This window comes from Quercus lobata, chromosome 4 (assembly GCF_001633185.2).
Source record: "Quercus lobata isolate SW786 chromosome 4, ValleyOak3.0 Primary Assembly, whole genome shotgun sequence".
NCBI lineage: Eukaryota > Viridiplantae > Streptophyta > Magnoliopsida > Fagales > Fagaceae > Quercus > Quercus lobata.
Window position 1 is genome coordinate 85,607,537 of NC_044907.1, and position 72,089 is coordinate 85,679,625.

At 31.7% G+C, this 72,089-nt stretch overlaps 2 long non-coding RNA genes across 12 annotated transcripts; both read left to right on the forward strand.

The window, feature by feature from the left end:
* The first annotated feature begins 29,632 nt into the window (after positions 1 to 29,632).
* Positions 29,633 to 32,684, forward strand: LOC115984222. 4 transcript variants are annotated; one of them, XR_004090431.1, is made up of 5 exons: positions 29,633 to 29,828; positions 31,143 to 31,152; positions 31,262 to 31,312; positions 31,883 to 32,288; positions 32,384 to 32,684. It is a non-coding gene; the product is annotated as an uncharacterized LOC115984222 (long non-coding RNA). The 4 variants fall into 4 exon arrangements; XR_004090432.1 differs by having other exon boundaries at positions 31,883 to 31,905; XR_004090429.1 differs by having other exon boundaries at positions 29,634 to 29,828; positions 31,883 to 32,684.
* Positions 32,685 to 47,258: 14,574 nt separating this feature from the next.
* On the forward strand, positions 47,259 to 53,921 carry LOC115983288. 8 transcript variants are annotated; one of them, XR_004089988.1, is made up of 7 exons: positions 47,259 to 47,665; positions 49,426 to 49,481; positions 50,059 to 50,100; positions 51,450 to 51,520; positions 52,999 to 53,113; positions 53,483 to 53,598; positions 53,702 to 53,921. It is a non-coding gene; the product is annotated as an uncharacterized LOC115983288 (long non-coding RNA). The 8 variants fall into 8 exon arrangements; XR_004089990.1 differs by having other exon boundaries at positions 53,488 to 53,598; XR_004089989.1 differs by having other exon boundaries at positions 53,004 to 53,113.
* The last annotated feature ends 18,168 nt before the right edge of the window (positions 53,922 to 72,089 follow it).

Sequence of the window (72,089 nt, forward strand, 5' to 3'; positions counted from 1 at the left end):
AAATTGGCATGCGGTTAAGAACATATAGAAAATGTGATCCAACGGTTGGATTTTCAAAATATGAATTGAACAATAAGTTATTAGTTTGTGTGACATTTTTTAGAGTTACATCAAGTGTAACTTGAACCCAATCTTAAATTTCTTAATTCGATGTGAATTTTGACAAATCTACCGTTAGATTACATTATCTTCATATATTTTTCATGCTTACAAAATTTCAAGGTGATCAAAGATTAATAGCTATGTCATCAATCAATTGTTTTAATTCAAGTTTTCGTAATTTAAAATGACGCATAAAAGATGAGTTTAAAGATCAAAGGGGAAATTACATCCGATTGGCATGAAAATTGGCATGCACGTTAAGAACATATACAAAATGTGATCCAACGGTTGGATTTTTTAAAATATGATTCAAAAATAAGTTATTAGTTTGTGTGACATTTTTTAGAGTTACATCAAGTGTAACTTGAACCCAATCTTATATTTCTTAATTCGATGTGAATTTTGACAAATATACCGTTAGATTACATTATCTTCATATATTTTTCATGCTTACAAAATGTCAAGATGATCAAAGATTAATAGCTATGTCATCAATCAATTGTTTTAATTCAAGTTTTCGTAATTTAAAATGACGCATAAAAGATGAGTTTAAAGATCAAAGGGAAATTACATCCGATTGGCATGAAAATTGGCATGCACGTTAAGAACATATACAAAATGTGATCCAACGGTTGGATTTTTTAAAATATGAATTCAAAAATAAGTTATTAGTTTGTGTGACATTTTTTAGACTTACATAAATTGTAACTTGAACCTAATCTTATATTTCTTAATTCGATGTGAATTTTGACAAATCTACCGTTAGATTACATTATCTTCATATATTTTTCATGCTTACAAAATTTCAAGGTGATCAAAGATTAATAGCTATGTCATCAATCAATTGTTTTAATTCAAGTTTTCATAGTTTAAAATAACGCATAAAAGATGAGTTTAAAGATGAAAGGGTAAATTACATTCGATTGGCATGAAAATTGGCATGCACGTTAAGAACATATAGAAAATGTGATCCAACGGTTGGATTTTTAAAATATGAATTCAACAATAAGTTATTAGTTTGTGTGACATTTTTTAGACTTACATAAATTGTAACTGAACCTAATCTTATATTTCTTAATTCGATGTGAATTTTGACAAATCTACCGTTAGATTACATTATCTTCATATTTTTTTCATGCTTACAAAATTTCAAGGTGATCAAAGATTAATAGCTATGTCATCAATCAATTGTTTTAATTCAAGTTTTCGTAATTTAAAATGACGCATAAAAGATGAGTTTAAAGATCAAAGGGTAAATTACATCCGATTGGCATGAAAATTGGCGTGCACGTTAAGAACATATAGAAAATGTGATCCAACGGTTGGATTTTTAAAATATGAATTCAAAAATAAGTTATTAGTTTGTGTGACATTTTTAGAGTTACATCAAGTGTAACAAGTGTAACTTGAACCCAATCTTATATTTCTTAATTGAATTTTGACAAATCTACCATTAGATTACATTATCTTCATATATTTTTCATGCTTACAAAATTTCAAGGTGATCAAAGATTAATAGCTATGTCATCAATCAATTGTTTTAATTCAAGTTTTCGTAATTTAAAATGACGCATAAAAGATGAGTTTAAAGATCAAAGGGGAAATTACATCCGATTGGCGTGAAAATTGGCATGCACGTTAAGAACATATACAAAATGTGATCCAACGGTTGGATTTTTTAAAATTTGAATTCAAAAATAAGTTATTAGTTTGTGTGACATTTTTTAGACTTACATAAATTGTAACTTGAACCTAATCTTATATTTCTTAATTCGATGTGAATTTTGACAAATCTACCGTTAGATTACATTATTTTCATATATTTTTCATGCTTACAAAATTTCAAGGTGATCAAAGATTAATAGCTATGTCATCAATCAATTGTTTTAATTCAAGTTTTCGTAATTTAAAATGACGCATAAAAGATGAGTTTAAAGATCAAAGGGGAAATTACATCCGATTGGCATGAAAATTGGCATGCACGTTAAGAACATATACAAAATGTGATCCAACGGTTGGATTTTTTAAAATATGAATTCAAAAATAAGTTATTAGTTTGTGTGACATTTTTTAGACTTACATAAATTGTAACTTGAACCTAATCTTATATTTCTTAATTCGATGTGAATTTTGACAAATCTACCGTTAGATTACATTATCTTCATATATTTTTCATGCTTACAAAATTTCAAGGTGATCAAAGATTAATAGCTATGTCATCAATCAATTGTTTTAATTCAAGTTTTCGTAATTTAAAATGACGCATAAAAGATGAGTTTAAAGATCAAAGGGGAAATTACATCCGATTGGCATGAAAATTGGCATGCACGTTAAGAACATATACAAAATGTGATCCAACGGTTGGATTTTTTAAAATTTGAATTCAAAAATAAGTTATTAGTTTGTGTGACATTTTTTAGACTTACATAAATTGTAACTTGAACCTAATCTTATATTTCTTAATTCGATGTGAATTTTGACAAATCTACCGTTAGATTACATTATTTTCATATATTTTTCATGCTTACAAAATTTCAAGGTGATCAAAGATTAATAGCTATGTCATCAATCAATTGTTTTAATTCAAGTTTTCGTAATTTAAAATGACGCATAAAAGATGAGTTTAAAGATCAAAGGGGAAATTACATCCGATTGGCATGAAAATTGGCATGCACGTTAAGAACATATACAAAATGTGATCCAACGGTTGGATTTTTTAAAATATGTATTCAAAAATAAGTTATTAGTTTGTGTGACATTTTTTAGAGTTACATAAATTGTAACTTGAACCCAATCTTATATTTCTTAATTCGATGTGAATTTTGACAAATATACCGTTAGATTACATTATCTTCATATATTTTTCATGCTTACAAAATTTCAAGGTGATCAAAGATTAATAGCTATGTCATCAATCAATTGTTTTAATTCAAGTTTTCGTAGTTTAAAATAACGCATAAAAGATGAGTTTAAAGATCAAAGGGGAAATTACATCCGATTGGCATGAAAATTGGCATGCACGTTAAGAACATATAGAAAATGTGATCCAACGGTTGGATTTTCAAAATATGAATTCAACAATAAGTTATTAGTTTGTGTGACATTTTTTAGAGTTACATCAATTGTAACTTGAACCCAATCTTAATTTCTTAATTCGATGTGAATTTTGACAAATATACCGTTAGATTACATTATCTTCATATATTTTTCATGCTTACAAAATTTCAAGGTGATCAAAGATTAATAGCTATGTCATCAATCAATTGTTTTAATTCAAGTTTTCGTAGTTTAAAATACGCATAAAAGATGAGTTTAAAGATCAAAGGGTAAATTACATCCGATTGGCATGAAAATTGGCATGCACGTTAAGAACATATAGAAAATGTGATCCAACGGTTGGATTTTTAAAATATGAATTCAACAATAAGTTATTAGTTTGTGTGACATTTTTTAGAGTTACATCAAGTGTAACTTGAACCCAATCTTATATTTCTTAATTCGATGTGAATTTTGACAAATCTACCGTTAGATTACATTATCTTCATATATTTTTCATGCTTACAAAATTTCAAGGTGATCAAAGATTAATAGCTATGTCATCAATCAATTGTTTTAATTCAAGTTTTCGTAATTTAAAATGACGCATAAAAGATGAGTTTAAAGATCAAAGGGGAAATTACATCCGATTGGCATGAAAATTGGCATGCACGTTAAGAACATATAGAAAATGTGATCCAACGGTTGGATTTTTAAAATATGAATTCAACAATAAGTTATTAGTTTGTGTGACATTTTTTAGACTTACATAAATTGTAACTTGAACCTAATCTTATATTTCTTAATTCGATGTGAATTTTGACAAATCTACCGTTAGATTACATTATTTCATATATTTTTCATGCTTACAAAATTTCAAGGTGATCAAAGATTAATAGCTATGTCATCAATCAATTGTTTTAATTCAAGTTTTCGTAATTTAAAATGACGCATAAAAGATGAGTTTAAAGATCAAAGGGGAAATTCCATCCGATTGGCATGAAAATTGGCATGCACGTTAAGAACATATACAAAATGTGATCCAACGGTTGGATTTTTTGAAATATGTATTCAAAAATAAGTTATTAGTTTGTGTGACATTTTTTAGACTTACATAAATTGTAACTTGAACCTAATCTTATATTTCTTAATTCGATGTGAATTTTGACAAATCTACCGTTAGATTACATTATCTTCATATATTTTTCATGCTAACAAAATTTCAAGGTGATCAAAGATTAATAGCTATGTCATCAATCAATTGTTTTAATTCAAGTTTTCGTAATTTAAAATGACGCATAAAAGATGAGTTTAAAGATCAAAGGGGAAATTACATCCGATTGGCATGAAAATTGGCTTGCACGTTAAGAACATATACAAAATGTGATCCAACGGTTGGATTTTTTAAAATATGAATTCAAAAATAAGTTATTAGTTTGTGTGACATTTTTTAGAGTTACATCAAGTGTAACTTGAACCCAATCTTATATTTCTTAATTCGATGTGAATTTTGACAAATATACCGTTAGATTACATTATCTTCATATATTTTTCATGCTTACAAAATGTCAAGATGATCAAAGATTAATAGCTATGTCATCAATCAATTGTTTTAATTCAAGTTTTCGTAGTTTAAAATAACGCATAAAAGATGAATTTAAAGATCAAAGGGTAAATTACATCCGATTGGCATGAAAATTGGCATGCGGTTAAGAACATATAGAAAATGTGATCCAACGGTTGGATTTTCAAAATATGAATTGAACAATAAGTTATTAGTTTGTGTGACATTTTTTAGAGTTACATCAAGTGTAACTTGAACCCAATCTTAAATTTCTTAATTCGATGTGAATTTTGACAAATATACCGTTAGATTACATTATCTTCATATATTTTTCATGCTTACAAAATTTCAAGGTGATCAAAGATTAATAGCTATGTCATCAATCAATTGTTTTAATTCAAGTTTTCATAGTTTAAAATAACGCATAAAAGATGAGTTTAAAGATGAAAGGGTAAATTACATTCGATTGGCATGAAAATTGGCATGCACGTTAAGAACATATAGAAAATGTGATCCAACCGTTGGATTTTTAAAATAGGAATTCAACAATAAGTTATTAGTTTGTGTGACATTTTTTAGACTTACATAAATTGTACCTTGAACCTAATCTTATATTTCTTAATTCGATGTGAATTTTGACAAATCTACCGTTAGATTACATTATTTTCATATATTTTTCATGCTTACAAAATTTCAAGGTGATCAAAGATTAATAGCTATGTCATCAATCAATTGTTTTAATTCAAGTTTTCGTAATTTAAAATGACGCATAAAAGATGAGTTTAAAGATCAAAGGGGAAATGACATCCGATTGGCATGAAAATTGGCATGCACGTTAAGAACATATACAAAATGTGATCCAACGGTTGGATTTTTTAAAATATGTATTCAAAAATAAGTTATTAGTTTGTGTGACATTTTTTAGACTTACATAAATTGTAACTTGAACCTAATCTAATATTTCTTAATTCGATGTGAATTTTGACAAATCTACCGTTAGATTACATTATCTTCATATATTTTTCATGCTAACAAAATTTCAAGGTGATCAAAGATTAATAGCTATGTCATAAATCAATTGTTTTAATTCAAGTTTTCGTAATTTAAAATGACGCATAAAAGATGAGTTTAAAGATCAAAGGGGAAATTACATCCGATTGGCATGAAAATTGGCATGCACGTTAAGAACATATACAAAATGTGATCCAACGGTTGGATTTTTTAAAATATGAATTCAAAAATAAGTTATTAGTTTGTGTGACATTTTTTAGAGTTACATAAAGTGTAACTTGAACCCAATCTTATATTTCTTAATTCGATGTGAATTTTGACAAATATACCGTTAGATTACATTATCTTCATATTTTTTTCATGCTTACAAAATGTCAAGATGATCAAAGATTAATAGCTATGTCATCAATCAATTGTTTTAATTCAAGTTTTCGTAATTTAAAATGACGCATAAAAGATGAGTTTAAAGATCAAAGGGGAAATTACATCCGATTGGCATGAAAATTGGCATGCGCGTTAAGAACATATACAAAATGTGATCCAACGGTTGGATTTTTTAAAATTTGAATTCAAAAATAAGTTATTAGTTTGTGTGACATTTTTTAGACTTACATAAATTGTAACTTGAACCTAATCTTATATTTCTTAATTCGATGTGAATTTTGACAAATCTACCGTTAGATTACATTATCTTCATATATTTTTCATGCTTACAAAATTTCAAGGTGATCAAAGATTAATAGCTATGTCATCAATCAATTGTTTTAATTCAAGTTTTCATAGTTTAAAATAACGCATAAAAGATGAGTTTAAAGATGAAAGGGTAAATTACATTCGATTGGCATTAAAATTGGCACGCACGTTAAGAACATATAGAAAATGTGATCCAACGGTTGGATTTTTAAAATATGAATTCAACAATAAGTTATTAGTTTGTGTGACATTTTTTAGACTTACATAAATTGTAACCTGAACCTAATCTTATATTTCTTAATTCGATGTGAATTTTGACAAATCTACCGTTAGATTACATTATCTTCATATTTTTTTCATGCTTACAAAATTTCAAGGTGATCAAAGATTAATAGCTATGTCATCAATCAATTGTTTTAATTCAAGTTTTCGTAATTTAAAATGACGCATAAAAGATGAGTTTAAAGATCAAAGGGTAAATTACATCCGATTGGCATGAAAATTGGCGTGCACGTTAAGAACATATAGAAAATGTGATCCAACGGTAGTATTTTTAAAATATGAATTCAAAAATAAGTTATTAGTTTGTGTGACATTTTTTAGAGTTACATCAAGTGTAACTTGAACCCAATCTTATATTTCTTAATTGAATTTTGACAAATCTACCATTAGATTACATTATCTTCATATATTTTTCATGCTTACAAAATTTCAAGGTGATCAAAGATTAATAGCTATGTCATCAATCAATTGTTTTAATTCAAGTTTTCGTAATTTAAAATGACGCATAAAAGATGAGTTTAAAGATAAAGGGGAAATTACATCCGATTGGCATGAAAATTGGCATGCACGTTAAGAACATATAGAAAATGTGATCCAACGGTTGGATTTTTTAAAATATGAATTCAAAAATAAGTTATTAGTTTGTGTGACATTTTTTAGAGTTACATCAAGTGTAACTTGAACCCAATCTTATATTTCTTAATTCGATGTGAATTTTGACAAATCTACCGTTAGATTACATTATCTTCATATATTTTTCATGCTTACAAAATTTCAAGGTGATCAAAGATTAATAGCTATGTCATCAATCAATTGTTTTAATTCAAGTTTTCGTAATTTAAAATGACGCATAAAAGATGAGTTTAAAGATCAAAGGGGAAATTACATCCGATTGGCGTGAAAATTGGCATGCACGTTAAGAACATATACAAAATGTGATCCAACGGTTGGATTTTTTAAAATATGAATTCAAAAATAAGTTATTAGTTTGTGTGACATTTTTTAGAGTTACATAAATTGTAACTTGAACCTAATCTTATATTTCTTAATTCGATGTGAATTTTGACAAATCTACCGTTAGATTACATTATCTTCATATATTTTTCATGCTTACAAAATTTCAAGGTGATCAAAGATTAATAGCTATGTCATCAATCAATTGTTTTAATTCAAGTTTTCGTAATTTAAAATGACGCATAAAAGATGAGTTTAAAGATCAAAGGGGAAATTACATCCGATTGGCATGAAAATTGGCATGCACGTTAAGAACATATACAAAATGTGATCCAACGGTTGGATTTTTTAAAATTTGAATTCAAAAATAAGTTATTAGTTTGTGTGACATTTTTTAGACTTACATAAATTGTAACTTGAACCTAATCTTATATTTCTTAATTCGATGTGAATTTTGACAAATCTACCGTTAGATTACATTATTTTCATATATTTTTCATGCTTACAAAATTTCAAGGTGATCAAAGATTAATAGCTATGTCATCAATCAATTGTTTTAATTCAAGTTTTCGTAATTTAAAATGACGCATAAAAGATGAGTTTAAAGATCAAAGGGGAAATTACATCCGATTGGCATGAAAATTGGCATGCACGTTAAGAACATATACAAAATGTGATCCAACGGTTGGATTTTTTAAAATATGAATTCAAAAATAAGTTATTAGTTTGTGTGACATTTTTTAGAGTTACATAAATTGTAACTTGAACCTAATCTTATATTTCTTAATTCGATGTGAATTTTGACAAATCTACCGTTAGATTACATTATCTTCATATTTTTTTCATGCTTACAAAATTTCAAGGTGATCAAAGATTAATAGCTATGTCATCAATCAATTGTTTTAATTCAAGTTTTCGTAATTTAAAATGACGCATAAAAGATGAGTTTAAAGATCAAAGGGGAAATTACATCCGATTGGCATGAAAATTGGCATGCACGTTAAGAACATATACAAAATGTGATCCAACGGTTGGATTTTTTAAAATTTGAATTCAAAAATAAGTTATTAGTTTGTGTGACATTTTTTAGACTTACATAAATTGTAACTTGAACCTAATCTTATATTTCTTAATTCGATGTGAATTTTGACAAATCTACCGTTAGATTACATTATCTTCATATATTTTTCATGCTTACAAAATTTCAAGGTGATCAAAGATTAATAGCTATGTCATCAATCAATTGTTTTAATTCAAGTTTTCGTAATTTAAAATGACGCATAAAAGATGAGTTTAAAGATCAAAGGGGAAATTACATCCGATTGGCATGAAAATTGGCATGCACGTTAAGAACATATACAAAATGTGATCCAACGGTTGGATTTTTTAAAATATGAATTCAAAAATAAGTTATTAGTTTGTGTGACATTTTTTAGACTTACATAAATTGTAACTTGAACCTAATCTTATATTTCTTAATTCGATGTGAATTTTGACAAATCTACCGTTAGATTACATTATCTTCATATATTTTTCATGCTTACAAAATTTCAAGGTGATCAAAGATTAATAGCTATGTCATCAATCAATTGTTTTAATTCAAGTTTTCGTAATTTAAAATGACGCATAAAAGATGAGTTTAAAGATCAAAGGGGAAATTACATCCGATTGGCATGAAAATTGGCATGCACGTTAAGAACATATACAAAATGTGATCCAACGGTTGGATTTTTTAAAATATGAATTCAAAAATAAGTTATTAGTTTGTGTGACATTTTTTAGAGTTACATCAAGTGTAACTTGAACCCAATCTTATATTTCTTAATTCGATGTGAATTTTGACAAATATACCGTTAGATTACATTATCTTCATATATTTTTCATGCTTACAAAATTTCAAGGTGATCAAAGATTAATAGCTATGTCATCAATCAATTGTTTTAATTCAAGTTTTCGTAGTTTAAAATACGCATAAAAGATGAGTTTAAAGATCAAAGGGTAAATTACATCCGATTGGCATGAAAATTGGCATGCACGTTAAGAACATATAGAAAATGTGATCCAACGGTTGGATTTTTTAAAATATGAATTCAACAATAAGTTATTAGTTTGTGTGACATTTTTTAGAGTTACATAAATTGTAACTTGAACCTAATCTTATATTTCTTAATTCGATGTGAATTTTGACAAATCTACCGTTAGATTACATTATCTTCATATTTTTTCATGCTTACAAAATTTCAAGGTGATCAAAGATTAATAGCTATGTCATCAATCAATTGTTTTAATTCAAGTTTTCGTAATTTAAAATGACGCATAAAAGATGAGTTTAAAGATCAAAGGGGAAATTACATCCGATTGGCATGAAAATTGGCATGCACGTTAAGAACATATAGAAAATGTGATCCAACGGTTGGATTTTTTAAAATATGAATTCAACAATAAGTTATTAGTTTGTGTGACATTTTTTAGACTTACATAAATTGTAACTTGAACCTAATCTTATATTTCTTAATTCGATGTGAATTTTGACAAATCTACCGTTAGATTACATTATCTTCATATTTTTTTCATGCTTACAAAATTTCAAGGTGATCAAAGATTAATAGCTATGTCATCAATCAATTGTTTTAATTCAAGTTTTCGTAATTTAAAATGACGCATAAAAGATGAGTTTAAAGATCAAAGGGGAAATTACATCCGATTGGCATGAAAATTGGCATGCACGTTAAGAACATATACAAAATGTGATCCAACGGTTGGATTTTTTAAAATATGAATTCAAAAATAAGTTATTAGTTTGTGTGACATTTTTTAGACTTACATAAATTGTAACTTGAACCTAATCTTATATTTCTTAATTCGATGTGAATTTTGACAAATCTACCGTTAGATTACATTATCTTCATATATTTTTCATGCTTACAAAATTTCAAGGTGATCAAAGATTAATAGCTATGTCATCAATCAATTGTTTTAATTCAAGTTTTCGTAATTTAAAATGACGCATAAAAGATGAGTTTAAAGATCAAAGGGGAAATTACATCCGATTGGCATGAAAATTGGCATGCACGTTAAGAACATATACAAAATGTGATCCAACGGTTGGATTTTTTAAAATATGAATTCAAAAATAAGTTATTAGTTTGTGTGACATTTTTTAGAGTTACATCAAGTGTAACTTGAACCCAATCTTATATTTCTTAATTCGATGTGAATTTTGACAAATATACCGTTAGATTACATTATCTTCATATATTTTTCATGCTTACAAAATGTCAAGATGATCAAAGATTAATAGCTATGTCATCAATCAATTGTTTTAATTCAAGTTTTCGTAATTTAAAATAACGCATAAAAGATGAATTTAAAGATCAAAGGGTAAATTACATCCGATTGGCATGAAAATTGGCATGCGGTTAAGAACATATAGAAAATGTGATCCAACGGTTGGATTTTCAAAATATGAATTGAACAATAAGTTATTAGTTTGTGTGACATTTTTTAGAGTTACATCAAGTGTAACTTGAACCCAATCTTAAATTTCTTAATTCGATGTGAATTTTGACAAATATACCGTTAGATTACATTATCTTCATATATTTTTCATGCTTACAAAATTTCAAGGTGATCAAAGATTAATAGCTATGTCATCAATCAATTGTTTTAATTCAAGTTTTCATAGTTTAAAATAACGCATAAAAGATGAAAGGGTAAATTACATTCGATTGGCATGAAAATTGGCATGCACGTTAAGAACATATAGAAAATGTGATCCAACGGTTGGATTTTTAAAATATGAATTCAACAATAAGTTATTAGTTTGTGTGACATTTTTTAGACTTACATAAATTGTAACTTGAACCTAATCTTATATTTCTTTATTCGATGTGAATTTTGAAAATCTACCGTTAGATTACATTATCTTCATATTTTTTTCATGCTTACAAAATTTCAAGGTGATCAAAGATTAATAGCTATGTCATCAATCAATTGTTTTAATTCAAGTTTTCGTAATTTAAAATGACGCATAAAAGATGAGTTTAAAGATCAAAGGGTAAATTACATCCGATTGGCATGAAAATTGGCGTGCACGTTAAGAACATATAGAAAATGTGATCCAACGGTTGGATTTTTAAAATATGAATTCAAAAATAAGTTATTAGTTTGTGTGACATTTTTTAGAGTTACATCAAGTGTAACTTGAACCCAATCTTATATTTCTTAATTGAATTTTGACAAATCTACCATTAGATTACATTATCTTCATATATTTTTCATGCTTACAAAATTTCAAGGTGATCAAAGATCAATGGCTATGTCATCAATCAATTGTTTTAATTCAAGTTTTCGTAGTTTAAAATAACGCATAAAAGATGAATTTAAAGATCAAAGGGTAAATTACATCCGATTGGCATGAAAATTGGCATGCAGTTAAGAACAGATAGAAAATGTGATCCAACGGTTGGATTTTCAAAATACGAATTGAACAATAAGTTATTAGTTTGTGTGACATTTTTTAGAGTTACATCAAGTGTAACTTGAACCCAATCTTAAATTTCTTAATTCGATGTGAATTTTGAGGAATATACCGTTAGATTAAATTATCTTCATATATTTTTCATGCTTACAGAATTTCAAGGTGATCAAAGATTAATAGCTATGTCATCAATCAATTGTTTTAATTCAAGTTTTCATAGTTTAAAATAACGCATAACAGATGAGTTTAAAGATGAAAGGGTAAATTACATTCGATTGGCATGAAAATTGGCACGCACGTTAAGAACATATAGAAGATGTGATCCAACGGTTGGATTTTTAAAATATGAATTCAACAATAAGTTATTAGTTTGTGTGACATTTTTTGATTTACATAAATTGTAACTTGAACCTAATCTTTATATTTCTTAATTCGATGGGAATTTTGACAAATCTACCGTTAGATTACATTATCTTCATATTTTTTTCATGCTTACAAAATTTCAAGGTGATCAAAGATTAATAGCTATGTCATCAATCAATTGTTTTAATTCAAGTTTTCGTAATTTAAAATGACGCATAAAGATGAGTTTAAAGATCAAAGGGGAAATTACATCCGATTGGCATGAAAATTGGCATGCACGTTAAGAACATATACAAAATGTGATCCAACGGTTGGATTTTTTAAAATATGAATTCAAAAATAAGTTATTAGTTTGTGTGACATTTTTTAGACTTACATAAATTGTAACTTGAACCTAATCTTATATTTCTTAATTCGATGTGAATTTTGACAAATATACCGTTAGATTACATTATCTTCATATATTTTTCATGCTACAAAATTTCAAGGTGATCAAAGATTAATAGCTATGTCATCAATCAATTGTTTTAATTCAAGTTTTCGTAATTTAAAATGACGCATAAAAGATGAGTTTAAAGATCAAAGGGGAAATTACATCCGATTGGCATGAAAATTGGCATGCACGTTAAGAACATATACAAAATGTGATCCAACGGTTGGATTTTTTAAAATATGAATTCAAAAATAAGTTATTAGTTTGTGTGACATTTTTTAGAGTTACATAAATTGTAACTTGAACCCAATCTTATATTTCTTAATTCGATGTGAATTTTGACAAATCTACCGTTAGATTACATTATCTTCATATATTTTTCATGCTTACAAAATTTCAAGGTGATCAAAGATTAATAGCTATGTCATCAATCAATTGTTTTAATTCAAGTTTTCATAGTTTAAAATAACGCATAAAAGATGAGTTTAAAGATGAAAGGGTAAATTACATCCGATTGGCATGAAAATTGGCATGCACGTTAAGAACATATAGAAAATGTGATCCAACGGTTGGATTTTTTAAAATATGAATTCAAAATAAGTTATTAGTTTGTGTGACATTTTTTAGACTTACATAAATTGTAACTTGAACCTAATCTTATATTTCTTAATTCGATGTGAATTTTGACAAATCTACCGTTAGATTACATTATCTTCATATATTTTTCATGCTTACAAAATTTCAAGGTGATCAAAGATTAATAGCTATGTCATCAATCAATTGTTTTAATTCAAGTTTTCGTAATTTAAAATGACGCATAAAAGATGAGTTTAAAGATCAAAGGGGAAATTACATCCGATTGGCATGAAAATTGGCATGCACGTTAAGAACATATACAAAATGTGATCCAACGGTTGGATTTTTTAAAATATGAATTCAAAAATAAGTTATTAGTTTGTGTGACATTTTTTAGAGTTACATCAAGTGTAACTTGAACCCAATCTTATATTTCTTAATTCGATGTGAATTTTGACAAATATACCGTTAGATTACATTATCTTCATATATTTTTCATGCTTACAAAATTTCAAGGTGATCAAAGATTAATAGCTATGTCATCAATCAATTGTTTTAATTCAAGTTTTCATAGTTTAAAATAACGCATAAAAGATGAGTTTAAAGATGAAAGGGTAAATTACATTCGATTGGCATGAAAATTGGCATGCACGTTAAGAACATATAGAAAATGTGATCCAACGGTTGGATTTTTAAAATATGAATTCAACAATAAGTTATTAGTTTGTGTGACATTTTTTAGACTTACATAAATTGTAACTTGAACCTAATCTTATATTTCTTAATTCGATGTGAATTTTGACAAATCTACCGTTAGATTACATTATCTTCATATTTTTTTCATGCTTACAAAATTTCAAGGTGATCAAAGATTAATAGATATGTCATCAATCAATTGTTTTAATTCAAGTTTTCGTAATTTAAAATGACGCATAAAAGATGAGTTTAAAGATCAAAGGGTAAATTACATCCGATTGGCATGAAAATTGGCGTGCACGTTAAGAACATATAGAAAATGTGATCCAACGGTTGGATTTTTAAAATATGAATTCAAAAATAAGTTATTAGTTTGTGTGACATTTTTTAGAGTTACATCAAGTGTAACTTGAACCCAATCTTATATTTCTTAATTGAATTTTGACAAATCTACCATTAGATTACATTATCTTCATTTATTTTTCATGCTTACAAAATTTCAAGGTGATCAAAGATCAATAGCTATGTCATCAATCAATTGTTTTAATTCAAGTTTTCGTAGTTTAAAATAACGCATAAAAGATGAATTTAAAGATCAAAGGGTAAATTACATCCGATTGGCATGAAAATTGGCATGCAGTTAAGAACAGATAGAAAATGTGATCCAACGGTTGGATTTTCAAAATACGAATTGAACAATAAGTTATTAGTTTGTGTGACATTTTTTAGAGTTACATCAAGTGTAACATGAACCCAATCTTAAATTTCTTAATTCGATGTGAATTTTGACAAATACACCGTTAGATTAAATTATCTTCATATATTTTTCATGCTTACAAAATTTCAAGGTGATCAAAGATTAATAGCTATGTCATCAATCAAATGTTTTAATTCAAGTTTTCATAGTTTAAAATAACGCATAAAAGATGAGTTTAAAGATGAAAGGGTAAATTACATTCGATTGACATGAAAATTGGCATGCACGTTAAGAACATATAGAAAATGTGATCCAACGGTTGGATTTTTAAAATATGAATTCAACAATAAGTTATTAGTTTGTGTGACATTTTTTAGATTTACATAAATTGTAACTTGAACCTAATCTTATATTTCTTAATTCGATGTGAATTTTGACAAATCTACCGTTAGATTACATTATCTTCATATTTTTTTCATGCTTACAAAATTTCAAGGTGATCAAAGATTAATAGCTATGTCATCAATCAATTGTTTTAATTCAAGTTTTCGTAATTTAAAATGACGCATAAAAGATGAGTTTAAAGATCAAAGGGTAAATTACATCCGATTGGCATGAAAATTGGCATGCACGTTAAGAACATATAGAAAATGTGATCCAACGGTTGGATTTTTAAAATATGAATTCAACAATAAGTTATTAGTTTGTGTGACATTTTTTAGAGTTACATCAAGTGTAACTTGAACCTAATCTTATATTTCTTAATTCGATGTGAATTTTGACAAATCTACCGTTAGATTACATTATCTTCATATATTTTTTCATGCTTACAAAATTTCAAGGTGATCAAAGATTAATAGCTATGTCATCAATCAATTGTTTTAATTCAAGTTTTCGTAATTTTAAAATAAACGCATAAAAGATGAGTTTAAAGATCAAAGGGAAATTACATCCGATTGGCATGAAAATTGGCTTGCACGTTAAGAACATATACAAAATGTGATCCAACGGTTGGATTTTCAAAATATGAATTGAAAATAAGTTATTAGTTTGTGTGACATTTTTTAGAGTTACATCAAGTGTAACTTGAACCCAATCTTAAATTTCTTAATTCGATGTGAATTTTGACAAATATACCGTTAGATTACATTATCTTCATATATTTTTCATGCTTACAAAATTTCAAGGTGATCAAAGATTAATAGCTATGTCATCAATCAATTGTTTTAATTCAAGTTTTCATAGTTTAAAATAACGCATAAAAGATGAGTTTAAAGATGAAAGGGTAAATTACATTCGATTGGCATGAAAATTGGCATGCACGTTAAGAACATATAGAAAATGTGATCCAACGGTTGGATTTTTAAAATATGAATTCAACAATAAGTTATTAGTTTGTGTGACATTTTTTAGACTTACATAAATTGTAACTTGAACCTAATCTTATATTTCTTAATTCGATGTGAATTTTGACAAATCTACCGTTAGATTACATTATCTTCATATTTTTTTCATGCTTACAAAATTTCAAGGTGATCAAAGATTAATAGCTATGTCATCAATCAATTGTTTTAATTCAAGTTTTCGTAATTTAAAATGACGCATAAAAGATGAGTTTAAAGATCAAAGGGGAAATTACATCCGATTGGCATGAAAATTGGCATGCACGTTAAGAACATATACAAAATGTGATCCAACGGTTGGATTTTTTAAAATTTGAATTCAAAAATAAGTTATTAGTTTGTGTGACATTTTTTAGACTTACATAAATTGTAACTTGAACCTAATCTTATATTTCTTAATTCGATGTGAATTTTGACAAATCTACCGTTAGATTACATTATTTTCATATATTTTTCATGCTTACAAAATTTCAAGGTGATCAAAGATTAATAGCTATGTCATCAATCAATTGTTTTAATTCAAGTTTTCGTAATTTAAAATGACGCATAAAAGATGAGTTTAAAGATCAAAGGGGAAATTACATCCGATTGGCATGAAAATTGGCATGCACGTTAAGAACATATACAAAATGTGATCCAACGGTTGGATTTTTTAAAATATGAATTCAAAAATAAGTTATTAGTTTGTGTGACATTTTTTAGAGTTACATAAATTGTAACTTGAACCTAATCTTATATTTCTTAATTCGATGTGAATTTTGACAAATCTACCGTTAGATTACATTATCTTCATATTTTTTTCATGCTTACAAAATTTCAAGGTGATCAAAGATTAATAGCTATGTCATCAATCAATTGTTTTAATTCAAGTTTTCGTAATTTAAAATGACGCATAAAAGATGAGTTTAAAGATCAAAGGGGAAATTACATCCGATTGGCATGAAAATTGGCATGCACGTTAAGAACATATACAAAATGTGATCCAACGGTTGGATTTTTTAAAATTTGAATTCAAAAATAAGTTATTAGTTTGTGTGACATTTTTTAGACTTACATAAATTGTAACTTGAACCTAATCTTATATTTCTTAATTCGATGTGAATTTTGACAAATCTACCGTTAGATTACATTATCTTCATATATTTTTCATGCCTACAAAATTTCAAGGTGATCAAAGACTAATAGCTATGTCATCAATCAATTGTTTTAATTCAAGTTTTCGTAATTTAAAATGACGCATAAAAGATGAGTTTAAAGATCAAAGGGGAAATTACATCCGATTGGCATGAAAATTGGCATGCGCGTTAAGAACATATACAAAATGTGATCCGACGGTCGGATTTTTTAAAATTTGAATTCAAAAATAAGTTATTAGTTTGTGTGACATTTTTTAGACTTACATAAATTGTAACTTGAACCTAATCTTATATTTCTTAATTCGATGTGAATTTTGACAAATCTACCGTTAGATTACATTATTTTCATATATTTTTCATGCTTACAAAATTTCAAGGTGATCAAAGATTAATAGCTATGTCATCAATCAATTGTTTTAATTCAAGTTTTCGTAATTTAAAATGACGCATAAAAGATGAGTTTAAAGATCAAAGGGGAAATTACATCCGATTGGCATGAAAATTGGCATGCACGTTAAGAACATATAGAAAATGTGATCCAACGGTTGGATTTTTAAAATATGAATTCAACAATAAGTTATTAGTTTGTGTGACATTTTTTAGATTTACATAAATTGTAACTTGAACCTAATCTTATATTTCTTAATTCGATGTGAATTTTGACAAATCTACCGTTAGATTACATTATCTTCATATTTTTTTCATGCTTACAAATTTTCAAGGTGATCAAAGATTAATAGCTATGTCATCAATCAATTGTTTTAATTCAAGTTTTCGTAATTTAAAATGACGCATAAAAGATGAGTTTAAAGATCAAAGGGGAAATTACATCCGATTGGCATGAAAATTGGCATGCACGTTAAGAACATATACAAAATGTGATCCAACGGTTGGATTTTTTAAAATATGAATTCAAAAATAAGTTATTAGTTTGTGTGACATTTTTTAGACTTACATAAATTGTAACTTGAACCTAATCTTATATTTCTTAATTCGATGTGAATTTTGACAAATCTACCGTTAGATTACATTATCTTCATATATTTTTCATGCTTACAAAATTTCAAGGTGATCAAAGATTAATAGCTATGTCATCAATCAATTGTTTTAATTCAAGTTTTCGTAATTTAAAATGACGCATAAAAGATGAGTTTAAAGATCAAAGGGGAAATTACATCCGATTGGCATGAAAATTGGCATGCACGTTAAGAACATATAGAAAATGTGATCCAACGGTTGGATTTTTAAAATATGAATTCAAAATAAGTTATTAGTTTGTGTGACATTTTTTAGACTTACATAAATTGTAACTTGAACCTAATCTTATATTTCTTAATTCGATGTGAATTTTGACAAATCTACCGTTAGATTACATTATCTTCATATATTTTTCATGCTTACAAAATTTCAAGGTGATCAAAGATTAATAGCTATGTCATCAATCAATTGTTTTAATTCAAGTTTTCGTAATTTAAAATGACGCATAAAAGATGAGTTTAAAGATCAAAGGGGAAATTACATCCGATTGGCATGAAAATTGGCATGCACGTTAAGAACATATACAAAATGTGATCCAACGGTTGGATTTTTTAAAATATGAATTCAAAAATAAGTTATTAGTTTGTGTGACATTTTTTAGAGTTACATCAATTGTAACTTGAACCTAATCTTATATTTCTTAATTCGATGTGAATTTTGACAAATCTACCGTTAGATTACATTATCTTCATATATTTTTCATGCTTACAAAATTTCAAGGTGATCAAAGATTAATAGCTATGTCATCAATCAATTGTTTTAATTCAAGTTTTCGTAATTTAAAATAACGCATAAAAGATGAGTTTAAAGATCAAAGGGGAAATTACATCCGATTGGCATGAAAATTGGCATGCACGTTAAGAACATATAGAAAATGTGATCCAACGGTTGGATTTTTTAAAATATGAATTCAAAATAAGTTATTAGTTTGTGTGACATTTTTTAGAGTTACATCAAGTGTAACTTGAACCCAATCTTATATTTCTTAATTCGATGTGAATTTTGACAAATATACCGTTAGATTACATTATCTTCATATATTTTTCATGCTTACAAAATTTCAAGGTGATCAAAGATTAATAGCTATGTCATCAATCAATTGTTTTAATTCAAGTTTTCGTAGTTTAAAATAACGCATAAAAGATGAGTTTAAAGATCAAAGGGTAAATTACATCCGATTGGCATGAAAATTGGCATGCACGTTAAGAACATATAGAAAATGTGATCCAACGGTTGGATTTTTAAAATATGAATTGAACAATAAGTTATTAGTTTGTGTGACATTTTTTAGAGTTACATCAAGTGTAACTTGAACCCAATCTTAATTTCTTAATTCGATGTGAATTTTGACAAATCTACCGTTAGATTACATTATCTTCATATATTTTTCATGCTTACAAAATTTCAAGGTGATCAAAGATTAATAGCTATGTCATCAATCAATTGTTTTAATTCAAGTTTTCATAATTTAAAATACGCATAAAAGATGAGTTTAAAGATGAAAGGGTAAATTACATTCGATTGGCATGAAAATTGGCATGCACGTTAAGAACATATAGAAAATGTGATCCAACGGTTGGATTTTTAAAATATGAATTCAACAATAAGTTATTAGTTTGTGTGACATTTTTTAGACTTACATAAATTGTAACTTGAACCTAATCTTATATTTCTTAATTCGATGTGAATTTTGACAAATCTACCGTTAGATTACATTATCTTCATATTTTTTTCATGCTTACAAAATTTCAAGGTGATCAAAGATTAATAGCTATGTCATCAATCAATTGTTTTAATTCAAGTTTTCGTAATTTAAAATGACGCATAAAAGATGAGTTTAAAGATCAAAGGGTAAATTACATCCGATTGGCATGAAAATTGGCGTGCACGTTAAGAACATATAGAAAATGTGATCCAACGGTTGGATTTTTAAAATATGAATTCAAAAATAAGTTATTAGTTTGTGTGACATTTTTTAGAGTTACATCAAGTGTAACTTGAACCCAATCTTATATTTCTTAATTGAATTTTGACAAATCTACCATTAGATTACATTATCTTCATATATTTTTCATGCTTACAAAATTTCAAGGTGATCAAAGATTAATAGCTATGTCATCAATCAATTGTTTTAATTCAAGTTTTCGTAGTTTAAAATAACGCATAAAAGATGAATTTAAAGATCAAAGGGTAAATTACATCCGATTGGCATGAAAATTGGCATGCACGTTAAGAACATATAGAAAATGTGATCCAACGGTTGGATTTTCAAAATATGAATTCAACAATAAGTTATTAGTTTGTGTGACATTTTTTAGACTTACATAAATTGTAACTTGAACCTAATCTTATATTTCTTAATTCGATGTGAATTTTGACAAATCTACCGTTAGATTACATTATCTTCATATATTTTTCATGCTTACAAAATTTCAAGGTGATCAAAGATTAATAGCTATGTCATCAATCAATTGTTTTAATTCAAGTTTTCGTAGTTTAAAATAACGCATAAAAGATGAGTTTAAAGATGAAAGGGTAAATTACATCCGATTGGCATGAAAATTGGCATGCACGTTAAGAACATATAGAAAATGTGATCCAACGGTTGGATTTTTAAAATATGAATTCAACAATAAGTTATTAGTTTGTGTGACATTTTTTAGACTTACATAAATTGTAACTTGAACCTAATCTTATATTTCTTAATTCGATGTGAATTTTGACAAATCTACCGTTAGATTACATTATCTTCATATATTTTTCATGCTTACAAAATTTCAAGGTGATCAAAGATTAATAGCTATGTCATCAATCAATTGTTTTAATTCAAGTTTTCGTAGTTTAAAATAACGCATAAAAGATGAGTTTAAAGATCAAAGGGTAAATTACATTCCGATTGGCATGAAAATTGGCATGCACGTTAAGAACATATAGAAAATGTGATCCAACGGTTGGATTTTTAAAATATGAATTCAACAATAAGTTATTAGTTTGTGTGACATTTTTTAGAGTTACATCAAGTGTAACTTGAACCCAATCTTATATTTCTTAATTCGATGTGAATTTTGACAAATCTACCGTTAGATTACATTATCTTCATATATTTTTCATGCTTACAAAATTTCAAGGTGATCAAAGATTAATAGCTATGTCATCAATCAATTGTTTTAATTCAAGTTTTCATAATTTAAAATAACGCATAAAAGATGAGTTTAAAGATCAAAGGGTAAATTACATCCGATTGGCATGAAAATTGGCATGCACGTTAAGAACATATAGAAAATGTGATCCAACGGTTGGATTTTTAAAATATGAATTCAAAATAAGTTATTAGTTTGTGTGACATTTTTTAGACTTACATAAATTGTAACTTGAACCTAATCTTATATTTCTTAATTCGATGTGAATTTTGACAAATCTACCGTTAGATTACATTATTTTCATATATTTTTCATGCTTACAAAATTTCAAGGTGATCAAAGATTAATAGCTATGTCATCAATCAATTGTTTTAATTCAAGTTTTCGTAATTTAAAATGACGCATAAAAGATGAGTTTAAAGATCAAAGGGGAAATTACATCCGATTGGCATGAAAATTGGCATGCACGTTAAGAACATATACAAAATGTGATCCAACGGTTGGATTTTTTAAAATATGAATTCAAAAATAAGTTATTAGTTTGTGTGACATTTTTTAGAGTTACATCAAGTGTAACTTGAGCCCAATCTTATATTTCTTAATTGAATTTTGACAAATTACCGTTAGATTACATTATCTTCATATATTTTTCATGCTTACAAAATTTCAAGGTGATCAAAGATTAATAGCTATGTCATCAATCAATTGTTTTAATTCAAGTTTTCGTAGTTTAAAATAACGCATAAAAGATGAATTTAAAGATGAAAGGGTAAATTACATCCGATTGGCATGAAAATTGGCATGCGGTTAAGAACATATAGAAAATGCGATCCAATGGTCGGATTTTCAAAATATGAATTCAACAATAAGTTATTAGTTTGTGTGACATTTTTTAGAGTTACATCAAGTGTAACTTGAACCCACTCTTATATTTCTTAATTCAATGTGAATTTTGACAAATCTACCGTTAGATTACATTATCTTCATATATTTTTCATGCTTACAAAATTTCAAGGTGATCAAAGATTAATAGCTATGTCATCAATCAATTGTGTTAATTCAAGTTTTCGTAGTTTAAAATAATGCATAAAAGATGAGTTTAAAGATGAAAGGGTAAATTACATCCGATTGGCAAGAAAATTGGCATGCACGTTAAAAACATATAGAAAATGTGATCCAACGGTTGGATTTTCAAAATATGAATTCAACAATAAGTTATTAGTTTGTGTGACATTTTTTAGAGTTACATCAAGTGTAACTTGAACCCAATCTTATATTTCTTAATTCGATGTGAATTTTGACAAATATAGTGTTAGATTACATTATCTTCATATATTTTTAATGCTTACAAAATTTCAAGGTGATCAAAGATTAATAGCTATGTCATCAATCAATTGTTTTAATTCAAGTTTTCGTAGTTTAAAATAACGCATAAAAGATGAATTTAAAGATCAAAGGGTAAATTACATCCGATTGGCATGAAAATTGGCATGCGGTTAAGAACATATAGAAAATGTGATCCAACGGTTGGATTTTCAAAATATGAATTGAACAATAAGTTATTAGTTTGTGTGACATTTTTTAGAGTTACATCAAGTGTAACTTGAACCCAATCTTAAATTTCTTAATTCGATGTGAATTTTGACAAATATACCGTTAGATTACATTATCTTCATATATTTTTAATGCTTACAAAATTTCAAGGTGATCAAAGATTAATAGCTATGTCATCAATCAATTGTTTTAATTCAAGTTTTCATAGTTTAAAATAACGCATAAAAGATGAGTTTAAAGATGAAAGGGTAAATTACATTCGATTGGCATGAAAATTGGCATGCACATTAAGAACATATAGAAAATGTGATCCAACGGTTGGATTTTTAAAATATGAATTTAACAATAAGTTATTAGTTTGTGTGTCATTTTTTAGAGTTACATCAAGTGTAACTTGAACCGAATCTTATATTTCTTAATTCGATGTGAATTTTGACAAATCTACCTTTAGATTACATTATCCTCATATATTTTTCATGCTTACAAAATTTCAAGGTGAGCAAAGATTAATAGCTATATCATCAATCAATTGTTTTAATTCAAGTTTTCGTAATTTAAAATGACGCATAAAAGATGAGTTTAAAGATCAAAGGGTAAATTACATCCGATTGGCATGAAAATTGGCATGCGGTTAAGAACATATAGAAAATGTGATCCAATGGTCGGATTTTCAAAATATGAATTCAACAATAAGTTATTAGTTTGTGTGACATTTTTTAGAGTTACATCAAGTGTAACTTGAACCCACTCTTATATTTATTAATTCAATGTGAATTTTGACAAATCTACCGTTAGATCACATTATCTTCATATATTTTTTATGCTTACAAAATTTCAAGGTGATTAAAGATTAATAGCTATGTCATCAATCAATTGTGTTAGTTCAAGTTTTTGTAGTTTAAAATAATGCATAAATGATGAGTTTAAAGATCAATGGGTAAATTACATCCGATTGGCAAGAAAATTGGCATGCATGTTAAAAACATATAGAAAATGTGATCCAACGGTTGGATTTCCAAAATATGAATTCAACAATAAGTTATTAGTTTGTGTGACATTTTTTAGAGTTACATCAAGTGTAACTTGAACCCAATCTTATATTTCTTAATTCGATGTGAATTTTGACAAATTTGCCGTTTGATTATATTATTTTCATATATTTTTCATGCTTACAAAATTTCAAAGTGATCAAAGATTAATAGCTATGTCATCAATCAATTGTTTTAATTCAAGTTTTCGTAATTTAAAATGACGCATAAAAGATGAGTTTAAAGATCAAAGGGTAAATTACATCCGATTGGCATGAAAATTGGCATGCATGTTAAGAACATATAGAAAATGTGATCCAACGGTTGGATTTTTAAAATATGAATTCAAAAATAAGTTATTAGTTTGTGTGACATTTTTTAGAGTTACATCAAGTGTAACTTGAGCCCAATCTTATATTTCTTAATTGAATTTTGACAAATCTACCGTTAGATTACATTATCTTCATATATTTTTCATGCTTACAAAATTTCAAGGTGATCAAAGATTAATAGCTATGTCATCAATCAATTGTTTTAATTCAAGTTTTCGTAGTTTAAAATAACGCATAAAAGATGAATTTAAAGATCAAAGGGTAAATTACATCCGATTGGCATGAAAATTGGCATGCGGTTAAGAACATATAGAAAATGTGATCCAATGGTCGGATTTTCAAAATATGAATTCAACAATAAGTTATTAGTTTGTGTGACATTTTTTAGAGTTACATCAAGTGTAACTTGAACCCACTCTTATATTTATTAATTCAATGTGAATTTTGACAAATCTACCGTTAGATCACATTATCTTCATATATTTTTCATGCTTACAAAATTTCAAGGTGATTAAAGATTAATAGCTATGTCATCAATCAATTGTGTTAGTTCAAGTTTTTGTAGTTTAAAATAATGCATAAATGATGAGTTTAAAGATCAATGGGTAAATTACATCCGATTGGCAAGAAAATTGGCATGCATGTTAAAAACATATAGAAAATATGATCCAACGGTTGGATTTTCAAAATATGAATTCAACAGTAAGTTATTAGTTTGTGTGACATTTTTTAGAGTTACATCAAGTGTAACTTGAACCCAATCTTATATTTCTTAATTCGATGTGAATTTTGACAAATATACCGTTGGATTATATTATTTTCATATATTTTTCATGCTTACAAAATTTCAAAGTGATCAAAGATTAATAGCTATGTCATCAATCAATTGTTTTAATTCAAGTTTGCGTAATTTAAAATGACGCATAAAAGATGAGTTTAAAAATCAAAGGGTAAATTACATCCGATTGGCATGAAAATTGGCATGCATGTTAAGAACATATAGAAAATGTGATCTAACGGTTGGATTTTTAAAATATGAATTCAAAAATAAGTTATTAGTTTGTGTGACATTTTTTAGAGTTACATCAAGTGTAACTTGAGCCCAATCTTATATTTCTTAATTGAATTTTGACAAATCTACCGTTAGATTACATTATCTTCATATATTTTTCATGCTTACAAAATTTCAAGGTGATCAAAGATTAATAGCTATGTCATCAATCAATTGTTTTAATTCAAGTTTTCGTAGTTTAAAATAACGCATAAAAGATGAATTTAAAGATCAAAGGGTAAATTACATCCGATTGGCATGAAAATTGGCATGCGGTTAAGAACATATAGAAAATGTGATCCAATGGTCGGATTTTCAAAATATGAATTCAACAATAAGTTATTAGTTTGTGTGACATTTTTTAGAGTTACATCAAGTGTAACTTGAACCCACTCTTATATTTATTAATTCAATGTGAATTTTGACAAATCTACCGTTAGATCACATTATCTTCATATATTTTTCATGCTTACAAAATTTCAAGGTGATCAAAGATTAATATTTATGTCATCAATCAATTGTGTTAATTCAAGTTTTCGTAGTTTAAAATAATGCATAAAAGATGAGTTTAAAGATGAAAGCATAAATTACATCCGATTGGCAAGAAAATTGGCATGCATGTTAAAAACATATAGAAAATGTGATCCAACGGTTGGATTTTCAAAATATGAATTCAACAATAAGTTATTAGTTTGTGTGACATTTTTTAGAGTTACATCAAGTGTAACTTGAACCCAATCTTATATTTCTTAATTCGATGTGAATTTTGACAAATTTGCCGTTAGATTATATTATTTTCATATATTTTTCATGCTTACAAAATTTCAAAGTGATCAAAGATTAATAGCTATGTCATCAATCAATTGTTTTAATTCAAGTTTTTGTAATTTAAAATGACGCATAAAAGATGAGTTTAAAGATCAAAGGGTAAATTACATCCGATTGGCATGAAAATTGGCATGCATGTTAAGAACATATAGAAAATGTGATCCAACGGTTGGATTTTTAAAATATGAATTCAAAAATAAGTTATTAGTTTGTGTGACATTTTTTAGAGTTACATCAAGTGTAACTTGAGCTCAATCTTATATTTCTTAATTGAATTTTGACAAATCTACCGTTAGATTACATTATCTTCATATATTTTTCTTGCTTACAAAATTTCAAGGTGATCAAAGATTAATAGCTATGTCATCAATCAATTGTTTTAATTCAAGTTTTCGTAGTTTAAAATAACGCATAAAAGATGAATTTAAAGATCAAAGGGTAAATTACATCCGATTGGCATGAAAATTGGCATGTGGTTAAGAACATATAGAAAATGTGATCCAATGGTCGGATTTTCAAAATATGAATTCAACAATAAGTTATTAGTTTGTGTGACATTTTTTAGAGTTACATCAAGTGTAACTTGAACCCACTCTTATATTTATTAATTCAATGTGAATTTTGACAAATCTACCGTTAGATCACATTATCTTCATATATTTTTCATGCTTACAAAATTTCAAGGTGATTAAAGATTAATAGCTATGTCATCAATCAATTGTGTTAGTTCAAGTTTTTGTAGTTTAAAATAATGCATAAATGATGAGTTTAAAGATCAATGGGTAAATTACATCCGATTGGCAAGAAAATTGGCATGCATGTTAAAAACATATAGAAAATATGATCCAACGGTTGGATTTTCAAAATATGAATTCAACAGTAAGTTATTAGTTTGTGTGACATTTTTTAGAGTTACATCAAGTGTAACTTGAACCCAATCTTATATTTCTTAATTCGATGTGAATTTTGACAAATATACCGTTAGATTACATTATCTTCATATATTTTTAATGCTTACAAAATTTCAAGGTGATCAAAGATTAATAGCTATGTCATCAATCAATTGTTTTAATTCAAGTTTTCGTAATTTAAAATAACGCATAAAAGATGAGTTTAAAGATGAAGGGGTAAATTACATTCGATTGGCGTAAAAATTGGCATGCACGTTAAAAACATATAGAAAATGTGATCCAACGGTTGGATTTTTAAAATATGAATTCAACAATAAGTTATTAGTTTGTGTGACATTTTTTAGAGTTACATCAAGTGTAACTTGAACCCGATCTTATATTTCTTAATTCGATGTGAATTTTGACAAATCTACCGTTAGATTATATTATTTTCACATATTTTTCGTGCTTACAAAATTTCAAGGTAATCAAAAATTAATAGCTATGTCATCAATCAATTGTTTTAATTCAAGTTTTCATAATTTAAAATAACGCATAAAAGATGAGTTTAAAGATCAAAGTGTAAATTACATCCGATTGACATTAAAATTGGCATGCACGTTAAGAACATATAGAAAATGTGATCCAACGGTTGGATTTTTAAAATATGAATTCAACAATAAGTTATTAGTTTGTGTGACATTTTTTAGAGTTACATCAAGTGTAACTTGAACCCAATCTTATATTTCTTAATTCGATGTGAATTTTGACAAATCTACCGTTAGATTACATTATCTTCATATATTTTTCATGCTTACAAAATTTCAAGGTGATCAAAAATTAGTAGCTATGTCATCAATCAATTGTTTTAATTCAAGTTTTCGTAATTTAAAATAACGCATAAAAGATGAGTTTAAAGATCAAAGGGTAAATTACATCCGATTGGCATGAAAATTGGCATGCACGTTAAGAACATATAGAAAATGTGATCCAACGGTTGGATTTTTAAAATATAAATTCAACAATATGTTATTAGTTTGTGTGACATTTTTTAGAGTTACATCAAGGGTAACTTGAACCCAATCTTGTATTTCTTAATTCGATGTGAATTTTGACAAATCTACCGTTAGATTACATTATCTTCATATATTTTTCATGCTTACAAAATTTCAAGGTGATAAAAAATTAATAGCTATGTCATCAATCAATTGTTTTAATTCAAGTTTTCGTAATTTAAAATAATGCATAAAAGATGAGTTTAAAGATCAAAGGGTAAATTACATCCGATTGACATGGAAATTGGCATGTACGTTAAGAACATATAGAAAATGTGATCCAACGGTTGGATTTTCAAAATATGAGTTCAACAATATGTTATTAGTTTGTGTGACATTTTTTAGAGTTACATCAAGTGTAACTTGAATCCAACGCTATATTTCTTAATTCGATGTGAATTTTGATAAATCTACCGTTAGATTACATTATCTGATATATTTTTCTTGCTTACCAAATTTCAAGGTGAATAAAGATTAATAACCATGTTATCAATCAATTGTTTAAATTCAAGTTTTTGTTGTTTAAAATAACGCATAAAAGATGAGTTTATAAATCATATGGTAAATTACACCCGATTGGCCTGAAAATTGACATGCACGTTAAGAACATATAGAAAATGTGATCCAACGGTTGGATTTTCAAAATATGAAATCAGCAATAAGTTATTAGTTGGTGTAACTTTTTTTTTTTACGTGAGTCTTTCTTTTTTATTGAAACTTAAAGTTAGTCTTTTTTTTTTTATGTATTAAAAAATTATAATGTGAGATTTAATTAAAAAAATTATTATTATTTTTTTAATCCTAAATTTAAAGAAAGTCAGAATTTTTAATTTTATATTATATATAGATAATAATAATGGACAACTGAAACGTATGTTGCCTTAGTGGTTAACACGCGTGTTATGCATATCAATACAATACCCAGCTACCTTAAATCATTTCAAACCAAGCATTTCAGTCAAAAAAAAAAAAAAAAAAAAGCAGAGCTTGACCAAAAAAACCCAAAGCAGCTCTTTTGAGCCAATCGTCGCCGATGAAGCTCAACGGCGACGCTTCGGCAAGCTAAATCGTCGCTGTTGAGCTTCATCGGCGAGTTGAAGCTAACGGCGACGCTTCAGCGTCGCGATCGGCGAGCTGATGCGTCGCGATCGCGACACTCAGCTCGCCGATCGCGACGCTGAAGCGTCGCCGTTGAGTTTCAAGCTCAACGGCGACGCTCAACTCGCCGTTAATCTTCAATGGCGACGCTTCAGCGTCGCGAAGATGACGCTCAGCTCGCCGATCGCGACGCTCAGCTCACCGTTGAGCTTCATCGGCGAGCTGAAGCTCAGCTCGCCGATCGCGACGCTGAAGCGTCGCCGTTCAGCTTCATCGGCGAGCTGAAGCTCAACAGCGACGCTTCAGCGTCGCGAACGCGACACTCAGCTCGCTAGGAACTCCTGAAAAACGGCCTCCCTCCCCAGGAACTCCTCGACGATCTCTGCAAGTCCGTACCAATCTATTCTTTCTGATTCCTTAACTTGCTGTTTGGTTACCAGGAAAATTGCAAGAAAACTCTAGAATCTTTTGTTTAATAGACTATTTTCCAAATTTTCCTCTCTACCTTTCTCATTTCGGTTTATTTTTTAAAAAATAAACATGTTGATTTGTTGAGATGACATTTTTAGGGCTTAGTTGATTTTTGTTACTTGATTGTGCCAAGATGAGCTATAATTTGTAGAACAAGTTTTGGAAACTGTGGATGATTAAGTGTTTTAGTTAAGCATTGGTCTAATTTTGATTGCAAAGAAAGAACTGAGGAAATTTGTAGTTATTTTTTGGTTTGGATAGTTAGAAAATCATCAACTTAACTTAGAACCCATCCTAATTAAGTGAGAAACCGTAGGTGATTAGGTTGTACAATTTAGTTAAGTAATTTTATTGGTCAATGTAGGTTTTGTTTTTAAGATTCTGCGGGGTAGCATCACGTGAGCTATCATTTGTTACTGCCTAAGTGGAAAGATGAAAGGTTGAAGTCTTTTTGGTCGATATGCTAATGTTACAAGAATGGATGTTTAAGTTGGGTTAAATTGACGGGAGTTTGCTTGTTTAAATATCTATCACTTTGTAATTTGTGCTCATAGTTCTTTGTATAAATTTCTATCACTAATTATAATTTTTGCTCAAGTTCAAAGTGATTATATGCTAAATTGATGATAGCAAGTTCAATGTGATTCTAACACTCCTTCGGCCTCACGGTGGTGCTCCTTCTACCTTCTCTGTCAAGGTTGTACCTTTAATCCCAAATCTTTGTTTTTTGGATCTGGATTTTTTTGGTTCAATTCTATTCATTATATAAAACATGGGTTTTGATTCTTGTTGTGAAAAGTTATTGTTTTTGGTTGTTTTGAATTGGGTTCTGGGTAAAGATTTGATTTTTGGTGTTTGTGACTTCATATGTGATGTGGGTTTTGTCTTTTGGATCTTTTTTTATTGTTTTGATCTTGTCATGTATTGATATTGTTATATTTGTTTTGTGGTTGAAAGGGGTCAGTTGGGTATGTTCAATTCTGAAACTTTATTGGGTTGGTGGGTCGTGGGAGCTTCCTTAGATTTATTTATGCCTGCCTTTGTGTGTGTGATTTATTTATGGCTTTAATATTTTATAGTTTCACCTTATTAGGAACTTCTATCAGTCTGACTATGTACGATTTGTTAATGATTTTTCTCCAGGCAAGTTTTAGTATTTTATTTTATTGAGATATGCTGACTTTTATCTTTTTCTTTGATTTTTGGTGTTGCATTCGGGATCTTTTATCAGTCCAAACATGGTATTGTAATCTTGGCTCCTTCTTTGTATCGTTGCATTCATTTGTAACTTTTGCTTTGATGTAATATACTCATGCCTATTCACTGACAGTAATCTTTATATTTTGTCAGATAACACTTATGGGATTCATGTTCTTTGTCGTTTCAGCACTGCTTAGCTATGTGAGTGGGAGTTTCTTAATTATCATGTTTTTAATTTCATATTTGTTAGGCTCTCCTGTTTATAATACTAGTTTTTTGAGAAGAAAAAGCTATTATTATTTTTGTAATTAGTGCTGTATACTTCCTTTAAATGTTTCATGTTTGATAGCATGAGAAGTTAAAAATTTGTGCAAATTGAAATTCATCTCCCTGAGGTTAGGTCTATTACACTTTACTTTACTCTTAGATAAACAAAGCAAAACCTCCTTACAATTTGGATTAAATTGGTACGTTTTGATGAACCCTCAAGTGATATCACATCAACATCCTCTAATTGACATCCTAGTTGTGAACAACCTTTTTCCCATTATTATCCTCAATTATCATGGTGTTCTTGTGGAGTGGAGTCATTAATACATTTTGGAAGCAAGGTTTGAAGGAAAGAATGAAGAAAGATTTTGTGTAACATGATTTAAAGTAGATAATTGATTGATTCACCAAAATATATAGTTTAATCCAAACCAGTTAATATTTAAAAGTGAGGGACGTAGAGTAAATAATAAATTGTAATTTTTCCTAAATTTTTTGTAGGAAAACATATGCTGGAATTTCTGGTTAGTTGTGTCTACATCTTTGGTATTGTTGGTCATAAATTTGTAGTGTCCTCCTATGAGGTTTTTGGACAACATAGCTATCAAGCCCATCCTTCTTGCACTCCTTTCCTAGTACCTTTTTTTTTTTACTCTTAAGCGGGTAAATATAACATTTGTAGTGTTGGCTAATTCTGTGACAAAGTTTGTGTGTAAATTGTAAGTTTTTCCATAAATTCATGGATACACATAATTAGAGTGATTAAAAAAAAAAAAAAAACCTTTCCATGGAACATTTTATTGAAGGTAATTTTAGGATTTTAATTGTTATTATTAGAATTTGAAATTATTCATTGATTTCCTTATAAATTTAATACGTGGTTGTATCGTTTGAAGATATAGATGAGGTATGTGCTCTCTCGCTCTTCACACACTTGACCACCTTGTTGAATGATATGTAATGCTGAGTTATGAGTTTTTTATTTTTATTTTTTTTATGAAGATACGAAGGAGTCAGCATGCATTCATTAATCCTGCTATTACAATTATACTTCGCATGGGTGCTGGTGGACATGGTGTACCTCCTTTAGGAAGTCCTGATGGTTAGTAATTGTTTTTGAATGCTTGAAGGGGTTTTTATTATATATCTTTTTTGAAGTTAAGATGTACAAATCCTGTGCTTGACATGAAAGTAGCTTTTCGTGATAACTTTTCTTTTTCGTTCGAAAGGCATGATTATGTTTTTATAATGATGTAGTGGGCTTAGATATATTGTGTAGGTAGTATCAAATTAAAATATGGTGCTAGAATGAAGGATATTTTTTTCAAGTGTTGGTGGATATTTTTAAACACTTTGAAACTTTGATTAATGTATTAGCTTAATTTAAGTGGTGGTTTTATTCAAAAGATCACATCTTTCTTTTGTTAATCTTATGATGATGATTATAGACAATGTTATGTATTTGATAATATGTTTTTATGTTAATATAATGTTAGTTTGGAGACATTTGTGGTAATGTTTTAGTGGAGTGCAAAATTATTACAGGTTATTTGTAATAGAAATGTGGTTTTAGAACCCAGGAGGAATAAAAAAAAAAAAAAAAAACCTATAGCGGCGGGCAAAAACCGCCGCTAAAGGACTAAGATTATGAAATAATTGAAGACCTATAGTGGCGTTTATCGCCCGCCGCTAAAGCTTCAAACATATAGCGGCGGGCAAAGCCGCTGCTAAAAGGTACATAGGGTACGTTCTCCATGGAGCCCTATAGCAGCGCTTATTTACCGCCGCTATAGGTGACAACCTATAGCGGCGGGCTTATCTTGCCGCTAAAGGCCACTTGACCGGAATGGCAACCTAATATGGCGGCGGTTTTTAGCCCGCCGCAATAGATCAAAAAGCGCCGCTAAATGACAGATCTATTGCGGCGCTTTTAGCGATCGCCGCAATTGACCTATAGCGGCACTGCAGCACTGGCGGGACGGCCCGCCGCAATAGCACCCGCCGCTATAGGTCATATGTACCTTTAGCGGCGCTTTTTTGGGCTTTAGTGGCGCTTTTGGCCCCCCACAATAGCCCAGTTTTCTTGTAGTGACTCTCTACGGAGTTGTATCAGGTGAACGTTCGTGTCAGTCGTATTACACAGCGACAGGCGACCATGGGTAGTTTTGCTCCTGAGACTTCTCCTCCATCACCTCCTTCAATTGCTTCTGAATCTGAGGATGATAATGATGATGATGGTGATGATGATGGTGATGACGATGATGCTTCGGATGATGATGATGGAGATGCTAGTTCTACCGATGAGATGTCTACTTGACACTTTTACCCTTTGTCACTCGTGACAAAAAGGGGGAGTAGTTTTAGATATGAGAGTAGTCATTCTTAGGGGGAGAGTTAGTATAGGACATTTTGTTAGGGGGAGTGTTGATATCTGAGGGATGTAGTGAGAATTACATGTATTTTTTTCTTTTCTATATATTAGATACATTTATTTTTGTACATGGGTCTTGTGACCATTTTTGACATACATTGTACTTATCTTTTTTATATATATTGATGTATGTTTCTTTCACCTACCCTTACATGTGTTGTTTCTTTTCTCTCTTTATGCACATGCTTCTTATTACGTGTATGCAATCTATTATTTCTGTTTCACACAAAGATGCTTTGATAAGTTTTGTTTAAAGTATTTCAGAAATACAGGTTGTCAAAGTCTACTTGCCATAAACTCTCTTCTTGCAAAGTTTTTCAAGAGTTTGTGTTATGATAGATTTTATTGTATTTAACAAGTGAATACGAGTTGAGTGATTTATGACTTCTCTCATATGTTCATTTGTTTGTAGTGGTTTTGTCATGGATTGCCAAATAGGGAGATTGTTGGGACATATGTGATTCATTTGTTAGGAATATATGTCATTATTTTATGTAATTGACTTATCCTTTGACAAAACACACTTTACTTATATTTGGGTAGATCTAAGATGTGTTTAATACTTCAAGAAACTGTGTTTCAAGATCAAGTGTTGAAGACATGCAAGTCTGTCCAAGATTCAAGTTGAACAAGTGTTGTTCATTAAAGCTCGACAGCTAGCTATCCATCAAGCTTAAGAAGCTGTTCCACCCCCGAGGCTCGACAGCACCTCAACAGACAGCTATTTGTCGAGCTTTATGAAAAATAGAATTCCAGTTCTATTTTGACTTTAATCTGTGATTATGTGTTTAGGCCTTCTTTTCTTCTAACCCTAGACATATAAAACGATTATTTTAAGGGCCATCAAAGTGTATACAAGTTGCATAAGTGTTGAGCAAAATTTGTTCAAACAATTTGTAACCGGAGACATAGTTTTGCCCAAGTTCATCATTATTGTGAAGAAGTTACTGTGTATGTGTACCGTAGGGTTTTGTGACCAAACATCTTCTTGATCTTCATTGTTGGGATGAACTGAAGAACTTTGCAGCCAACAACCTTTTTTAGTTAGTGATTGAAGTCGCGTACTGGAATCCGTGCATTAGTTAGTCACGTACTTGGGAGCCGTGCATCAAAAGGGGAAATTGTCACTACAGAACAAGTCAAATTAGGTATTGGTGTTGGAAAATCTGGTTTTGTATCTCATACAAAACACACAACGGAAGCAACAAACACGGATCTACTTCATTCATGAAAGATAACATGTAACCTTGAATTCTAGAATAAAGAATAGAAAGCGTACCTTGGTGTGGTGAAATTCTAAACAAAATTAGAAACACTTGGGAAAACTTTTAATCTTTACTTCAATTTCACTTGATGCCCAAGAAGTGTGGTCTCTCAATCAGTTTCCAAGGAGAGAATAAAAGAATGTCCAACACTCATATACACCATTCCATTCTTTTTATGATCTTAATGAAAGACCCTTATGAAAAGTCTTATATGAAAAGCTTATGAAATTCTGTATGTTTCTCTCCTTATATATAACTGATTATCTAATTGGGTTAGTCTTTTGGACCTTTCCAATTGGGTTTAAGTGTGTGGCTTGAAGTGGGACCAAAAGGGACCAATAAGACACTAACTCTAATAGGCCTTGGGCTTTTCTGTCAACTCTTGACAAGTCCAAAGTTACCATTAACTATATTTAATACCACTATATAAATATAGTTGCACTCTAGGCCTTATCTATAAATTATATTCCAAGACTTTATTATACATACAACCCCTTTATTAAAATATTCGTAGTAATACAAAGTCATGAATGTAGACTGCCACTTTGAAGATTACTACATCTTAATCCTTGAGTACTCGGTTTAATCCTTTATGTTATTCATCATATATTTATGAAATCCAATTTCATAAATATATACTTTAGTTACTCCTTACTAATGTGGTTGGGCCCAACACTCTGAATAACCAAACCCATTAAACTTATTTCAAGGGAATATTTTATATCTCCGTTAAGAGATTATGAAATCCATCTTGAGAATATATGTTCCATCAACACTAAATGCGGCTGTCCAACATACTGAGGTTTTGACTGTAACTAAGAGATCTCACTCCTGATATATCAAAGCAACCTACATCTCATGATCAGGTCCATTATTCTCTCAGGATTTAGAGTTGATGTAAATAGAAGTCGTGAGATTTATTATTCATTTGACAGTCGTTAGGAGAATAATAAATCTCACAAAGGTCCAGTTCAATATGTCTTAACTCTTAAAACATATCAACATATCAACTAGAAGTCTCCACTTCCATGATCAAGACAAATCATCTTAGTTGATATGTTATAGTCTTCGCAGATGAAATGCCCAATTTCATCACCGACTACGAACTAAAATTCTGAGTTTACAAAGAACTTGTGATTTATATCTTTTTGTGACTTTTCACATAAATCACATACTATACATCTCATGGATTAAGATAATGTCCCATTAGTTCATTTATAAATAGTCTCATATAATTAAACTATTTAATTATTTATGACATGCCAATAAATTGGATTCTAGGGCATAAACCCCAACAATTTGGTTAAGGGTTCAACTGTAAGTTGGTATAAGGTACTGAGATTCCTTTACTTGTAACCGCTTGTTTTGATAATAGTGGAATTTTGAGAGTGGTGACCTAAAAATCACCCGATGGAGTTTTTGCTGTTAGGTTTTCCCCATTCGTAAACAAATCATTGTGTTAATTTTTTTTCCACTGCATACTAAGTTTATTGGTGATTTGTTTGTGCTACCACGTACTTTGCATGTTAATTTGATTAATTAATAAACTTGGCTAATTAATTAATTAATTTATCACAAGGGGTCAATTCGTTTTTGGCCTATCAATAGATAAGTGTGTTTTGTTTGGGATAAGAGATGTCATGTTGTATGGTTAGATGTATGCTAGTGTGTGTGAGTCTAGATGCAAGTGTTGAACATGCTTTTAATGAGGTTAAGACATAAGACAAAATGATGGGAGGCCAATCTTAGGGTTGGGCGGTCTTGGGTGCCTAACACCTTCCCAAGAATGTATCTAAATTCTGAACTCATACTTTGATAGTAAGATCAATGGTTCTTCTTTGAAAGGATGCTATATTCATGGTTCCCTGACCATATAACTAGGTGGCGATTCCGACACTCTTTCCCTTGTGTCCACAACAGGGAACATGAATTGGCTTGTGTACATGCTTGTTAGACATTTAGCTTGAGTCCAAGCTAATGAGTGTCTATTTAATTGATGAAAGGGGGAAAGCCCGTACCAAGGTGAGTCTTTTAACTTTTTTTGCCCATGCTAGCTCGTACTTTCACATAAACATTAAAACCGGGGGGGGGGGGAGGGGAGAGGGGAACTATAATAAAAGTACATTACACAAAAATAAGATAAAAAATAAATTGACTTAAAAAAAAAATGGCCCTTACCAAATCATGTATATCCTGTAGGAAGAAATATACATGTCCATGTATTAGACCCGCAAAATGGAAAATTTTACAAAGTTAGATTCTATAAAAAGAATAAAACATTCAGGTATTTTATCAAACAATTTCCATGCATGTAATAAAAAGTTTTGTTAGTTAAGTCCACCTTAGCAACAACATTTTTTTTTCTTCAAAAAATGGGGTGATTGACAAAGAGAGACAAACAAATTAAACTTCAAAGAATACAAAATAATCAAACCTTGAATTAGAAGGAGAAATCAATGTGACTGTGGAGGACGTTTTTGCGACAGGGGCCGAAAATGCGAGAACAGCCCAAATCTTCCCTTGGATTCTTTAGAGGTGTTTATTATGGAGAATCAAGCCCAAAATTCCAAATGTATAATGAACAAAAGGTTAATGGTGCTTTGACAAGAGAGAATCAAAATGCTAATAACAAAAGTGTAGAAAAAGCATCAAAACATAACAGGTCTGAAACTTCAACCCATAGTCACCAAGAAGAGGAAATTGAGAGAGGTTGTGAGGAAGAGAGGGAAGGTTCTTCTATACCCATATTTCCACCCCTAAGGTTCAGAATTGTGAGAATGTTTCCTGGCTTAGTGGATTTTTGCTCTCAAGTTTTAGCTCTATGGGGAAAACATGATTCAACAGGTCTGAAACTTTGACCCACAGTCACCAAGAAGAGGAAATTGAGAGAGGTTGTGAGGAAGGTTCCCCTGTACCCATATTTCCACCCCCAAGCTTCGAAATTGTGAGATTGTTGACTGGCTAAATGGGCTTTAGCTTTGAATTTTCAGGTATGTGTGTAGAACATGGTTAGTTGATTTTGAATCTAATTGAGGCCTTTTGTATTGAACTTGGGTTGCTCTAAGTGACTGTTTTTGGTCAATAGAAGAGACTTTGAACCCTAAGGTATGAATCAAAGAAGTTATGGTCAGATTTGATTTAATTGGGTAAGAGGGATGCCTTGCTTTTTATATGATTTTGGAAACAAAGTTATTTCCTCTTCATGGCTACTGTCTCTGGTCTTTGCAAGCCTTAGAAAACTACATTTGGGTAGCTGAGTGGGCTAGGCTGTTCAGCCTTTTTCTTAGAGTCAGCTGTGTTTTGGTGTGGAAAAAGGAGCTGGGCTGAAAATTAGGGGCACAGTCACCCAGAGCATAAAAGCTCTTTTGAGGTGGAAATTTTGGGTACAAGACCTCCTCCATGAGCCTGAGTTGCTACCAGTGTCCCTTGCCCACTTGGTAGCACGCATGGGTTGGGCTCATGCAAAAGGTCCGAAAGGAATCGACCCATACCCTCCAAACCACACTCCCTCAATTTCCCCAATATGTTGCATGGGCTTGGGCCATGCTTAAAAGAATAAAAAATAATATTATACATGAATTGGGCCCATAATGAGGTCGGGCTTATAGAGAATGTGTCGCGAAAATGGGTATCAACATTAGCCCCTTGAGCACGCATGGCGCTTGTGGCATGCGTGTGAGTAGTTGATGTTTCCCATTGCTTGTAGATTTTGCGGGTTTAGGAATTAGTCCATCCAAACGCTTCATTTTTTGTTGAGAAGGTACGGGTTGATGAAACTCACTTGTAGAAATGTCGTGCGTCATGACACCCACTTGTAAGAAAAATTGCAAGTCAAAGAAACTCATTTGTTGAAATGTTGTGGTCATGAGTCCAAGAAAATCGAGTTGTAACCAAGTGATAGGTCCAACCCGAAACGGTTCTTGCTTTTCATGTCCCACATGTAACTTAATTTCTCTTCATAGGATGGCTTAAGTGGCCTTCTTGCTACCATGACGAATTTCAACATTTCTTCCTTGGATGACTAGGTGGTTTAAGTCTTTACACCACTTGTTTTGTAACATACATGCATACTTGGCCTTGGAATCTTCAAGCTCATTCCCTTAGCATTCCTGTAACTTGTCTTCCAATAAAAATTGGCTTTTTTAATTTCTAGCTGCTTTGTCTTGTGATAGTATGCCACGCTAACTACTCTAATTTCACCTCCTGTAGCCAACTTTTAAAAACAAAAATCCTTAATATCAAATTGTAGAGAATTCCTCAGTTTTGCAAAGGCCCCATGCCACTTTTGCTTTACCACATTATGGCCTTTGACTTTTCTGTTCAAGTTGCTTTTCTTTAGTCACCCACAGGTACCATTAGATTTCCTCCACCCAGTTGCTTTTAGCTTCTAGGCCAAAAGCTTCACTTTCTGCTTAGATGAAAGCTAACATACCATTCCATTCTTTCATTAATTTTGCTTTAGCCAACGCACCTCCTTCTCTTGTAACAATATTGCACGAGGTGCCTAAGGGGTTTCACTTCCTGTAGCCTTTATGTCAAAGGCATTCATATCACCTCCATGCCATCTTCACTTTGTGATATAATCACTATAACTTTGCTTTTTTCTTTGGCTTTTCAGGTTCTTGGCATCGATCACTTCTCCAAAAGCTTCAGAATTCCTTTTCGCAAAACTCTTGGAATCAGGCTCTTGTAAATCTTTTATATTTTAAAATCCCTTAAGCTCATCAGATTTTTTCAAAGCCTTGTTGTATCCACCTTCAATCTTGCACCTATGAGGCCAAACCCCAAGGAGGATGGTGAGATGTTGGTTGCAAAATGAAGGAGATAAGAGCGATGGTGTTCCACCACCATAATCAAAGAAGTATAAAGATGCTCGTTGTAGGCTCTAGATGGGACAAAGCGTCGCTGCTGAAGAAGAGAGAGATAACCCATCGGCGAGTAGAAAGGCTGTTTTGTCGACAATGTTTAAACGGGCTTGCGGTAGCTCACCACCCATGGTCGCAGGACCATCTGTTCCGATTTTGGCTAAGCAATGTTGTTGGCGAAGAGGAATGAACCTTCGTCACTAAGGAGCGAGGTTTTTGTTGTAAGAGATTGATGCAAAATGAAGCGACGAGATGTTGAAGCTGTTCTTTGTGCAAACCCGATAAAGTCGGATGTGACGCTTACCTTGGTGAGTTTTTTTTTTTTTTTTGGCTGATCTCTCGGATGTATTTGGATGTGTCACTGATTGTGTAGGATGGATATTCTTTGGGAAATCACAGACCCACTGAGAGGTATCAACTTATGAGGTTGAGCCATGGCTCTCATTGAAGTCGAAGCTCATGTCGAGGACGATTCCCATTGATCCTGATAGTCGCAAGGCATAGAAATTAGTTTGCAATGCGGCTATACCTGACTTTGAGTTGGTCATTGTGTTGGAAGCAGAATGAGTAGATAATTGATTGTAATTTTAACTTGGGTTTATAAGAGAAAGTGATGATGAATGAGAGGCTATCTTGAATAATTGGGCCACATTGGGGATGCTGTAATTTTTGAGTTACTTGCTTGTTGGTCAATTTGGCAAGATTGTGTTTGCCAAGATTAGTTTTGATGAAGTTGTAGCCATGAGTGATACTGCTAGCCTCCTTGGTACAACTCATTTGAGATGGACAGGAGTGAAGGTATCACTTGGCAATGTAGTATAGGGGTGTGAAATAGTTGCTATATGTGCTGGCACTGGCAAACCCCCTGTATCGTGTCCTTGTGACAAATGCAAGCAGAAGATAGGGTCACAAGTTGTTGCTACATGCTTGTTGTAATAATGAGGAAATGTTGGTTGAGACACCATTGGGATGGGCATTAACATTAAGAAACCGAAGGTGTTACTAATTATGCAACGTAGAAGACAAGGTCGTTGGCGACTACAAAAGGGTCAGAGAGGCGCACCCAGCGGCTTTCCCTTTCTTCGCTCCAAGCATTACTTATTATGACGTGACCTTTTTAAAGCTAAAGAAGGTAGTCGAGTGTTGAAAAAGCATAAGCTTACTCATATGCAAGAAATTTCATGCTTAGAGTATTATTGCTTGTTTGGCCGCTTGATAATTATAAAGCATCAAGTGTTGAGACCATTGAGTAAAAAATGTGTTCCATAGCTTCGTTACTAGAGAGTGTTGGTGTCGAGATTGGTGATTTCATAGAGCATCTATCATTTGATTACGACACTGCCCGTCTGGTATGGAGATGCTTATGTTTGTGGCAATGTTACAAACACTATTCCTTTAATGCAATTGTCGATGCACAGCTAGCAATTCTGTTTGTTTGAGAATGAAGCCGCAATTTCTCTGCAAGTAAAAATTTGTTGTGGCAAGTCAAAATTCGCCCAACCCCTTTTCATGCCAATAGGGATTGTTGAGTGTGTTGCAGCATAATTTCTTGTAAGATGACTTTGGCATAGATAGTCATGATGCTGTTGTTCGCACTTTCATTCTCAAGGCCGATCCCATTGCCAATGTATCATTTTCTGAGGTGAAAGCCACTGCAGGCAACAATGTAGAGCTACAATAGATGGCACCATGGCAATCGTTAGTAACTTTGAACCATTTTGGTCCGTCTCTCACTTGCGGCTTCAAAGAAAAGAAGAGATTGACTGCAAGCCAAGGTCCCAAAGATGGAGATGTTGGATGTGTTAGGACATATGTGATTCATTTGTTAGAAACATATGTTACTATTTTATGTAATTGGCTTATCTGTTGACAAAACACACTTTACTTGTATTTGGGTAGATCTAGGATGTGTTTAATACTTCAAGAAACTGTGTTTCAAGATCAAGGGTTGAAGACATGCAAGTTTGTCCAAGATTCAAGCTGAGAAGTGTTGTTCATTAAAGCTCGATAGCTAGCTATCCATCGAGCTTAAGAAGCTGTTCCAACCCCATGGCTCGACAGCTGCTTGACAGACAGGTATCTGTCGAGCTTTATGAAAAACAGAATTCCAGTTCTGTTTTGACTCTAACCCAGGATTATGTGTTTGGGCTTTCCTTTCTTCTAACCCTAGACAAATAAAATGATCATTTTAAGGGCCATCAAAGGGTACACAAGTTGCACAAGTGTTGAGCAAAGTTTGTTCAAGCAATTTGTAACCGGAGACAAAGTTTTACCCTAGTTCATCATTCTTGTGAAAAAGTTGCTATATATGTGCACCGTAGGGTTTTGTGTGATGGAAAATATACATGTGCACAGCGGAAAATTAACGGATCTACTTCATTAGAAAATGATAACATGTGCTATTTAATCAAATTCAATAAATGAAAAAGAAACATATTTTTCTGCCAAAAAAGATTCATTCATTCTTTAAAACAATTATAAATTCCTTTAAACAAATATACAATCAAACGGAAAACATGACTTTTTAGAACAAACATTAAAGAGGTTTTAGACTTTTTAGTTTCAAATAATAGATGCTCAGAGCAGCAACATTGTGAAATCAACCACTATTGAATGGCAAACATGTTTTTTACTACACATATTCAAGGGCTAAACCCCATGATGCCACCCACAAAAAAACTGGATTATGATAAATCAAGAAGAAAGCATCAAAATAAAGAGCATAACACATCAAGTAACAAAATGCTGACCTTGGGCATAGGTGCTGTAGAAAAGATGCGAAACAGAGTGGGTGTCAAATTTTCTTTGAGGAAGGTGCCGTTTGCTTAAGGATGTGGTAATTCAGGGCTTTTATTAAGTGGTGTGAAATGGTTTTTATATCAAGTCAGTCCAATACATGAATATGGTGGAGGTACCAAATGCAAGCCCCTAAAAGCATAGCAAAAAAAAAAAAAATCATAACAGTTATATAGTTCAATAGAATACAAAATAAGGATTCATTGAATTTTTTTTTTTTAAATGAAGAAAAAAGCAAATTAAAATATGCAATTCAAAGCCAAATCAAAACCAAACAGATCAACGGAGAAAATTTAATTCAAATTATAAGATAAATAGAGGGAAAATCAAGCTATCCAAACCTCTTAGTTTGATGCAGCAACTCTTCTTGCAAAATACCCGTGTTGTACCTGGCAAAGAACTCAGTATTCAACAAAATGACAGGGTAAGAAGTTTTTAAAATCACAACAAAGAAAGATGAAAGAGAGACTACAAAAGAAGTGGAAACAAACATTGTAATATGGTTTGAGTTGCAAAAATATGAAAGATTGTTTTAGTTTTTAACAATCTGTTGACTATTTCTCATATGATGATGGCTAAGGATTTGGCTTCCAATAATCAAGGATATATAAAATAAATACTTAAAGCAAGATTAACATCAAACAGTAACACTTTTTGGCACAAATTTGAACTGGAAAGTTTGTTTTCATCTTATACATAAAGATTTTAAACAATCCAGGTTGAAATTTTACTTTTAACTATAATAAATCAAAGGATAAGTCCCTAATGTTACCAAAATAAAAAACCAAACCAAAGCATCCAAAGAAAGAGAATCAACCAATGTATTTTTTAAAAAGGGTAAAAGAAGAACCCTAGACAATTAAGCAGGGGGAAAAATTTTAATATAGATATATTGAGGAAGACAAATTGTAATTCATACCATGATAAATCTAAATGATTTAGTTATTTATGAACAATGAATATGAACAATAAATTTCAAGGATGAAGTCTAGAAGATATCAGCATGGTGGAAGAAATGAATTATGAAACAAATGTGAGGCAATTGGTAGTATTTGTACATTTTTTTTTTCTTGGATATGCAATTGGCTGAGAGGCTCTTCAATACCACCCCCATAGCCCCACTACCAAATACACACCTATATCTTGGTATCCATGGACCCTAACTTTGATAATAATCCATGTAAAATTTGATTTTTTTTTTTCTGTTTATCTCATCTTTGTTTGTATTAAATTAAAATTTTATTTTGGATTAAATTGATATGTATAATTATTATGTCCCAATTAATTTATTTCATTTTTTTTTCTAGTGGCCAAATAGATGGTCACAGAATGTTAACATGCAATTCAAATTTGAAAAAGAGGTCAGTCTGATTTATAGATGGCCTCTCATGATTCTAGGGTTCTACATTCTTGTCCATGCTGTAAGAATCAATATTCACAACAAAACATCTAAAGAAAGAGAATGAACATCAGAATTTCAATTCAAGTTTGAACATAGAGAATTGATGCGTACCTTTTGTCGAAGTAACGCCGATCTCTATCTCCATATCTCAATACCTCTAGGACGTTTAATCGTATTTAACTTTGAAACCTGAACAAAAAATAAACTTTTTTACAAAAACTAAGCCAATCGTAACAAAGAACAACAAAATCCTAAACCAAAATTAGCCTATATAGATATATATTCAAGGAACTTTCAAATGGCGATTATAACAAAACCCTAGAATCACGCACACGTGCATTCAAAGTCAATGCTTTAACTCGCAAAACAGATCTAGAATATTCCGTAAATTCATGGAAACAGGAGAAACTTATCCCGAAATCACAGGAAAGTTTCAAAACCAAATCAAAACAACAAAAACACATAGAGAGAAAGAGAGGGAGAGAGAGAATGTACCTGAAAAACTCAATAGGGGATGGCGATGGCCGGCCGTACGAATCTTTAGTGTGGCGCAAGGTTTTTTATTTATCCTTTGCTTTCTCTATATCTCAGTGTCGCTAGGGTTTTTTTAGATGCAACGTTTTTTTTTTTTTTTTTGACCAAGTTTTTTTTTTTTTTTAATATATACACAGCCACTGTCAAATGGTGTTACCCTGGTAAAATAATATAATGTATCGCTTTTTAAAGTTAAACGTGTCTGAATTTTAGATAGGCAGTTATCCTATTTGTCAGCACCTCCTTAATTGTAAGAATCAACTTTCTCTTAGTTTCTGCTATTATATATAGTATATGATACATTGATTGACTGATGAATAAGGGGGTCAATGTTTGACCCAACCCGTGAACATGACATGGACACGACACAAGTTTTTATGGGTTAAGGTTAGAGCATAGCGGGTTTGAGTCATAAATGGCTCGACCCGAGTGCGACACAATAAGAAACATGTCACAAGTGGGTCAACCCGCATGACCTGTAATAGACATGTTTAATATGCCAATTTATTTGTGTCAACTTGAAATGAACCATTTAACACAACTCTTTTAACTCGCATAACAAATAAATATTTACTTTATTTTAAATTTGTCGAATACCTTTTATATCCAACCTATATTTTAAACTTAAAAAGAAAAGTAAGTAATTACAAAAACTTAGAAATGATAATGTAAACTAATAAATAGATTTCTAAGAAACTGATGTTCAGAGGTATGGTTTAGCTTTTTTTTTTAGAAACAAACACACACACAAGGGAGAAAGAAAGAGGTTCTAACACAAGAAATCTACGGTTTAGCTAGGAAACTAAAATGTTCAACACAAGAAATCATTCCAATAAATCATCTTTGTGGTTGAGTATTAATTAGTAACTAATAAATAGATTTCTTGAACATGTGTAGACTGTCTTTACTTTAACTCAGATTGTTTCAGCGATATTGTTTTTAAGAAAATTTCAAAACGTATCTAATATCTATATCTATATATATATAATAGCAGAAGCTGAGAGAAAGTGGATTCCTACAATTAAGGAGGTGCTGACAAATAAGATAAAAAGCGATACATTACATTGTTTGTTTATGCTAAAACACCGTTTAGAAGTCTCTTATTATAAATAAAAAAATTAACCTGTTTAAAAGGAGTCTTTTGGGTTAATATTGCAAAATCTGAACTTAATTTGCGTTATAGGAACTGTTGAAAGTTATTTGGGGTTTTGAGGAGAGAGACTGAATTTCGGTATCACCATTGCCGAAATTCAGCCAAAAGTATGAGAGAGAAGAAGAAAAAAGTGGAGAGAGAAAATTTTGAATTTCGGCAATGTGTATACCGAAATTCCTCTGCCTAATTCTGCTGCCGAGTCCTGTGTGTCCGAGTTAAAAAAAAAAAAAAAAAAAAAGCAATTGCGGCAATGCCATTGCCGAAATAGGGAAAAAAAAAAGAATATATTTTTTTTGGTAATTGTGGCCAAATTGAATGGAATTGTGGCAATGTCATTGCCGAAAATGGGAGGGAAAAAAAAATATTGTTGCTGAAATCTGGGAAGAAATTTAAAAAAAAGTGTTACGTTCACAATATTTTTATAATACTTTCACAACAAATCATAGGTGATTAGTTATTATTAGTTCAAATTTGATTTTAACACTGAGATTACTTTTTTAATCTAATAATAACAACCTACCACTTAAAATTTGTTGTAAAAATATTGTAAAAATTGATGTACCTATCATTTCTTTAAAAAAAAAAATTAATAATAGAATTGTGGCAATGGGATTGCCGAAATAGGTGTAGAAAATTTTCACCTATATCGGCAATGGCATTACCGAAAATGTGAGGGGGGAAAAAAAATTGTGGCAATGGGAATTTCGGCAATCCCATTGCCACAATTCTATTATTTATTTATTTTTTTTTAAGAAATGATAGGTACACACAATTTTTACAATATTTTTACAACAAATTTTAAGTAGCAGGTTGTTATTATTAGATTAAAAAAGTAATCTCAGTATTAAAATCAAATTTGAACTAATAATAACTAATTACCTGTGATTTGTTGTTAAAGTATTTTAAAAATATTGTGAACGTAACACTTTTTTTTTAAAATTTCTTCTCAGATTTAGGCAACAACATTTTTTTTTCCCCTCCCATTTTCGGCAATGACATTGCCACAATTCCATTCAATTTTTTTTCCCCATTTTCAGCAATGCCATTGACACAATTACCAAAAAAATATTTTCTTTTTTTTTCCCTATTTCGGCAATTGCATTTCCGCAATTGCTTTTTTTTAGCACTCCGCACTCGGACACACAGGACACAGGACTCGGGCAGTAGAATTGGGCAGAAGAATTTCGGTATCCACGTTGCCGAAATTCAACATTTTCTCTCTCCACCTTTTTCTTCTTCTCTCTCATATTTTTGGCTGAATTTCGGCAATAGTGATACCGAAATTCAGTCTCTCTCCTCAAAACCCCAAATAACTTTCAACAGTTCCTATAACGCAAATTAAGTTCAGATTTTGCAATATTAACCCAAAAGACTCGGTTTAAAAGCCTCTCATTATAGAAAAATAAAAATATATAACCGGTTAAACTTAGACGTACACCAAGATAGAAACAGAGAGAGGCGATGAGTTCACGGAGAAAGAAGCAGAGCAAGAGAGGCGACAAAATTAAAAAGTTTCAAGAAACAATTTTGCAGACCCAAAACCTTGGCAGAACGGTAAACAGAGAAGGCACGAAGTGGGGACTGGGGAGAGAAGCAATGAAATCGGGAGAGAGGCCATTGAAATCGAGAGAGAGGCGATGAATACACGGAGAAAGAAACAGAAAAAGAGAGAGGCGATGAAGACACAGAGAAAGAAACAGAGAAAGAGAGAGGCGATTCTGGGACACGGAGATAGAAGAGAACGCCTCTCTGTTTCTCTCACTAAGATCAGAGTAAAAGTCCCCTCTGCCCACAAACAACGCCTCCAACGGTTCTATTCTTTCTCTAATTTTTTTTAGGTAAATTAGATCTGTTATGTGCTTTCAATTTTTTCAATTTGATTCTAGATTTGGATTCAAAAATTAGGGCTAAGGAAATCAGATTTTAATATGTGACTATTCTTTTTTTAATTTTTTCGGTAATAGATTTTTTTCAATTCATCTATTTTGGAATTAAATCATTCAATTTCTTTCTCTCCAAAGATGAAGTGGAATCTTTCCACAATCTAGAGTCTCTAATTTCATCAAATCAAGGTACTGATTTCTTTCCCCAAAAATCGTAAAACAATCGCACAGTGCAAATACCGCAATCAATATTAATTTTCAATGAAACCTTATTAAAGACCACTATCAGGTTCCAATAAATTATACTTCTACAATGATTGTGATGTGTATATATATTGTTATTGAAATTATTTTAATTTAGGCTTAGGTTTGGGTATGATCTGTTAAGGTTTCTGATATTCTCATAATCTGTTTTCTTTTTCTTTTCTTTTTTTGTGTGTTGAAAATGTTGTTAGGTTGATCATCGTATAAACATTTACATTTAATGCCTGCTGATTTTTTTTTATTGGTTCTAAGTTTGCATATAATTGTTATTATTATTTTAATACTTGATGCATAAAATTGGAATATGGGTGAATTAGAAACTGAAATCATAGATTGATGGGGTTGGATCCGTAGTGGGTTTTGATCATTCAAATTTACTTTGTGTATTGGATTGTTATATTGCTATCTGTGTTGTGATGTTCATACATGTATGTTTGTTGCTTTGATGGACTCAAAATCGCAAAGTGTGTCATTAAATCCACTTTTAGTTGGTAGATCTTAGATCACATTCAATTTGAATGGTTCCCTTTGCTCAAAAGTCCATACCTTACATAAGATTCATTGGAACACCACTGTTTTTTTTTTAAAAAAAAAAAAAAAAAATTAAACTGTATTTGTATTTGCAGGTATAGAGAGTTGAATGTAAGAAAATTCCCAACAAATCACTTTGTAATTTATGCCCACCACAACATTTAGTTTAGTCCCTTGCAAACAACGGTTTCTTGCATCTATTATTTTATTTTTTGTATGTTTGCTGGAAATTTATTTTATTTTATTTTAAGGACATTGTAATGTATAATTAGATTTTGTGAGAATAGTTTCATATTTTTTTGCATACTCAAACAGCTGTCTCCCTCAATTACACAGACCCATCACTTTTTTAGTTTTCACCTCCTCCTATTCTGCCTCTTCCTATTCTGCAAATCCATTGCTTTTCACCCATTAATAAATTTGTCAAGTTTTATTTTCTTCTGCTATTTCTATTCGTCCTCTTCCTTTTCTTTGTAAATAGAATAATTACCCATTTATTTCCTCTTCATGTCTCTTCCTTCTCAAAATTCAATCAAAACCAACATCTTCCAACCCAAGCCCAAAGTCTCTAGCATCACTGCATGTTTGATTATTTTTACCATTATTTTTGCTCTATATCTTTTTAGCCACTTTATTGTAATAGGAAGATCATCTGTAATGTGCAATGTAAGTGGACTCATATTCTTAGGGAGAGGAACAATATGGCCTTCTTTAGTAGAAAGCTTGCACTTAGAGAGACATTATGCAGCAATATGTATTAGTTTCATTTGGAAATTTCTTTTTTAATAATGTTGCTGCTCTCCATATACAGCCACATATGTATATGTTTACTTTGCTTGATGAAAGTCATTAACCTTAGGCTGTTTTCTTATATTTGTTACAGCTGTAGTAATTAAATGGAATTTTATTTCTTTCTACAGATTAAAGCCCAAAACAAACTATTTGCTTCTCTTCAGAGTTAAGTGCTTTGCTTGATGTAAGTCATTAAGTTCTCTCTCTCTCTCTCTCTCTCTCTCTCTCTCTCTCTCTCTCTCACTTTTTTTTTTATTAAGATTTCATTTCATTTTAATTTTGATTAAGATTTGGTTGGGTTGGAAGTTGGAACTTGAGTTGGGTTGCTTCATCAAATTGATTTTTGTTCCTTTCATCAAATCAGTTAATCTCTTTTTTGGACATAAATATCTACTTAATTAAGTTTGGACCTCTTAAGTCGTACTGTAAAATGTGAATTTGTAGGTCATGGAAATCTTAAACAATTTTGAAGCATTATGATGTCAAAATATCTTAATGGAAACTCCATCCATGGTTGGTTTTTTTTTTTCCATAGAGAGTAATCTTAGTTTGTGTCTTATATTTATTGATGGTTATGGTTTTGAGCAACTGTCTGAATATTGAAATGGAATAATATATATCTATTAGTTGGTCTTTAGGTGAGTGGTTTAGTTTTAAATATGTTACATGCTGATGTGATTAAGAAAAGCTATCAAATCTGATACTGTTTGGATAGCCTAAGACTAATTTGATTAAATAATCTGCTTTCGTTGGGCATGTAGAAAAATCCGCGAGGGAGAAGCCATTATAGCACAAATCCGTAAGTATGTATTTTATTCTAAATCCATCATGTTTAATAAAATTCTTGAATGAAAATTGATTAATTATATTTCTAACTTGATGACTTTATAATTTATTTTTGTTTGTTATGTATTTTGTTTGGGATTAGAAACAATTAAATGTGGGAAAAGTTGGTTGAAACAAATTAAGTGGTTTTTTTATTTTTATTTTTATTTTTTTATTTTTTTTTCAGGTGAATAATTTGCTTTTAACTATTGAGGGTTAAAGATAATTTGGCAGAAATTTTATAAAAGAATCACCACAATATACACATACTATTTATGTCTTGCTAAAATGACAAAAACTCACTGCCCAAAAAAAAAAAAAACAAAAAATTAACTTAGAATGGTGTCTCCATTACATGGGCAGCAACAAATTATATGGTTTCTCCATTATTTAACTAAAATGTAGTTACCATTACCATTAGAACAATATTTCTAACGTAAAGGCCATCAACTACATACAATTAGGTTGATGTTTGGATAGAAAATGCCTGAGTAGTTTTAGGAGGACTGCTGCTTATTCATCTGAAAATTGTGGGGCAATACTATCTGCAATAAGTAAGCACACCATCACATAGCTATGAAAAAAACTATGTACATGTTATGTAATATCTTCTAGATTTCATCCTTGAGAACTTTTGTTCTTATTCATTGTTCATAAATGAATAAATCATTTAGATTTATCATGGTATGGGGGTGGGAAAAATCGAATCCAAACATCACATATTAAGTCTAAAATTATCTGCTTTTGAGACAATGGACCAAGTCACAACAATTTGTACAAACAAGATAGGCATCCTTACAAAAAATGAAAAGAAAGAAAGAGTTTCAGCTTGGGAAGGACGCAGTAAAGGATGACACTTCTTTGGATATGGTAGGTGACCTCCTTAAACTACTACAACAAGCTGTTGTTTTAAACAAAATTGGTACAGTTCACATTACTTCTTGCATTCTTCATCATGACCTACATAGACTCAAAACCCAAAAGGCCAGGACCCTTTTCCTCCTCAAACCCATGTCAAACTCAACCTCTTGCCCGCCCCAAGGATAAATGTTATGTTAATGGAAAATTGTATTGATGCAACATATTACTTATTAGTGAATGATATGATTTGATAAAATGGTATTTTTTTGGTTCCTAAGTTATTTGTTCTCTTTTTTCTTTTCTTTTTGAAAATTTAAATATGCAGTGTAGTACCCATCTCCAACTTTTTTATATTTATTTTCCTCACTTTCTATTTCAAAATTCTATAATCAAATATTTTCTTTTAAATTTTATTGATTCTCAAATATTCTATGTTCTCATTCTTTTATTCATTGTGGTTCATTAGTTGGTTAACTCAGAATGGTGTCTCCATTACATGGGGAGCAACAAATTATATGGTTTCCCCATTATTTGAAGGTGAGCCCATAATCTGTATTAACTTATAATCTCTTCGTATGAGAATGTGTCTACTTTTTGGTATTAAAAGTTTATTAAATATGTTTTACTGGTACACCTTTGCTAAATATTTATTAAATATGTTGAATCATTTCTAGCTCAACCAACATTGAAACATCTTACTTTTTTTCATTTCATTATACCATTGATCTACTTGATTTTCTTATTTTTGCCTTAGTTTATGAAGACCTTTAACATGTAGACCAATTGAACCAAATTATCAGAAAATGGGATGTGCTTAGGTGAAGACATTTGATTGGTTAGCATCTAAATGTTTGATCATTCTGCTATGTACACATCAGGCCTAGACTATAGGATTTGAGTTGGCAGATAATACTTAGGCTTTATAAACCGTATCTTTTGTTTATTTTTCCATAAGGATTATGTCAAATAAGAACAAATTACTATATTTGCTAGATGTTTAATGAAAGGCCTCCAATTTTATTTTTAATTCTCATTTAATCTGTCTTCCTTTGTTTCTATACAGATGAAAATCTCCTGCGGTGGAGCTTAATGCTCCATAAAACATTGAAAGAGAATCACAAGCAGCATATCCAATTAGTGCTTCCTAAGTCCAACATGTTCTTTTGATTTTTTTTAGTTCTTAGTGCTGTCCTTATTTAACTTCAAGTGAATTGGTGCTTCCTTTTTGTTTTATTGAAGTCATTTGCAATTTTGGAGTTGAGGATAAATGTTATAATGAGTCATTTCCATTTTCATGAAACTTATGCCATTTTGGGTATTTGGGCTAGGTTGGTTTTGGTTATCTTTCTATTATTGATGAGGCCGAGGGCAACGGCTATACAATATGACGCTTAAATTTATTTGGTTAAATAACTCACTTTTCCCTCTTTTATGAATTACCTTCAATGAGTTGGGGAAAGGGTATTTCTAAATTTAAGCTAAGTATATGGATGGAGTATCTAATGTAGAAAATATTTGTGTACAAGTCCTTGGATTAATTTACAAAAAAGTTACTTTGTAGTTTCTATATCTTAAATTATGCTTGGTTTATGGCTTCGAGATGAAGCTGAAGTTCTTTGATACGACATTTGATTTTAGTTCTAATGGCACAGTACCTATTGAATGCATACTTTTGAAATTTGTAAAATGTACACATTTAGAAGGTGTCTATCTTTGTGATAAATATTGCCTATAGTGGTTTATTTAGAAGCTTTCTTTGAGCAATTTTTCGAAATTTATGAAGTATCATAATAACGTTTGATTGTGGTCCTCCACTAAATATGCATGTAGTTCTAGGGTGCAATTTCTTCACTTTATATGTTGTTTAAATAGATAATATTTTTGAAAATTATCCCATTTTTTTTTCCAGTTAAATAACAATTTCATTTCAATAGAAACAAGAAATTAGATATTGATTTGGCTTAAATATTGATGTTTATATTTGGTTACAATAAACAACAATTTTTTTTTTCTAGAATAGATGGTTGTTAAAGGAGGCTTATGGGCAAATAACTCATTGTAAATATGCACCAAGTTCAGATTTTTATGTCAATCTTCTTGCACTGCAAAAGCTTGACATGATGCTCAAATGTAAGTTAAGTTTTATTTTCTTAAAGAGAAATTCATTTTTTTAGATAAACGCTATTTTCCCTTAGGTGTGGAAAATATTGCCTATAGTGGTTTATTTAGAAGCTTTCTTTGAGCAATTTTTCAAAATTTATGAAGGATCATAATAACGTTTGGTTGTGGTCCTCCACTAAATATGCATGTAGTTCTAGGGTGCAATTTCTTCACTTTATATGTTGTTTAAATAGATAATATTTTTGAAAGTTATCCCATGTCTTTTTTTCCCAGTTAAATAACAATTTCATTTCAATAGAAACAAGAAATTAGATATTGATTTGGCATAAATATTGATGTTTATATTTGGTTATAATAAACAACATTTTTTTTTTCTAGAATAGATGGTTGTTAAAGGAGGCTTACAGGCAAATAACTCATTGTAAACATGCACCAAGTTCAGATTTTTATGTCAATCTTCTTGCACTGTCAAAAGCTTGACATGATGCTCAAATGTAAGTTAAGTTTTGTTTTCTTAAAGAGAAATTCATTTTTTTAGATAAACGCTATTTTCCCTTAGGTGTGGAAGCTCATAAAAACAAAAATATTCTTTTACAGGAAATATTAAATGTTTTTGAAGATATTGCATTAGGAGCATTATGGAGAATTCCCTTTGTTTGAACTCATTTCATGTGTTCCTCCAAGTGGCCCCTTTGAGAAGGGAATGACACACATGACGTGATTCAAAGATACTAATGTTTTAACATTTTTTGGGAATATTGGATACTATATGTCTAAATATACTACATTATTTAAGTTTAAATGTATGCAGTGAAAATGGGAGAATTAAGTTTATGTTGAATGTAAAGTATTTTAAATTGTAAAATGATCCCGCGCATTGCGCAGGTTAAATGCTAGTTATATATAAAGTCAGAAGTTTTTCCTTGTGCTACTACATAGGAAGAAACAAGCCATCCAACTTTTAACCACATCCACAATTAAAAAGCAAAAAATTATATTGCTTCATAATCTTGAGACTGTTTGAAAGTTTCTCAGTAAAATAAATAAATAAATATATATATATATATATATATATATTTATAACCAGTTAAAATACAATCAAAATGCCTGAGACTCTTTCCATAAAAATAAATAAATAAATAAATAAAAACCCTGAGACACAATCTTTTCTCTCAAAAAAGGCCTGGGACACGGAGATAGAGAAAGGGCAGAGTTCGTAAGGATCTAAACCAACGTACCAGTCAAAAACTCCATTGAATGCAACTGTAAAAGAGAATGACACTCACAACTACAACATCTGGTTTTCTTTTTCTATATTATCAATTTTTATAATTTTTTCCGTCATTTTACAGTGCTCAAGAGATCTCTGGGGTTTTTGCAAGAAAGGATACTAAATCCCGTAGGATAGCATAATTTTTTCTATGTTGTTTTTATTTTTATATGAAATCTCTTCTTCGTTTGTTAATGCTTGATATAAAAAAATAAAATAAAAAAATAAAAAATAGAACAAAGAGGGTATTGGAAGATACCGAAAACAAAAGTCATAATGTTAGTAAATTTAGAGAAAGTTGTTAAGATTGAGGAATACACCGAAAGTGTGAATGCTATGACCAACAACACATAGATAAGAGACAAATTTTTGAAAGAGAAAGTCTTAAAAAGAAGATTTTAAGAACCGAACTATTAATGAAAATAGATTTTAGAAAAACGCAGAGTACAATCAAGGTTCTAAGCAATAGCACCAAATTTAACTTCAAGAAATTTAATCTTATCAGTGGCCGTCGGTCTGAAGGTTGTGGCTGGCATGAAGTGCAGGCGTAAACCGGCGACGAATTCTCAGGTCTCCATGTCTCGCGAAGAGTTAACCCTTTTTCTATTTCTTAATTCTTTTCTTCTTTCATTTACTTTTAATATTGTTTCATATGTCTTTACTTAACTTTGGTTTTCTCCGTCCATTACTGACACCTTTTATTTTCATTCTTCTTTAATTTGTTCATTGTTTTCCACGTATCTCCCAATATCATTTTTTAAAGTATTTGTCGGATTCCACTTGCTTCTTTCTAACAATCCTCATTCCTTTGTTTTTTGAGTAGTAGCCAATTTTTTTTTTTTTTTTTTGGGTAATATTTGACGGTTTGACCCCATCTGTCAATATTGTAACTCAAATATCTCATAAATCTACCGTACTTCTACAAAGCCAAGTAATCCTGTTGAGAGTAGTTCTAGAAGAAGTCCCAAAGGTCAACAGAGCATGCCCAACAGCTAGTTCCCAACGGCTACTTCAAGAATTCATTAGAACGATGCCGTTCTGGTTGCACGAAGACTATTGAATGTATTTAATGAAACGCTGCGTTTATACTTACTGAAACGCTGCGTTTTATATATCTGATATTATCCATGTGTTACGCTGCATTTTGTTTAGCTATTGTTAGTTGGTTAGGCAGTCTGTTAGGTAGTTTTTAACAGTTACTTAGTTCCTAATTTCTCTCCGCAATTTACGGATCAATCCCGTTAATTCTGGGATCTCTGATGAGTCTGTGATTGATCCTTGTGTATATAAATATTGTACATCACAGTAATGAACAGTAATATAGTCATTCATCAGAATCTTTCTTCTTCTTTCTCGAACTTCCTCTCTTTTCTCTTTGAGTTTCTAGCTTCTTTCTGAGTGTTTTACTGTGTGAACACCATTGTTGTAATCTGTAAAGCTTGGATTGAATCTTTTCATGGTATCAGAGCAGCCACGATCCCAAGGTCCAACAATGGCAGAAACTAATTCAACATCAACTTCCTCTACTGTGCCGTCAACCTCCACCACCATGCCTTCAATCTCTTCATCCATCAACCTCACTAACCAACCTCTACTGTTGCTGTCAAACATGTCAAACATGATGACAGTCAAGCTTGATTCTTCCAATTATATTGTTTGAAAGTACCAAATTTCCATGGTATTGGAAACATATTCTATGCTTGAACTTCTTGATGAAGTTCCTCTTATTCCTGAGAAATTTCACAAGGATCTTTCTGGAGCTGTTACCTCTGTGATTAATCCAGATTATCTCATCTGGAAGTCAAAGGAAAAGGCATTATTAACCTTCATTAGCTCTACCCTAACTCCTTCAGTCTTGGCTATCACTGTTGGTTGTTCATCTGCTCAAGAAGTATGGAAGGTTCTTGAACATAGGTTTTCTTCAATTTCACAATCTCATGTGATGAATCTTAAGGGTGAACTGCATAATGTGAAGAAAGGATCTGATTCTGTGGATTCATATCTGCAGAGGATTAAGGTGATCAGAGACAAATTAATGGCAGTAGGAGTTCTTTTGGATGATGAAGAACTACTCCATGTAGCAATCAAAGGCCTCCCAAGGGAGTTTAGTGCATTCAGGTCTGCAATCAGAACCAGAAGCACAAAACTCAGCTTTGATGAACTAGCTACTCTGTTGAATGCAGAGGAAGAATCCTTGAATGAAGGTATGGAGTTCAAAGACTCCACTTTTGCAATGGCAGTTAACTCCACACCAAGATTCAATAACACTGGTGGGAATTTTCATACCTACAATCAGTCAAATAATACTAATAGAGGTAGAGGAAGAGGCAACAATGCCAGAGGCCGAGGCAGAGGTCCAGGTCCATCTTCAAGTCAGTTTAATCATTTTTCACCACAGACTCAAGGTTCTAATGCTAGAGTTGAGAGGCCAATTTGCCAAATATGTGGTAAAGCAGGTCACACAGCCATTGACTGCTACCATAGGATGGACTATGCCTATCAAGGCAAGCATCCACCCACAAAGTTAGCAGCTATGGTCACTTCATCCAACCATCTGTTGACTCAGGAGCAACCTTGGCTAGCAGACAGTGCAGCCACTGATCATGTCACATCTAGCCTCAACCACCTAAGCTTTCCTAAACCTTACACTGGCCAAGAACAACTCACAGTTGGGAATGGACAAAATTTGCCTGTCACTCATATAGGTAATTCACTAATTCCTTCTTCTCCTTCTACCATTCAACTTAGAAATGTGTTAAGGGTTCCTTCTATTGCTTCTAACCTTGCATCTGTCCACAAGATTTGCTATGATAATAACTGTAGTTGTTACTTTGATGCAAATACTTTGTTAATTCAGGCCTTGGCCACGGGGACAATTCTTTACAAGGGCAAGAGTGAAGGTGGTGTTTACCCCATCTATCCTAATAAAGCTCCTAAGCTTCTTCTTCCCAAAAAGTTGTGTAATTCAGTCAAGTTGTCTCTTTCTCACTGGCACTTGTGGCACAGCAGGCTTGGTCACCCTAATTCTCAAATTCTTAGGCATGTTTTACATAATAATGGAATGTCTTCTCCTAATAGTGTTAATCTTGCAAATTCTTGTATTCATTGTCTTCATGGCAAGATGCACAGACTTCCATTTCCTAGTTCTAGATTTGTAGCTACTTCTCCTTTTGAACTTGTACACACAGATTTATGGGGTCCTGCACCTTTTGATTCAATAAATGGCTACAAATACTATGTCATCTTTGTTGATCATTTCACTCGTTTTACATGGATGTACTTGCTCACAAATAAATCAGAAGTTTACTCTAAATTTGTCATGTTTCATGCTATGATTAAAACACAATTTTCTTCCACAATTAAGATTCTGAGATCAGATGGGGGTGGTGAGTTTACTTCTAAGTCTTTTGAGTCTTTTCTATCTTCCAATGGGATTCAACATCAGATTTCTTGTCCCTACACTCCACAACAAAATGGTTTAGTTGAAAGGAAACATAGACACCTAATTGAGACCACATCACCTTACTTTCACAAGCCTCTCTACCTTCCATATATTGGTCCTTTGCTGTTCAGTCAGCACTGACACTCATCAATCTCCTTCCCACAGCCACCTTAGACTTCATATCACCTTGGTTTAAACTCTATGGTCATAATCCAGATATCTTTTCTCTTAAAGTTTTTGGCTGTGCTTGTTACCCTTACCTCAGACCATACAATCAACACAAACTTAATCACAGGACAGCTGAATGCATCTTCTTAGGCTATTCCAATGTTTCTAAGGGATACTTGTGCCTTGATTTACTCACTAACAAGTTGTATACCTGCAAGCATGTGTTGTTTAATGAACACAGATTCCCTTTTCCTCTTACATCTCCTTCTGTCACACCTTCTCACCTACCCACTCCAGACATATGGCTGTCCAATCTCTTGTACCTTCACTCTTCCAATCAGCCTTCTATCCTAGGTCCCTACACACCTAATTCTTCCTCTTTTCCCATACATGTCTCTACTCCTATCCCATCTGTCTCTAGTCCTAGTCTAGCTCCTATTCCTAGTTCCTCATCTCAGTCTCCCTCTCCATCTCCATCCCAATCTCAACCTATACACTTCCCTACCACTTTACAACCTACTGCCTCAGCTCCTTCTCCTTCCTTGCCGCTTGCTCTTCCACAAAATACTTCAACTTCTACCCTTATCTCTACTCCAGCAACTATCAATTCCCATTCTATGCTCACCAGATCTAAGAATGGTATCACTAAGCCTAAACTTTGTTTTAAGGCTATGCTTGATTATACTTATACTGAACCTCGATCCTACAAGGTTGCTTCTAAGTTTCCTCAATGGGTTCAAGCTATGGATGCAGAATTTTTTGCCTTGCAAAGGCAGAAAACTTGGTCTCTTGTTCCTGCTCCTATTGGCATCAATTTGGTGGGGTGTAAGTGGGTGTATAAGCTGAAATTACATAGTGATGGAACCATTGCTCGCTATAAAGCCAGATTGGTTGCAAAGGGATTTCATCAACAGGCAGGTGTGGATTACACTGAGACATTCAGTCCAGTTGTGAAACCAGCTACAGTCTGGCTTGTTCTTTCAATAGCAGTAAGTCTTCATTGGCCTCTCCGGCAATTGGATGTCTCCAATGCCTTTCTCCATGGTTTTCTAAAGGAGGAAGTCTACATGGCGCAGCACCCCAGGCTATGTGGATCATGACTTTCCTCATCATGTCTGCCGGTTGCATAAATCTTTGTATGGATTGAAACAGGCTCCTAGAGCCTGGTTTGACAGATTTGCCTCTCAATTGTTACATCTTGGCTTTGAAGCTTCCATGGCAGATTCCTCTTTATTTGTGCATCACTCTCATCAACTCATCATTTATCTCCTTGTGTATGTTGATGATATAATCATCACTGGCAACTCATCTTCCCAAGTCTCTCATCTAGTCACTGCTCTTAGTCAAACTTTTGAACTTAAGGATTTGGGTGCTCTTTCCTATTTTTTAGGCATTCAAATTATGCCTTCAAAATTTGGGCTTTCCTTATGTCAGTCAAAATATGCCTCCGATGTGCTTCACAGGTTCCACATGGAGAATTCCAAGCCCACAAAGACTCCTTGTTGTCCTAATGTGCGCCTTACTCCTTTTGATGGTTCTGTTTTACCTGATCCCTCTGAATATAGGAGCATGGTGGGTGCTCTCCAATACTTGACTTTCACACGCCCTGATTTAGCTTTCAGTGTGCATCAGCTCTGCCAGTTCATGAATCAACCCACTACATCTCATTTGGAGGCAGCCAAGCGTGTTCTCCGTTATGTGAGGGGCACTTTACATTTTGGCATACATCTTGCTCCAGGTCCTCTCACCTTCTCAGCCTTCTCTGATGCAGATTGGGCTGGCGACCCCACTGACCGAAAGTCTACTACTGGCATGTTGATCTTCCTTGGCCCAAGCCCAATTTCTTGGTCTTCCAAGAAACAATCCACTGTTTCCCGTTCTTCCACAGAGGCCGAGTATCGTGCCTTAGCTTCCACAGCAGCTGAGTTAGCTTGGCTTCGCACACTCTTCAAAGAACTTGAGCTGTTTCTTCCTCAAATCCCCATACTTTGGTGTGATAACAACTCTGCTATTGCTTTGGCCTCTAATCCTGTGTTTCATTCCAGAACCAAACACATTGAGGTTGACTACCATTATGTGAGGGGCTGTGTTCTTCGAAGTACTTTGGGGATCAAGTTCATCTCTGGCCGTGACAATTTCGCTGATATTTTTACCAACTTTATAGAGAGAGTGAATATATCCAATCCTTTCTTTTTTAATAATATACCCAATCCCATTAGATCACAGCATAGTCAATTATTTTATTTTATTTTAAATTGTACATACTCAAAGGCAAGGAGGTATTGCAAAGTGTGCTAGATGGCGTGTGGGAAATGGAGACTCAATAAAAATCTGGCAGCACTCTTGGTTGCCTAGGAAACACCCTCCACAGGTACTATCCTATCCTATCTCTTTTATGGAAAATGCTAAGGTGGCAGTGTTGATAGATGGAAGCACAAGGCAGTGGAACGAGGAGCTAATTGATGGCATCTTTGCAAGTGATGAAGCGGCCATTATTAAAAAAATACCTCTTGGCCGAATAGCATCAAAGGACGTTTTGATATGGCCACATTCTAGCAATGGCAGATACTCATGCAAGTCAGGCTACAGGTTTTTGAAAGAGGAGGCTGAACTCTCCTACAATCAACAACCCTCAGCCCCGGACACTCACCTTTGGAAAAATCTGTGGTCTCTCCAGGTACCCAACAAAGTCAGAAACTTGCTGTGGCGCGCTTGTCGCGATGCCATGCCAACGAAAGCCAACTTAGTGCAAAGAAAAATCATCGAAGACCCACTCTGTGACCGCTGTCATGAAGCTCATGAAACTCATGCTCTATGGCTGTGTAAGGAGATAGACATTGTTTGGGAGGACAGTGAGTCGTGGGCTTATTGGAGACAACTTCAGGTTTTGAGCTTCAAAGAACTGCTATCGTGGATGATTGTGCAGAAACAGAATGTTGAACTTTTCGCCATGACGGTGTGGCTAATCTGGTCTCAGAGAAACCAGGTCCAGTTGAACCACACGGCCACAGCACTCCACCAAATCCCTCAACGTGATAGAGAGTGGCTTACCGAGTTCACAGCATGCCAAGCCACACAGCCAGCACGAACTGACAGCCCAGGACGGACACGCAGATTCTGGACAGCACCTCCATCAGACCTGGTGAAGATCAATTTTGACGGAGCAGTTTTTAGCGGAGAAAATAAAATCGGGCATCAGAGTGGTTATCAGAGATTGTTCAGGTCCGGTGTTGGCTTCTTGCTCCAAGAAATTACCACATGCTCTCACGGGTTCAGAGGCTGAAGCATTAGCAGTAGTCACGGCGTTGTCTTTCGCTACCGAGCTAGGCATCGATAAAGCAGTTTTGGAAGGTGACTCAATGGAGGTTATCCAAGCACTCACTCAAACAGAGAGCACACTGTCTTCAATAGGCCCTTGGATAGATGACTCAAAGGTACTAGCAACCGATTTTGTTCAATTACAATACTCTCATGTAAGAAGAGAATGTAATAGGCTTACTTACAGTTTGGCTAGATATGCAGTTGACATATCAGATTTTTTTATGTAGATGGAAGATGTTTTACCACAGTTTGCAATTGTTTTACAGGTTAATTTAGCTAATTTAATTTAAAGTATTTAGAGTTTTCACCCTAAATATATATATATATATATATATATATATTAATAAAATTATAATAATTGATAAATATATAAATATGAAAAAACGAAAATTAAATGTGATTCAACTATTTCTCAATAGATTTTCTTTCTACATGTAAGGTTTTATTTGTTTTAATAAATTGATTGTTAATGTGTTGTCATTTTTTATTTTATTTTATTTCAGTTAATTTGTTGTATTTTGAAAATAGGTTAATGTTAAATGTTGTTGAAAAGCATAATCGAAAGTCATTGCTCCATTAACTTCTCAACTATTGCCTCAATAAATTGTAAATTATTTTTTACAATGTTTCTAATGTAGTGAATTTTTATACAATTTTTAATGTAAAAACAAGAGTTGTTACATTTATCTATGATCTATCAACTTCTTCATAATATCTTACATAAATATTTGTACATGCAATTTTAAATAATTTATAATTTATTTGATGCTCAAAATTATGCTAATATATAAATTATATTGCAATTACACCAACGGCACTAATTATGCGTCACTATTTTATTGGAAAAATGCATTAATAAAAAAATAAAAAATAAAAAAAAGCATGAAGAATTGATTACAATAAGGACAAACAAATGGATGTGTAAGATTACCCAATGAATTTTAATATATTGTTATTTGAACTTAATTGGATTTAAAATATGTGAAATGTTCTCATTCATTGCATGATTTAAATACTAGTTTTTTTTATAAAATTATCTCATTGTAACATATCCCAACTTCCAAAAAAAGAAAATAAAATAAAGGTCAGATTTTTGTGTCCCACTTGCCCCACCTACCCAACCATTCCCCACCACACATTCTCACTGTCTCTTTTCTCTCTTGGCCAGCCATCACTTCTTTATTCTCTTTTTCTTTTTTCATTTTCTCACAAACACACAAACGCTCCTCTCACTGCCTTACACTCTCCCACTAGTACCCACTCCACACCACCATCTCCACCATCATTTTTCAAGCAAGATCATTGGAAAATCCTACAAACATTATGGAAATTTTGATTGTTTAACATTTTTCTAAAACTACCTGGATATAAACTATGTATTTGAAAGTACATGTAACCTGTGAGTTTTATGTTGTTTTAACTCCATGCCATGTGTGATTTCCCGGTGATCACCCGATTTGATTTCCAAAGTCTTTATGACAATGGTGTCAAATCCAAGTCAGTATCCTTTCACTTTGGATGACACATTCTTCCTCGCTGCCCATAGGGTGAAGAGGTTCTTTGATTGTGTGTGGGTAAGACTGCTACCCATGGGGTCAAAAGACCACAAGCAAAAGATGTCCTATTTGATGCATTCTCCCTACTACCCATGAGAAAAGAGACAAAATTTTGAGGGTATAGGTGAAACTGTTGCCCATGAGGCTAAGAGACTACATACCAGAAATGACAATATCATGCCAATTGCGAATGAGAGGCTCCCCTGACTAGTCTATATGGTAGTGTGGTATCTTTGTGATAATTTATCTTTTGTTAAATTTTATGGCTTTGGAAATTATATTGTTAGTGCTCACAAATTATAGTATATAGTTTCATGGTATTTATTTTGAGAAGCTTTACATTTCATTACTTAATCATTCTTGTCATCATATTATTATTGAAAATGATCTTGTAGTATTCAGTTAGAATTTCCCAAACTTTGTAAACTGTATATCATCATGAAACTTGCGTTTCCCCTACCTCCATTAATTATGCTACTTACTGGGCTTTATCTCATCTCATTTTTTTACAAACATTTTTCAGAGTAGGCAACGATCATTTTGAGACAAGTGTTGTGGCTAGTAGTAGTTAGACTAACTACTGATCAAGGTTGGACTTTGTAATGGTGATATTTAAATAATGTACATCCTAGAGTAAACTTGACTCATTCTTTTGTATCTAATAGTGTTTATGACTCTATTTCCACTGATAGGACAAGTTAATGATATGTAATTATATTTATTTAGATCTCCATTATTTTTTGCTCAATCGTCCTTGTAATTATTGCATAGATTTCTGACTTACTTTGGGAGAATCTTTAATGAAATAATTATGAAAAATTCTTAATGCTGGCACTTGGTATGAATTGTTTGGGTTGAATTTTTAAGAAGGAAAAATTTACAGGTACCTTTGGGATGTATTTCTCATGCTTTGGACCCTTTTGGGTTTGGGGCATGACATTCATTTTTCTATGTTTGGTAGCAAACTTAAATAAGTTGAAAAACAATCACCTAATTTAATGGAAAAAAATCTTTAAAAAATAAGCCATACTTTTTTTGTTAACCAAAGATAGTTTTCCTTTTACTTATTTTTTCTAATATTACCAAATCCTAAAAAATATAGAAAACTATCTTTACATAGTTTTCTATTGAAACAAATAGAGCGTGACGTTAGTTAATTTATGGAAAATAGGATTGAAGAAAAACGCAAGAGAGAGGAGGGATTATCCAAAAATTGTTTTTCTTTGACTCATTTTCTGATGCTACCAGACACTGAAAAATTATCTTTGCATAAGGTTTTCTATCGAAACAAACAAACTGTAGCATTAGTTAATTTATGGAAAATAGGATCGAAGAAAAACGCAAAAGAGGGGAGGGGTTAGTGTACTGAAGAAAAAAAAAAAGTCTCATTCAATTACATTGATTCATGTTTGGTGTTGATTTTCTCTTCCATTAACATAGGCGGATTCTTTATTTTTTTTAAAGTTCGTTTGTAGTAGTATTTTTTTAGACCCCTATGTCATACTTTGAATTTTCATATTCCTGTCTCTGGGAATTGATGACTTGCAGATCCAGCTACCATCCAACACAAAAGCAGATTTTGATAATGTGCTTGCTACACAAAAGCCTACTGTAAGTGAAGCTGACCTGAAAGTGTATAAGAAATTCACGAGTATGTGCTTTACGGTTAAGGGCTAAAATGCAAGGTTTTCAGACCTGGACAGTTCATTGAACCGTAAAAGGGAGAGGTTCAAGGTTTTTGAGGTCGAACCAAGGTTGAACCGGGGTCGAACTTTGATGACGTCATAATTAATTTAATAATTAATTAAAACCTAAATATAGATATTAAATTTATAAAACTAGCAAAATTGACTAATATATCTATATATATGAGGGAAATTTAATGATTTTCAAGCATATATTTAATAATTAAATAAGAAAGTTAATAAAATAAAATAAAAACCATGAAAACATTAAAATTTATGATTAATTTTTGAAGTAAAGTTGAATATCTTTGAAGGATTTTAATTATAATTTTTTTTATTCCTTATAAGAGATGGATAATTTAATTAAGTAGAATAAAATTGTGTTAAGTTGTTTTTATTAAAAAAAATATATATATATATATTGCTAAGGGGTTGGACTGCACGGTTCTTGCCACCGGTTCGTACGGTCCAACCCTGGTTTTAGGGGTTCACGGAATTGCCACATATGCCCGGTTCTTTATGCTTAAAAAACCGATTTTCATCCCGGTTCCCGATTTTCATCCCGGTTCCCAATTTTCATGATCCGACCTCCCAGTCTGGTCCGGTTCTGAGAACTATGCTAAAATGTAGAGGCGCGAATTATTATTTCTATGGTTTCTCCCTATTGTGTTTCTAATTATGGTTTTTTTTTTTTGGCTAAAAGTATTTGTTATCCATATGCTAGCAGTGTTATCAATGTATCTAGTTAGACATGTGTCAGTTTGGTTAGAAGCTCTCCAGCCCTTTTGCTTTTTGTCTAATTTTTTATTTTAGGCTGCATTTGTTTGGTGGTGAAATAAGAAGGATGGAAAAATTTGGAGAGAAAATGGGAAAGAAATTTTTTTTGAAATATGTTTGGTTGAGTGGAGAGAAAGGAAAATAAATTGTAAGGCCTAAGTGTTTTCTCTCCGGGCCTACCAAAAAGTTTTCTCCCCAAAATGGGAAGAAAACTGAGAGGGGGAAGCTCATGAAATAAGCTTCCAAAAATACCCCTCATGTTGAACTTCACCTCCAACGTGTTTTTTTTTTTTTTTTACTATTTACTAACGTGCTTGGATTCTTTTTTTTTTTCTTTTCTTTCTTTCTCTGTTTACTAACGTACTTGGCTTCTTTTTCTTTTCTTTTTTTTCTTTTTTTTTTTCTTTTCTCCTCTTTCTTGATTTTGTCTGGAGGTGTTAGCTTTCTTCTTTTGGGTGCTCATATGTTTATTTTCTCATTAATTTTCGTTGGTTTTTTTTTTTTTTTTTTTTTTTTTTTTTTTTTTTTTGGTTTAGAAAACAGTTTTGGGTTAATTTTTTATGCTATTTTTTTTTTTTTTTTTACTTAATGAAGTCTCCATTTATACACAATTTTTTAAAAGTATAACGTGTTACTTTTTGGTTTATTTAACAGGGACATAATGGTAAATTTATACAAACTTTATTTTCAATCAAACAAAAATGTTTTCCATCCCTCCACTTTTCCACCCTCCCAACTAAACACAAATGAGGGAAACTAAAATCTTTTCTATCCTCCCACTTTTCTATCCTCTCTCCACTTTCTATCCTCTCACTTTTCCATCCTCTCAACCAAACGGACCCTTAATAAAAAGGCAATAAAACTAGCTTTTTTCCAACCAAAAAAAAATTTAAACTTTTTATCTGTTTCAATTTTGACTCACTTTTGACAAATAAGAAACTATGAAAAGCCATAGTTGAGTTTCATGAATATGATCTGTGTTGTGAAATTTATAAGTACTCGAAAGTACACGAATTGTACCGAAGCATAGTTTGGCAAGAACAAGGTTGAATTTAGAGGAACTTGTATGAACGTAAGAAAATTAATTAAACTTTAATCAAATAAATCCTAATCTAGTTTAATAAAAATGATTGTTTTGAAATTAAATAAAGTAAATAAATAATTAATCCAATCAAAGATATTATTAAAATAGTAAAAGATGTAAACAAACAAGATAAAGAAATTAAGGTTTCAAAATCCACTTTGTTAATTCATATCAGTATACATTCATGATCATTAATTTTTCCAGCCCATTGCAAGATAATCTAGAAGTCAATCTTACTATCATGGAAAATATTATCATTAAAACCCTTATTTTAAAAATCCAAAGCATACTCTTCTTCGCTTCCTTATTATAAAATCAAATCATCAATTGTATAAGTTAACAAACAAATCACAAAAGATATCTAATTTTAAAATCAAACGATTATAAACCAAGCATTCAATTAATTAAGATAAATCCAAAATCAGGAGAAAAACATGATTATATTGAATTCATATTAAGAATCGTATCATAGCCAATTAGTATGAAGCAAGAAAAATTTGAATCATTAAAGAACAACTATTGTGGGAAAAATTAAATTACATAAATAATACTGATATTTTTAACTCTAATTGAAAATTTAGCTACTCATGTTCGTTGAAATAAAACACAATTAAAATAAAATACTAAGAATTAAGCTAGACAAATAAAATAGAGAAAGAAATAATCACAATACAGTCCTAGCCCTTCTTTTATTTTTTTCTTTTTTCTTTTCCCTGGTTAACGTACAAACTGACCTAGGGACTTATATAAGAAAAGAGCCGCTTGACACACTATGCTATAATCCTAATACAAGTAGAACAAGGAATTCATCTTTCCAAGCCACGCACATGCAAGGGATATCTTGCTTTAAACGCTGACTCCTATTTCTTTTGTGACACGCCCCATTGCTTGATTTTAGGAGGTTATTTCCTTGCAAAGTTCATCCATGTTGAATTGAATCTTGGGCTTCTTCTTATTTTTTTTTCTTTCTTTGTTTTTGGTCTTCTCTTGAATTCACGCCTGGGCTGGATGTTTACTTTGGGCTGAATCTTTACTTCATGCTTCACACCTGGGTCTTAACTTAGCTTGAAAATTGGCCTAGCCTCACTTTGTATGTAAATCCTTTATTACCTATAAACAAAGACAACTTATAATCAATCACAAAATGGCATAAAAGTGAGGCTAAAATACAAATATAAGAGTACTTTTTTGTATATATTTCGTGCACATCAATCTTCCATGTCATGTGATGCCATGGGACTGTTCCAGAAAATGTTAGAGAAACAATAAGTAACATATATGAATCATTGGATGACATGAAGTCTATAGATACAGATATGAAAAGGTATTTAGGAATTTAGGATGGAAAGATTTTTGGTGACTCAAAATGAATAACGTAAGGCAACACCATTGAGAAAAAGAGAGGAAAAAACAAATTCCATATATCTCAATACTAGGACAAAATGGGCTTCTGCCATTTTCGGGCAAATTAATTAGTCTTTTGCCCCTCTTCCCTAACTAAGTAGGGAAATACCCCTCTTTTGAAAATCGAGTTTCTTAAAATCGAGTTAAAAAAAAAAAAAAAAAATTCTGGAGCTCTATAATAACGTTTTTAAGGACCTATAGTGACGTTTTAAGAACCTATAGTGACGTTTTATAACTTGATATCCATGAAATCGAGTTATAGGCAATAAAATTGCCTATGAAATTGAGTTATAGGCAATAAAATTGCCTATAACTCGATTTCATGGATATCAAGTTACAAAATGCCACTATAGGTCCTTAAAAACGTCACTATAGGTCCTTGAAAATGTCACTATAGGACTTAATTCGATTTTGAAAAACTCGATTTTCAAAAGAGGGGCATTTCTGTATTTAGTTTGGGAAGAAAGACAAAAGGCTAATTAATTTGCCCGAAAATGGCAGAAGCCCATTTTGTCCCTCAATACTATATATCCATGTATTCAGCTGTGTCAAAATGACGGGTAACGAAGTCCCTAAAATGCAGGCCTTAGAATACTAGAAATAGTATTTGTCCTTAATTTTCCACTCAGGATCTTTTTCACGTTACTTGTAAGCTATATTCCCAAGTTCATGATGGGAGAAAACACATTGATGGTGTATTTAATTAATCAGAAACGAAACATAAACAACTGGATAGTGAACATACTATCATCATCCGTAACTCATTCTTTTTTTTTTTCTTTTTTTTTTTTTTCTTTTTTCTGTTTTTATATGCTGAAAGCAATTTTTATCATCATCCGTTTACAAAATCTTGTGACTACCAACTACAGAATTTGCACTTGTGGTAAAATTATTTCAAGTAAGGCAACCACGAAAAGTCAATTAAAGAAAATGTTTAACCATTCTAATTCCTTCACGTTTACAACATACAATATATATATATATATATATATATATATATAAATATGCATAATTCTTTTATATCTCTTGCCATGTATAATTCTTTCATCATCAATTATTGTAATCCAATTGCTTGCTATGCATTGGTATTGGTTTTGGTAAAAATATTTGCATATATATTACCTACAGAAAGTTTATTTTGCTTCTGCTGCAATTGCCTTTGCTACAAGGTTCTTCCCTGTTGCAGGTGGACCATATAGTAATACAACCCTCCATGGTTTTCGATTCCCTAAACAGGTGAACAAATGATTATTTTATCCAAAACAACAATATAATATCCACATGGACCACATTAGTGGTCACCATAAGTCCAGCCATTCTTATTAGCATTGAAACTAAGAATATACAGATAAACTATCTAAAAGCAGAGATTAGAAAACCCAAAAGTTAAATACAATGATGGTTGATGGAGGAGGAACTTACTTGTAAAAAATTGAGGACACTTTTTAGGCTATATGGTAGCTTCTATCAAAACCTCTTTGCAAGTCTCAAGTCCGCCCACGTATTCAACTTCAGGAACAAGTCCGTAAGGTGAAGCCCGAATTCTGCTGTACGAGTTATAGAGGATCCAGGAACTTTTATAATGGAAAAGAAATTTCTTCTCAAAACTGCTCAAAAGGCCTTCAAATAAAGTTCATAAGACTCTTGTTTATCTTCGTCGTTACTGTTATCATCTGCCTTAGGCAGTTTGCAATGAAACTATTCTCTTAAATTATTCTCCCAAAGGCCAAAGCGCTACTTTTAATAATAAATAATAAAAATAATACTATTTTTTGCAAAAAAAGGTTTGTGGATTATTTTTTTTAAATCCTTTATATTATTTTTAAAGATATAGTCTATGAAAAAAAGTTTGGCCCAAAAAAAAAAAAATTTCTTCGTTACGCCCTGTGAAATTGGAAATGATCATATTTGGTATGTTTATGATCTTAGAATAAAAGTATGGAACTAATGGCGTAAGAGAAGATAAATTAGATAAATTTAGCAAAAAAATGAGATAAATTAGATAATAAAAAAATTATGATCAAAATCACACCTACATCAAGCACTCAAAGCGCACTAAAGACCACGAACATAGCTCAAAAATATTAAACAGACCTACCTACCAGCTTTTTGCAAAGTGAGTCCAAATTAGTTATTTTAATAATAATAATTAAAAAAAATTTAAAAAGGTGATGGCCTGCATAACACCATTTGTTTTTAGTTCCAAAAAAGCGCCGCGCTAAATCAAAGGTTTTTGACAAAGATATTGTTTGTAAGACAAAATTTAGATATAGTACTTAGGTATTGTTTCATAGATTTACATTTTAAAATTCAGTCATGTTGCATAATTGAATTTTAAAAAGGATTTCTATGAAACAACACCTAAAGTATTGTGCCTAAGTTTTGTTCATTTGTAATTATGATGTAAGGTGGGACTGATATTATTTTTAAGGAACAAAACTAAAATTTTACTAAGAAAAACCTGCTATATCAACTTGAATTACAAAAGAAAGTTGTGAATGAACATCTTCCATCCACACAACACATTCCGAACTAGTTATAACATACCTAGTCAAAATATAAGCAACTTCATTACTTTCTCTCTTAGTATGAGGGTAAAGCAATAGAGTAAAAAAACCTAGAAAAAATCCTTGCATCGTGAACCAAAAGATCATAGGGAGTAGGTGTGTCCAGACCCAACCCACACCCGCTGGACCAACCAAACCACCCGATCTCCACCTGATTTCAACCCAAACCAACGCTCCTGTTAGTCGGTTACACATTTCTGCGCCTAAGACCCGATGCCGGCGGGTTGGGTGGCAATTTTCTTCTCCAAAACCCGAGCCACCCGACCCGACCGATGTTATATACAAATCCGGACAACTCCGGCAAGATCAAGCTTAGATTCGAGGAGATCTGGCGAGATCTCGACCGTATTTGGTAAGATCGAGCTTAGATTCGAGGAGATCCAGCGATATCAAGCTTAGATTCAAGGAGATCCGGCGATATCAAGCTTAGATTCGAGGAGATCCGGCCAAATCCCAGCAATTTTTAGCGAGAAAATGCAAAATCCAGTGAATATTTCCAGAATCCGGCGCGTTTTTCCAAATTCCGACGTTTTTTTTTTTTTTTTTTTTTTTTTTTTTTTTTTTTTTTTTTTTTTTTTTTTTTTTCAGATTGTGATGCTTTCTTTATTTCGATGACCCGCCCAACCCGACCGACGTTCACCCTTACTCAAAACCAACTCGACCGAATTTTCTGGCGGGTCGAGTCCGAGTTCCTCCGCCCTCCACCCGATGCCAGCTGGTCGAGTCTGGGTTGGGTCCAAAACTGACCCAGCCCGACCCATGGACAGCCCTAATTGGGAGTACCCTTCTCAACTAAAGCCTTCATTATCACTTCCGAATCCCCTTCTAAAATGGATTGAACAAACTCAAGAACCCAAGCAATTGCCAAAGCCTCGATTTCCATAACTTGAAAAGGTTGAGGAACCTGTCAAGATAGAGATGCTATGACCATACCTTGATTATCCCTAATGATCACACCAATGCCCAATTTATTTTCAACTTGGAAACCGACGTCATCAAAGTTTATTTTATATAAGTAAGCTAGGGGAGGTCACCATCGAACATGAGGCTTAGGATGCAAAGGGAGTGGGGGAGGCCGAATTGCTATGAATTCATCATACCTTTCCTTTGAAACTCGAGCAATCTGATCAATGCTACAACTAGGTTGGTGTAATCTAACCTGGTTTCTTAATTTGAGTCCAAATTGACCATGCTGTCATAGTAAACCATTCTAAGTTCTTGACTTCTGCATAATCCAGGAGACCAGTTCGTTGAAGTTCGAAAAGCAAGTGGAGATGCAAAAATCCCAGGAGTTAAAGGCATTCCACACTGATAGGACAAAAACGAATTGACCCTTTGTGATAAATTAACCAATTAATTTAACCAGGTGAATTGATTAAGTTAATTAATATGCAAACACGTGGTAGCACAAACAAATCACCAATAAACTAAGTATGCAGCGGAAAATAAATTTGACACGGTGATTTATTTACGAATGGGGAAAACCTAACGGCAAAAACCCCACCGAGTGATTTTTAGGTCACCACTCCCGAAATTCCACTATCATCACGACAAGCAGTTACAAGTAAAAGAATCTCAATACCTTATACCAACCTACAGTTGAACCCTTACCCCAATACCCAATTGGACTTGTTCTGTAGTGACAATTTCTCCTTTCGATGCATGGCTCCCAAGTACGTGACTAACCAATGCGCGGATCCCAGTACGCAAC